The 72089-nt window shown below is 38.1% G+C and overlaps 3 pseudogenes; all 3 read right to left on the bottom strand.

Annotated features, from left to right (window-relative positions):
• Positions 1-556, bottom strand: part of LOC129053471 (glutamate dehydrogenase 1, mitochondrial-like) — a 1597-nt pseudogene extending 1041 nt beyond the window's left edge.
• Positions 32298-47448, bottom strand: LOC129053266 (PTPN13 like Y-linked pseudogene; annotated as a pseudogene).
• Positions 61096-62335, bottom strand: LOC129053189 (actin, cytoplasmic 2-like; annotated as a pseudogene).
• Between the last annotated feature and the right edge of the window lie 9754 nt (positions 62336-72089).

Here is a 72089-nt window from a genome sequence, read left to right on the forward strand (position 1 = left end):
GTCATAGTGCTCTATGGTACTGGCATAGGCATCAGCGATCCAGGACATCTCCCGCTCACCTATGCTCATGTCTGGAGCAGGCACATCAATGCCACGACCAATAAAGCCTTTCTTTGCCAGCTCCTTGTGATCTTTTCCAATTCATTACTAGTATAGTTCTTGGGATTGTTCTTAACAACCCCAAATAGCACATCAACCACTGCACACTTGTATGTCATCAGAGAAGCCAAAGCTTTTACTTCATCTACACTCACATCAGTGCTGTAACGGACACTTCCCTTGCAGAGCTTGCGGTGCTGGCTGTGCTGGGCCGTGTAGCCTTAGATGACCTCCCAGGAGCTGTCGTCGTGCCCGATGCGGAAGGAGAGACTCAGCACATGGTTGCAGGGCTTGATGATCCACAGGATGCCGCGCAGCCTGTTCTCTTTCTGCTCCTCACTCTCCCAGGTCCTCAGGTCCTCCACCAGCTTGTCTTCCACGATGCTGGCGCCGCGATTGAAGAAGCCCTCCACCATCTTGAAGAAGTTGGGGTCGTCCTAGCGGTCGGCCACCGCCTCGCTGTAATGGCTCCATGCGGCCAATGCGAGTCCCGACTGCGGGGTGGGGGCGGAGTGTCCCCGGGCCTGGCCCAGCAACGCGGCCTTCTGGGCGGCCGCTGAGCCCAGGGCAGCGGGCCCGGCCCAGGAAAGCAGCAGGGCTTCACCCCAGGTTTTGCAGTTTTTTGTTCTTGTTTAATTCAGATTTTTTTCTACTAATATGATGCAACAGAAATGTTCACATCAGTAAATTCTTTGTGAAGATAAAACCCGTCTCCCACCAGATGCATGTGGTTCCTCAATTTTGACCTTTTTTAAAAATTAAAAAAAGTGCAAAATTAAAATATATATATTTTTAATTTTTTACTTTTCTGGAGAATTTTCATGTCGCTCTATCTGAATGGAGTATACGCTTCTTTTGTGATGGGAGGGGATGAATGATTACTGACAGTAGCAAAAGATGGGAGATGAGTGTGGAGAAAAGAGAGCGTTAATGGGAGGATCAGAAGACAAAATCACATTAAATGTAGAACAACCTAAGTCAAATTCTGGCTGAGCATTTTGGGTTGCTAAGATGGGTGACTGTGTAGGGAGGGAGTATGCCTTGTGTTTTCAGGGGGAGATGACTCAGCTAAAGCTGTCTTCTGACTCCAAACTACAAGCCTACCTATAGTCATAAAAAGGTAAGAAAAGAAGCATTTTTACATGAAAAAAGGTAAACGTAAAGTAGGCTGTATCCACTTAGCTACGTAAAAGAATCAGGTATCTGTCTGATCTCCTTAGTGGCAGCCTGTGATACGCATGCTCTTGCAGCTTCAGCCTCCCAGTTAGCAGGTTCTCCAGGAAAAGGCCAGTAGGCTCAGATAACTATTCAGTTTCTTTAATTATTTTAATATATTTTATAGACAGAGTCCTGCTATATTGTTCAGGCCAGCCTCAATTTATAAGCCTGAAGTGATCCACCCACCATGGACTTATAGATTGCTAAGGTTACTGGTGTGAGCTACCATATCTTCCTGATTTGTAAAAACTTTTGTAGAGATTGTGTTTCACTATTTTGCCAAACCAGGTTCAAAATTCTTGGCCTCAAGCGATCTTTTTGCCTTGGCCTTCCAAATTATTGGAATTATTATTATGAGCAAGAAAACCTCAGCTAAAATATGTTATTATCTTTTTAATTATCACTTAATATTTTATTTAGAAAAGGTAAAGATTCATACTTAATGATACACTGGAAAAAGGTGCAATACAAAGTTATTGGAGTAGGAACCAATTTTGAAATAATAAACACACACTTAGATTACACAATTTTAAGTTTACGAAGAATTCTCTCACAATTACTGCAAAAATGTTTATTGTATATTTAAAATTTGAAATAATATTTTTATGGTTAGAAAAATGTAAAGAAGTATAATAGACAACCAAACCATTTATAAGTTCCCTATGAATAAAATCCAAAGCCATTTACCAGTCACTGGCAGGAACACAAATTAGTTTTTTAAAATGTAAAATACAGTGATAATGAGGAATGTAGCAGCAATCTGTGTACTAATCATAGTAATTTATTTTGATTCAGGCAGAAAAATAATTCTGCTCTTTAAATAAAAAGTACCTATACAGTCAAAGACAGTTGTATTTTCAAGCTGTTTCTTAACATAATTCTTATTAGTTAACACTAGTTTTTACTGACGATCTTACCACTTCACTAACCCACATTTTAAACTAATGCTTGAGTAAAAAATAATAACTGGTGTAATAAATAAATGATTTTCATATATCCATACATTAAGGTCCACTATTCTAAGGTGCAGATATCTTAAATTTTTTACTTTAAAATAACTAAACCAGAAACGAAACACATTCACATAAATTAAGGCTAATGATTCTATGAAAAAAGCAAACAGAAGACTGAAGAAAAGTATTAAAAACATGTTGATGCCTTGTAAAGAATCATAGAAGCCAAGCACACATTATTTTTGTTACTAAGAAGCTAATCTAAAAGCTTTGCACAAGCAGGGTTTAAATAAACACCATTACAAGTAAGCAGTTCTTTCACAAACTGCAAATACTCAACTTTATTGCTTTCACTTAGGAATAAATGTCATTTTTTTTTTTCCATACACTTTTCTCGAAGGCTGGTGACATGATGATATGATGTGGTCTTGCAACAGTTAGCCATAATATATGTCTTATCATCTCATCTTCTTCACTAATCATGTCCATTTGTTTATTATTTCAAAACTATGTAAGCATTTTATCCCCTCTTCTGCTGTCTATATGACATGCACTTCAGCATGTGATCAAATACATTCATGTACTCTCCATCAAAACACTAATTTTTAAAATTTCTTTTTTTATCATTACACTTAAAGTTCTAGAGTACATGTGCACAATGTACAGGTTTGTTACATATGTATATATGTGCCATGTTGGTGTGCTGCACCCATTTACTCGTCATTTACATTAGGTATATCTCTTAATGTTATCCCTCCTTCCTCCCCACTTCCCCCATTCCATGACAGGTCTCATTGTGTGATGTTCCCCATCCTGTGTCCAAGTGTTCTCATTGTTCAATTCCCACCTATGAGTGAGAACATGTGGTGTTTGGTTTTCTGTCCTTGGCTATAGTTTGCTCAGAATGATGGTTTCCAGCTTCATCCATGTCCCTACAAAGGACATGAATTCATCATTTTTTAATGGCTGCATAAGTATGCCATGGTATATATGTGCCATGTTCTTAATCCAGTCTACCATTGATGGACATTTGGGTAGGTTCCAAGTCTTCCCTATTGTGAATAGTGCCACAATAAACACACGTGTGCATGTGTCTTTATAGCAGCATGATTTATAATCCTTTGTGTATATACCAAGTAATGAGATGGCTGGGTCAAATGATATTTCCAGTTCTAGACTCTTGAGGAGTCACCACACTGTCTTCCACAATGGTTGAACTAGTTTACAGTCCCACCAACAGTGTAAAAGATTTTCTATTTCTCCACATCCACTCCAACACCTGTTGTTTCCTGACTTTTTAATAATCACCATTCTAATTGGTGTGAGATGGTCTGTCATTGTGGTTTTGATTTGCATTTCTCTGATGGCCAGTGATACTGAGCATTTTTTGATGTGTCTTCTTGCTGCATAAATGTTTTCTTTTGAGAAGCATCTGTTTATATCCTTTGCCCACTTTTTGATGGGGTTGTTTGATTTTTTTCTTGTAAATTTGTTTAATTTTTGTATATTCTGGTATATTAGCCCTCTGTCAGATGGGTAGATTGCAAAAATTTTCTTCCATTCTATAGGTTGCCTGTTCACTCTGATGGTAATTTCTTTGTCTGTGCAGAAGCTCTTTAGTTTAATCAGAACCCATATGTCAATTTTGGCATTTGTTTCCACTGCTTTTGGTGTCTTAGACATGAAGTCCTTGTCCATGCCTATGTCTTGTATTGCCTAGGTTTTCTTCTAGGGTTTTTATGGGTTAGGTCTAACATTTAAGTATTTTCAGAGACTGCTGTAAACACCTCTACACCAATGAACTAGAAAATCTAGAAGAAATGGATAAATTCCTTGACACATACACACTCCCAAAACTAAACCAGGAAGAAGTTGAATTCCTGAATAGACCAATAACAGGCTCTGAAATTGAAGTAGCAGTTAATAGCCTATCAACCAAAAAAAGTCCAGGACCAGATGGATTCATAGCTGAATTCTACCAGAGGCACAAAGAGGAGCTGGTACCATTCCTTCTGAAACTATTCCAATCAATAGAAAAAGAGAGAATCCTCCCCAACTCATTTTATGAAGCCAGCACCATCCTGATACCAAATCCTAGCAGAGACATATGTACAAAAAAGAAAATTTTAGACCAATATCCATGATGAATAGCGATGCAAAAAAATCCTGAATAAAATACTAGCAAACTGAATCCAGCAGCATATCAAAAAGCTTACCCACCATGATCAAGTGGGCTTCATCCCTGGGATGCAAAGCTGGTTCAATACACGCAAATCAATAAAAGCAAACCATCATATAAACAGAACCAAAGACAAAAACCACATGATTATCTCAATAGATGCAGAAAAGGCCTTCGATAAAATTTCTCATCATCATCGATTTTAAATCCTGTTAAATCTTCATCATCAAATTTATACCAGGAATCTCAGTCATCATCCTACCATTTTTTGAATAATATAAGAATATTTATGCCCACTGCTTGCTTGACCACAGAATACAGGCACACTTAAAAGTCTGCATTTTGTGATCTTTGTAGTTTTATTTTCAGGTTACTCTTTCTGTTAAATCAACTGATTTTCTGATTGGACAGTATTCTCTTCCAGCTTTGCAACGCCTGCTTCTGTGTAAGGTCGCGTATCCAACTCCCAAGGAAATTCAAAATAATCACTGAATGTAAATGCACATTTTTATTCATACTCAAATCCTTTATGTTGGCCAAAAAAAAAAAAAAAGAAAAAAAATTATTTAAACAGCAAGTGCTTAATTATGTTAACATACCATAGACAGACAACATGTAAAATGTTCACATTCCCTGAGCAAACATTAAAACAATTTAATAATAATATTAGGGCTTATAATCTTTTAAATTTATTTATAAAAGTATAAGTAAATAATAATTAACATCATTAGGGTGATTATGCCATCGCTAACATGAGCAATATTTTCTTACCAAAGCTTAAAATATTTACATAGATCAATCCTTTGATAGTTATAGGGGATTGGCTCCAGAAGCCTCTTAAATAATATAATTTGTGTCTGCTTAAGCTTCTGATTTACAATGATGGAGTATGTAAGTATAATTCACATCCTTCCTCTTGTGTAGTTTACTTTTTCCCTACATAAATATTTAATAAAATGTAAATGCTCCATAGGCAGATAATATACTCTAACGGCTTTAAATTTGTTACATTTTACGGTCGTATTGATTTGTTTTTGTTTTTGTTTTCAAACATCTTAATATACGTTTGCAGAAATCTGTTTGCAGAATCTGTGTATGTAAAAGTCTCTTATTTGTTGTAAATCAGAAAACATTACTGACACAGACACTGATGGCTATGTGCTCTGAGATAAATAACTTATGAGGAATAAGATAGTTTGTTCTCCTAGAATTCAGAGTTCTCTTGTGAGTATAATGTATTTTTACAGATTTCATGATATCATTTATGTGACATATTTGGAATTATTACCACACAACAAATATGGCTGTTAAACTAGTTGTGGAAGGAATGAGAACATACACAGGAGCTCCAAATGTCATAATTTCCTTGTAGCTACAGAGAAAAATAACGTTATCTTACACATATCTATCATGTTTCTATATGTTTTTCTCTACACCTGAGATTATTGATACAAAAAGAAACAATATCCAGTTTATGCACTGATGAAGTTCGTTGCATAGAAAAATTAGCTAGGCAGACATGCACGCCACAGTGAAGTGCTAAGAAAACATAAAGCACAAGCAACCAAGAGCAAAGATGGAGACTTTATTAGAATTTTATATTCTGTCTGCCTCATTCACTTTTTGTCAGTATAATTATCCATCTTTATCTGTTTTAAATTCAACACCCTAGGGGTAAAACCAACTACAATATCAGGACTTGAATTTTACATTTTTGTTATTGTTGTTTGTTAGTGGCTGTTAATCAAGTGTTAGTTAACATCCCATATGGAGATTCTAATAAAGGAAACACTGCCAAGGTTGCAATGACTGCATGGTGTGATGTATCAGATCTAGAAAGGCAGAGGAAAGTTTGTATTTTAATCTCCATTGATGATAAGTGCTGAGATGCTATTTGAAAACCAAACAATTTCTGATCACTGAGGAAGACAAACAGAAATTTAAGAATTATTTACTACAGTTAAAATATTCTAATTTATTTAGTTTCTGTCAATATCTATGCAAAAAAGTAAAGGAATGATAAATTACTTGAGTACCAACATTTCCAAAATTTAAGTATTCTGGGTTCACTTACTTCATAGCTGTATCTTAAATATGCAAACTGCCACTAAAACCTAACATTTTTTTCGGCTTTATTTCAAACCAGATACTTTTTATTTTCAACCAGATGCTTTTATACTCTTAGCAGCCTGATTTTAATAGTTATATCATGTTGCTAATGGGTCCATGTAGCATTATCTCAAAAACAATATTTTTCCTTAGCAGAAAAACCTTAATTTGAGAAAAATATTCAGAGAATCCTAAAAATAAGTACGGCTTATATGACACAGACAGAACAACAGTAAAAAAAAAAAAAAAGAAAAGAAAAATGCCTGCTTTAAAAAACAAAATGTGAATATAATTATTAAAAATTAAAGGCCCGGCATGGTGGCTCATGCCTGTAATCCCAGTGCTTTGGGAGGCTGAGATGGGTGGATCAAGAGGTCAGGGGACCACCTTGGATAACAGTGAAACCCCATCCCTACTAAAAATAGAAAAAGAAAATAGCCGGGTTTGATGGTGGGCTCCTGTAGTCCCAGCTACTTGGGAAGCTGAGGCAGGAAAATGGCGTGAAGCCAGGAGGCAGGGCTTGCAGTGAGCTGAGATTGCATCAATGCACTCCAGCCTGGGTGACAGAACGAGACTTCGTCTCAAAAAAAAAAAAACTTCTCATTATTCAAAGGCTGAATTTCATTTACCAGGTCATAGAAATGTGACTACATCTAGCATGGTTTGAAAACAAACAAACAAAAGTGATAATTATTATTAACTAAAATTTCAGGGGAGGAGCCAAGATGGCCTAATAGGAAGAGCTCCGGTCTACAGCTCCCAGCGTGAGTGACGCAGAAGATGGGTGATTTCTGCATTTCCATCTGAGGTACCCTGTTCATCTCACTAGGGAGTGCCAGACAGTGGGCACAGGTCAGTGGGTGATCGCACCGTGCATGAGCCAAAGAAGGGCGAAGAATTACCTCACTCAGGAAGCACAAGGGTTCAGGGAGTGCCCTCTCCAGGGGTGACAGACAGCACCTGGAAAATCGGGCCACTCCCACCCGAATACTGTGCTTTTCCGATGGGCTTACGAAATGGTGCACCAGGAGATTATAGCCTGCCCCTGGCTCAGAGGGTCCGACGCCCACGGAGTCTCGCTGATTGCTAGCACAGCAGTCTGAGATAAAACAGCAAGGCAGCAGCGAGGCTGGGGGAGGGGTGACAGCCATTGCCCAGGCTCGCTTAGGTAAACAAAGCAGCCCGGAAACTTGAACTGGGTGGAGCCCACCACAGCTCAAGGAGGCCTGCCTGCCTCTGTAGGCTCCAAGTCTTGGGACAGGGCACAGACAAAGAAAAAGACAGCAGTAACCACTGCAGACTTAAATGTCCTTGTCTGACCACATTGAGGAGAGCAGTGGTTCTCCCAGGACACAGCTGGAGATCTGAGAACGGGCAGACTGCCTCCTCTAGTGGGTTCCTGACCCCTGAACCCTGAGCAGCCTAACTGGGAGGCACCCCACAGCAGGGGCAGACTGACACCTCACACAGACGGCCGGGTACTCCAACAGACCTGCAGCTGAGGGTCCTGTCTGTTAGAAGGAAAACTAACAGAAAGGACATCCACACCAAAAACCCATCTGTACATCACCATCATCAAAGACCAAAAGTAGGTAAAACCACAAAGATGGGGAAAAAACAGAGCAGAAAAAACGGAAACTCTAAAAAGCGGAGTGCCTCTCCTCCTCCAAAGGAATGCAGTTCCTCACCAGCAACGGAACAAAGCTGGACCGAGAATGACTTTGACGAGCTCAGAGAAGAAGGCTTCAGATGATCAAATTACTCTGAGCTATAGGAGGATATTCAAACCAAAGGCAAAGAAGTTGAAAACTTTGAAAAAAATTTAGAAGAATGTATAGCTAGAATTACCAATACAGAGAAGTGCTTAAAGGAGCTGATGACGCTGAAAACCCAGGCTCGAGAACTAAGTGAAGAATGGAGAAGCCTCAGGAGCCAATGCAATCAAATGGAAGAAAGGGTATCAGCCATGGAAGATGAAATGAATGAAATGAAGTGAGAAGGGAAGTTTAGAGAAAAAGGAATAAAAAGAAAAGAGCAAAGCCTCCAAGAAATGTGGGACTATGTGAAAAGACCAAATCTACATCTGATTGGTGTACCTGAAAGTGACGGGGAAAATGGAACCAAATTGGAGAACACTCTGCAGGATATTATCCAGGAGAAATTCCCCAATCTAGCAAGGCAGGCCAACATTCAGATTCAGGAAACACAGAGAACACCACAAAGATACTCCTCGAGAAGATCAACTCCAAGACACATAACAGTCAGATTCACCAAAGTTGAAATGAAGGAAAAAATGACAAGGGCAGCCAGAGAGAAAGGTCGGGTTACCTTCAAAGGGAAGCCCATCAGACTAACAGCGGATCTCTTGGCAAAAACACTACAAGCCAGAAGAGAGTGGAGTCCAATATTCCACATTCTTAAACAAAAGAATTTTCAACCCAGAATTTCATATCCAGCCAAAATAAGCATCATAAGTGAAGGAGAAATAAAATCCTTTACAGACAAGCAAATGTTGAGAGATTTTGTCGCCAGCAGGCCTGCCCTAAAAGAGCTCCTGAAGGAAGCGCTACACATTTAAAGGCACAATCGGTACCAGCCACTGCAAAATCATGCCAAAATGTAAAGACCGTCAAGACTAGGAAGAGACTGCATCAACTAATGAGCAAAATAACCAGCTAACATCATAATGACCGGATCAAATTCACACAAAACCATATTAACTTTCAATGTAAATGGACTAAGTTCTCCAATTAAAAGACAGAGACTGGCAAATTGGATAAAGACTCAAGACCATCAGTGTGCTGTATTCAGGAAACTCATCTCATGTGCAGAGACACACATCGGCTCAAAATTAAAGGATGGAGGAAGATCTACCAAGCAAATGGAAAACAAAAAAAGGCAGGGGTTGCAATCCTAGTCTCTGAAAAAACAGACTTTAAACCAAAAAAAGATCAAAAGAGACAAAGAAGGCCATTACATAATGGTAAAGGGATCAATTCAACAAGAAGAGCTAACTATCCTAAATATATATGCACCAAATACAGGAGCACCCGGATTCATAAAGCAAGTCCTGAGTGGCCTACAAAGAGATTTGGACTCCCACACTTTAATAATGGGAGACTTTAACACCCCACTCTCAACATTAGACAGATCAACAAGAAAGAAAGTCAACAAGGATACCCAGGAATTGAACTCAGCTCTGCACCAAGGGGACCTAATAGACATCTACAGAACTCTCCACCCCAAATCAACAGAATATACATTTTTTTCAGCACCACACCACACGTATTCCAAAATTGACCACATAGTTGGAAGTGAAGCTCTCCTCAGTAAATGTAAAAGAACAGAAATTATAACAAACTATCTCTCAGATCACAGTGCAATCAAGCTAGAACTCAGGATTAAGAATCTCACTTGAAAACACTCAACTAAATGGAAACTGAACAACCTGCTCCTGAATGACTACTGGGTACATAACGAAATGAAGGCAGAAATAAAGATGTTCTGTGAAAGCAATGAGAACCAAGACACAACATACCAGAATCTCTGGGATGCATTCAAAGCAGTGTGTAGAGGGAAATTTATAGCACTAAATGCCCATAAGAGAAAGCAGGAAAGATCCAAAATTGACACCCTAACATCACAATTAAAAGAACTAGAAAAGCAAGAGCAAACACATTCAAAAGCTGGCAGAAGGCAAGAAATAACTAAAATCAGAGCAGAACTGAAGGAAATAGAGACACAAAAAACCCTTCAAAAAATTAATGAATTCAGGAGCTGGTTTTTTGAAAGGAGCAACAAAATTGATAGACCACTAGCAAGATTAATAAAGAAAAAAAGAGAGAAGAATCAAATAGATGTAATAAAAAATGATAAAGGGGATATCACCACCGATCCCACAGAAATACAAACTACCATCAGAGAATACCACAAACACCTCCATGCAGATAATCTAGAAGAAATGGATAAATTCCTCAACACCTACAACATCCCAAGACTAATCCAGGAAGAAGTTGAATCCCTGAATAGACTAATAACAGGAGCTGAAATTGTGGCAATAATCAGTAGCTTACCAACCAAAAAAAGTCCAGGACCAGATGGGTTCACAGCCGAATTCTACCAGAGGTACAAGGAGGAACTGGTACCATTCCTTCTGAAACTATTCCAATCAATAGAAAAAGAGGGAATCCTCCTTAACTCATTTTATGAGGCCAGCATCATCCTGATACCAAAGCCGGGCAGAGACACAACCAAAAAAGACAATTTTAGACTGATATCCTTGATGAACATTGATGCAAAAATCCTCAATAAAATACTAGCAAACAGAATCCAGCAGCACAGCAAAAAGCTTATCCACCATGATCAAGTGGGCTTCATCCCTGGGATGCAAGGCTGGTTCAATATATGCAAATCAATAAATGTAATCCAGCATATACACAGAACCAAAGACAAAAACCACAGGATTATCTCAATAGATGCAGAAAAGACGTTTGACAAAATTCAACAACGCTTCATGCTAAAAACTCTCAATAAATTAGGTATTGATGGGACGTAACTCAAAATAATAAGAGCTATCTATGACAAACCCGCAGCCAATATCATACTTAATGGGCAAAAACTGGAAGCGTTCCGTTTGAAAACTGGCACAAGACAGGGTTGCCCTCTCTCACCAGTTCTATTCAACATAGTGTTGGAAGTTCTGGCAAAGGTTATTAGGCAGGAGAAGGAAATAAAGGGTATTCGATTAGGAAATGAGGAAGTCAAATAGTCCCTGTTTGCAGACGACATGATCGTATATCTAGAAAACCCCATCATCTCAGCCCAAAATCTCAAGCTGATAAGCAACTTCTGCAAAGTCTCAGGATACAAAATCAGTGTACAAAAATCACAAGCATCCTTATACACCAACAGCAGACAAACAGAGAGCCAAATCATGAGTGAACTCCCATTCACAATTGCTTCAAAGGGAATAAAATACCTACGAATCCAACTTACAAGGGATGTGAAGGACCTCTTCAAGGAGAACTACAAACCACTGCTCAAGGAAATAAAAGAGGATACAAACAAATGGAAGAACATTCCATGCTCATGGGTAGGAAGAATCAACATTGTGAAAATGACCATTCTGCCCAAGGTAGTTTACAGATTCAATGCCATCCCCATCAAGCTACCAATGAATTTCTTCACAGAATTGGAAAAACTACTTTAAAGTTCATATGGAACAAAAAAGAGCCTGCATTGCCAAGTCAATCCTAAGCCAAAATAACTAAGCTGGAGGCATCACACTACCCGACTTCAAACTATACTACAAGGCTACAGTAACCAAACAGCATGGTACTGGTACCAAAACAGAGATATAGATCAATGGAAGAGAACAGAGCCATCAGAAATAGTGCCACATATCTACAACTATCTGATCTTTGACAAACCTGAGAAAAACAAGAAAAGGGGAAATGATTCCCTATTTAAAAAATGGTGCTAGGAAAACTGTCTAGCCATATGCAGAAAGCTGAAACTGGATCCCTTCCTTACACTTTATACATAAATCAATTCAAGATGGATTAAAGACTTAAATGTGAAACCCAAAACCATAAAAACCCTAGAAGAAAACCTAGGTATTACCTTTCAGGACATAGGCATGGGCAAGGACTTCATGTCTAAAACACCAAAAGCAATGGCAGCAAAAGCCAAAATTGACAATTGGGATCTAATTAAACTCAAGAGCTTCTGCACAGCAAAAGAAACTACCATCAGAGTGAACAGGCAACCTACAAAATGGGAGAAAATTTTTGCAGCCTACTCATCTTACAAAGGGCTCATATCCAGAATCTACAATGAACTCCAACAAATTTACAAGAAAAAAACAAACAACCCTATCAAAAAGTGGGCAAAGGAGGTGAACAGACACTTCCCAAAAGAAGACATTTATGCAGCCAAAAGACACATGAAAAAATGCTCACCATCACTGGCCATCAGAGAAATGCAAATCAAAACCACAATGAGATACCATCTCACACCAGTTAGAATGGCAATCATTAAAAAGTCAGGAAACAACAGGTGCTGGAGAGGATTTGGAGAAATAGGAACACTTTTACACTGTTGGTGGGACTGTAAACTAGTTCAACCCTTGTGGAAGTAAGTGTCGTGATTCCTCAGGGATCTAGAACTAGAAATTCCATTTGAACCAGCCATCCCATTACTGGGTATATACCCAAGGACTATAAATCATGCTGCTATAAAAACACATGCACATGTATGTTTATTGCGGCATTATTCACAATAGCAAAGACTTGGAACCAACCCAAATGTCCAACAATGATAGACTGGATTAAGAAAATGTGGCACATATACACCATGGATTACTATGCAGCCATAAAAAAGGATGAGTTCATGTCCTTTGTAGGGTCATGGATGAAATTGGAAATCATCATTCTCAGTAAACTATCGCAAGAACAAAAAACCAAACACCGCATATTCTCACTCATAGGTGGGAATAGAACAATAAGAACACATGGACACAGGAAGGGGAACATCACACTCTCGGGACATTTGTGGGGTGGGGGGAGGGGGGAGAGATAGCATTGGGAGATATACCTAATGCTAGATGACGAGTTAGTGAGTGCAGCACACCAGCATGGCACATGTATACATATGTAACTAACCTGCACATTGTTCACATGTACCATGAAACCTAAAGTATAATAATAATAAAATTTTTAAAAAATTCAAATTACTAGATAGTGAGCACAATAAATATGCCAATCATAGTATCTCACATATTCTAGCCATACCATCAAATTGCAGTCCTGATAAAAATCTCATGAAAGTACACTAATCTCAGGAAGAACAACAGTATCTACTATCAGAATATTAAAAAACAATAATTAAAAGATACATTACAATTTTGTTCTCATCTTTGAACAATCATCATCTTTATCACCGCCTTTTCAATTGTAGAAAAACTGTTTCTGATGACTAGGATTATGTACAGTTGCTGGATCACAGAATTTATGTGAAAAGTAGCAGCAGCTTCTCTGAGTTCCACCAATCTTTTTGGTGGGCAGGATCCAACAGGGGGCAGATAGTCCTACTCTTTGAGTGTTTCACAAGCTATGAAAAAATAACGCTTTTGCAACAAAAATAATGATTTTACCCATTGTTCTCTTAATTGGGTTGTGAAATTTATTCTGTAAGGTTAACACAGGCATTTTGAAAAAGTACTTTAAACTTTTATATCAGCAATGTGAGCCACTATAAAGACGATTAAATACAGAATTTTTAAGTCCACACTTTTTAATGGCATTGCTTTTGTAATAAGTTTATTAGAAAGAGTCATACACGATGATATAATATTAAATTCTCATGTGTTAAACAGAGACTTAGCATTAATCATTATGACTTTACATATTAAAAAACTTTTGCACTTAAAATAAATCTATCCAATACACTTTCATCAGAACTTTATATAAGTAGAACATTAGGGTTTTCTCAGTTTTAATTGAACACTTCATTTAAATTATTGTTCCAACTCATAAAAACTATAACATTCACATAATTATCACTTTCTTCCTCAGCTAATAGTGATAATTGCTTTATATACATTCACAGTTGTATTGTGAGAAGAATACAATTAGATGGCATCTTTAAAATACCTGTGAAAATTTTAAATGCTACTTTTTGTAAAACTGAATACAACTTACACCTCACTCCATCTAAGAGGTGGATGGCATAAATTAGAGCACATTGAACTGCAAGTTATGTAGCTACAAAAGAGAATTAAACAGATCTTCATGTATTGACAGGTGTGTGACTAAGTACAAAACAAAGTTTACCATAATGTATAGTGCATATGCTGATTTCTGTAAAAAAAAAAAAAATAGGTAAGGGTTTGGAGATGTGCATATACCTAAAAGAAAATCTCTGGACCAGAAATATATTATTGGTGACAAGTTCATAGTTTTTACTGCATGTCCTCTTATATATTTGAAAATATATACTAATCACAAGAAAACAGTGGCTAAATAGTTTAACAAAAATAGTGTTTGGTTAAATTTATATTTACTATTCCAATACAATAGTAAAACAAAATAACAAAAAAAAAGTGCTTTCAAAAAGGAAATTCTTCTGTCTACATAGATCCTACAGAACACATAAAGATCTGAACTTTCAATAAGTGAGTTTAGCTAGAAACTCCTACAATGTACTAAAAAATATACTCATACAGAAGAAACATAAACAAATATAATTTCATATTTCCAATTAAATATCTGTACAGAATGCTGTTGTTAATTATATTCTTAACCCTCAGGTTTCTCTTCAAATTAATGAAATTTCCTGTTCGTACTTGTTAACTTATTTACATTGACTCGCACTCTGAGTGTCAGTTTTGTGTAAGATTTCAACATTGCCACCCATTTTGCTTAACTAATATGGACATTTAAAAGTAACAAAATGCACTCAAATGTTCTCTTCTCACATTATGATTTTTTAAAAAGATACCTCTCAGAATATAATTAAAATACATTAAGCAACTTTAACGTTTCAGTTGTGAAAATCTTTTAAATGAATATATTTTTAATATAAAATTTTGTAGCATTAAATTAGATTTCTTTTACTCTAAAGAATTAATATTTTTTTTTCACATATGACTAAATAAGACCCACTGTGGTAAAGTACCAAAACCAACTATAGGAGAGAAGTTAAGAAATACATGCTTATTAAAAAATTAATGTTCTCTTACTTAAATGGTTTTAATTATATACCTGGTGACTACAAAATGGTAAACTAGTTGACCCAAAACAAAGGAAACCCTGAGTTAATTTTTCTAAATGAAACAATAGAATTTTAAACAAAAGTATGATTAATGAACAAAACAGCTTTATAATTTAAAATACTCACAGTTTTTACTTTGTCTATGTAAAATGTTTCAGTCAAACAGTCTAGCATCACTGTGAGATTTTTTACACAGCCAATAGCTGGTGCTGCAGGTAGCTCAAAACCAGGGTTGATGGTAATGAGTGACTTACGGACTGGAACAACCTTCTCGGTTAACAGTTCTTTGCTTCTCATATATTGCAGTTGAACTCTAGGTGCAGGGAAAATGAAAAAAATTAACTTCTAGTATGTTAGAAAAAAATAATCACATATTACCGGTAGAAAATATAGGTTATACAAACTTTCTTTTCAAAGACAATACCTTTAAGTTTATTTCACCTAATTGAACATCTCAATGTATCTTGAAGCAATTTTGAGTTTTCTTACAAAAGAAAATCCTGAGGAAAATAACCTGAGTACAATGAACTAATGTAATTAATTATCCAAATTAGTTTTTTAAAGAAATTTCTACAACCTCATAACTTTACACACAGCCAAAAAAAAATCAGGCTAAATATACTTACTATTTTAATTACATATTAATAAAAATAAATTCATTTTCACTTACAAGAAAATACATTAAAATTATACCATTTTCTTTAATTATGAGACATATAAAGAAACACATCAAAAAGATAATATGGAAAATAAGGTTTTGAAAGACAGATTTTTTTTGAATTAGAAATTCAGTCAGGGGCCAGGTGTGGTGATTCACACATGTAATTCCTATACTTTTGGAGGCCAAGACAGGCAGGGTACTTGAGCTCTGGAGCTTGAGACAAGCATGGCCAATATGGTAAAAATCCATCAGGTGTGGTGGTGTGCATCTGTATTCTCAGCTATTCAAGAAGCTGATGAAGGATGAACACTTGAAGCTGGGAGGCAGGGGTTTGCAGTGGGCTAAGATTGCAGCACTGCACTCCAGCCAAAGAGACAGTGTGAGATTTCTTTCTAAAAATAAAAGAAAAGAAATTCAATCAGCTAAAAATTGAGATATGCTACTTATTTGCTTTTCAATGAAGTTTGTGACAATGCTGATTTGTAATTACAAAATGTTTTAAATAAAGTGTGGCACACATTTCAAAGCTACTGTAACCTCACATCCAGAAAAAAAAAATTATTTGTGTTTAATTAATTTAGTATTGTTTTATATTAAGTTCCATGGTACATGCAGGACACCCTGGTATATTTCACAAATGACAGAATGTTAGAATAGCAGCAAGTTAGAGAAAATTTCAGGATGTTAGAATAGCCAAAAATTAGAGAAAAATGAGATCTCATATAAAATTTCTGCACTTTTTTTTTTAAGACAGTGGTTTGCTCTTTTCGTACAGGCTGGACTGCAATGGTGTGATCTCAGCTCACTGCAACCTCCACCTCCCAGATTTAAGCGACTTTCCTGCCTCAGCCTCCCAAGTAGCTGGGATTACAGCTGTCCACCACCATGCCCAGCTGATTTTTCTATGTGTGTATGTTTGTAATTTTAGAGAAGACAAGGTTTCACCCTATTGACCAGGCTGGTCTACAACTCCTAAACTCAGATGATCCTCCAGCCTCAGTCATCAAAGGTACTTGGACTACAGGTGTGAAGCACCACCCCCCGGCCTCTGCAAAATTTGAAAATGCGGTTTTTAATTTCTTCTTCAGAACTCTCTAGAATAGTAAATGTCAACAATTTATATTCCATGAGACAAAAACATGTTAGGGTATTTCAACCACAGAAAATGGATGTTACTATTGCATTTAGCAGAAAACGTCAGACATGCTGCTCATCATATTATAATCCTGAGCAAAAGTGACTCTCAATCAGAAATTATATAAGTACAAAACATCAAAGTCCAGGAATTAGAAATACTCTTTCATAAGTAAGCTTCATAATCTACTAGGAGAATGCTAATCTGGTCTTCAATGTCATGCTGGGCACCGTGGATGGTGCCTGTAATTTCAGCTCCACAGGAGGCAGAGGCAGGAGGTACAGTCAGCTGAGAAAATGCCATTGCACTCCAGCTTGGATGACAAAACTGAAACTCTGTTTTAAAAAAATGCAGTGTACATAAGATGGATCAGGTGATTCGACGCAAATAATCTTTCAAATTTGATTTTGTAAAAATTTTGAAATATAATCATTTGCAAAAGACGTTAAAAGATACCAAAATGTAGGACACTGAATAGTCATTATTTCAAGAACCAAAAGAAGTAAGTCGTTTAAAAATAACCAGCTATGCTTTTTTTGCTATGGGATTTTAGGGGCATCAATTTGCCAGATGAAAACCTCTGTGGCCTGTGGTGTCTTTCCCTGAGCTTTAATCAGACCTGCTAAGTTGTTCTACACACACTATCTGACATGCTGCACTCATCTGGCATTAACAGCCAGGATTTATCACCTGCCAAGGGCAAACATGGATTAGTGGTGAGGGGTGTATGAGCAAGTATGGGCTCCAGCTGCTAAACAAGGTCAGTCATGCCAGCTGTATCAGGCCAGGAAGTTTTAGTTGCCAACAGAACTGCTAGATCATTGAAAAGCTGCAGCTGGACCAGTCCTACTGCAAGCAGCTTCCACAGCTGATACTGGGGAATGTACTGAAACCCAGAAGCTTGGAGATGCTGGAAAACACAAAGCCACAAAGGGTGTGACAGCCCACCCTGGCTTCGAGAGCTCCTAGGTCTGTGCACACTGAAGGGCCACAGCTGTTGTTTTATTTTTGTCTTACCATAATGTGATAAGACAGGGGAAACTTTTATCCCTGTTTGAGTTCCAGGTCATTCAGCCCTGCCATTCAGATAATCTCAAATTATGTTTCTGCATCCAGGAAGAAGGAGATTCATACTGCCATCAGCCTTTTCACCTGTTTCTGCAGAGATAATCACCATGCTGATTAGACAACAGTGATGGCCTCTCCTAGAAGATGCTTGAGCTTTCATTTTACTCAACAGCTAGAATTCTCTAACCCTGGCTATAATCCTTGAAATCTCAGTTTCCATTTGGCTTGGTTATTGTAAAATCTCAGCAACTTTTATGTCATAAGAAACACTTAATATTAGTCTTATGACAATCATTATGCCCAGTCTGTATGCATAATGAAGTGCACAAATGCACATATACAAATCTGTATTCTGTATGATTTCCAGTTGTATTCGAGATTAGTTCTATCCCAAAAGCCATTGAGTGTTGTCCGTGGTATCCCAAAAATAGAGTGTGCCTAGAGTTTTATTTTCCTATATTAGTGCTTTACAGAAACATTTTAAAGTAACGTAAAAGAAAGGGGGAGAAAAAATGAAATAGTTTACTTTTTTTTTTTTTTCGGAGATGGAGTCTTGCTCTGTCACCCAGGCTGGAGTGCAGTGGCACCACCTCAGCTTACCACAAGCTCCACCTCCTGGGTCGACGCCATTCTCCTGCCTCAGCCTCCTGAGTACTTGGGACTACAGGCCCCCCTCACCATGCCCAGCTAATTTTATTTACTTTTTTTGTATTTTTAGTAGATACAAGGTTTCACCATGTTAGCCAGGATGATCTTGATGTCCTGACCTTGTGATCGGCCCACCTTGGCCTCCCAAAGTACTGGGATTGTAGCCACTGCACCTAGTCTATAGTTTACTTTCTAATCATTGATTAACTGAACTGACTTCACTTTACTAACACTTACCCTAACTTGAATCAACTGAACTTTAAAAGAGCTTCTTAAAATCCTTCTGATTTACAGAAACCAAAGATTGAGTTAAGTAACTTTGAAAATATAAAATCAATGTTTTTTAAAAGTATGCTTCTTTTTTTTTTTCACAATTTTCTGGAGAGATGGTTCAATACCGTTAATTTCTCAAAGGTGCTGAGACTGGATTTTAAGGTATTCAACAGCATTTCTAGCCTCTTGGCACTAGATGCTAGTAACAACCTTACTACTTCCACTTCCAGTCATTAACTTGGCTTAAAGTGAAACTAAAATAAAATCTACTGACCTATGGAAACCCTAGATAATCACAATGACTGTGTGTTACCCCTATAATCTCATTGTCTACAATCATTTTCCTTCCACAGTCTGCTCCATGCACAGTGACCTGGTTGTTTTTCAAACAATTTATTCAGGCTTCTGTCAGAGATCATCACACTTGTAGATCTTGCTGCATGCCTATATAATTATTCCATTATTGTTTTATTTAGATATGTACTTGAAAGTCACTTTGGAAACAAATAATTGTATAAATATTTTACATGAAACCAAGATGTAATTCATAATAGAGAATATTGCCCTTGCCTTTTATATGAAATTGATAACATCAGTTAATTAAAAGCAAACAATAAACTTCATACCATAACCACCAAAACAAATACCTAACAATTAGAAACACAAATTAAAAGTGTAAAATTCAATTTAACTATTTTAAACAATATTTTCATAGGACAAATCATAGATCACCTAAATAAAAATAATCTCTGAGAGTATAAAATAATCAGTGCTTCCCAAATAAAAATAAAGGCAAAACTGCAGGGTTGGCAGCTTCAAACCATTCAAAGAAACATCAAACTAATCAAAAACTCTCTGTACCCTGTAAATCAGTAGTTTGTATCAACAAAGCAAAGCATCAAAAGAGACAATTTTAAAGTAGCAAATATTTTTTTGCGTTGCCATACTGCCTCCCAGGCACAAACGAAGCCTTCAAAATTGAAATCTGCATTTTCCATTTCAGGCCTTCATTCCTAATTCAGGGAGGAGTGAAGAAGCACTTGTGTGCTAATTTATTGTTTTTGTTGTAGTCTTTCTAGAAGGTAAATAAAGAATTGATGAAACATATTTTTATTTCTGTTTTGCTAAACTCAAAAGTCACTCTTGGTTGAAAAATGTCTGGAATTGGTCACAAACAAAATTTTAAGTTGTTGAAAGCAAGAATACAGTTATTTCATACAATAGACAATACAACAGATTTGTTAATACAGATCCAGTTTTATTAAATAATAGCTTTCATATTGTTCTTATTCATAATGTTAATGTCTTAATGGAATGCATTCTAAGCAATCAATAACTAAAAAAAAAACACGTTGGAGAAATGAAGAAAATCTGTTTCTTGTAAAATTGATATTCAAGCAAAAAATGTCTAGATATAGAAAAGCTAAAATAATGTGTGATTAAACATTCCCTTAAAAAAATAAAAAATGCTATTGCAATCCTGGCAAATTTAGCTATTGCTATTACAGATTTCATAGGCAGCTATTACAAAAAAAGTTACAAATTTACTATAATGGACACTCAGGGTGTACAGATATAATCTGAGACAAGTTATACTGAGAAAGATAGAAAAGTATAAGAGCAGCATATACTTATACTGTTGAACTTAAAATTTAGATTATTCAAAAAATTTAATATTATTCAAAGTCTATATTATTTTAGAATATAGTTAAAGTCCAAATATAATTAATTATCACATGAAAATACAGAAAAAAGTTTTAAAAAGTTAACTTTTTTTAATGGACAAAGGAGTAATTGAGGATCAAATAAGAAAAAGAACATATAAAAAAGGTAAGTAAATGACACAGTATGTAATTTTTTTACCTGTAATAACAGTAAATGTGAGCTCTTGTGTAAAAACACACAGACTGGCACAAATGTATCTTGGGAAGAAAAATTCACAGATGTGATGTCTATGCATGTCTTACTTTATGTTCAAAGAAACAGAGATTGAAACTGAAATAATACAGGTTCTTAGGAAAGCATGAAAACTTATTTTCAAACTTAGAAAAAAATTCTGGGCCAGGTTCAGTGGCTGTCAGGAAAAAAAAAAAATCTGGAGATGAAAATGAAACAACTGACATTAAAATTCACAGCTGGGCATGCTGGCTCACACCTGTAATCCCATCACATTGAGAGACTGAGTTGGGTGAATCAAGAGGTCAGGAGATTGAAACCATCCTGACCAACATGGTGAAACTCCATCTCTACTAAAACTACAAAAAATAAAAAAATAAATAAATTAGTAGAGGCATGAAATCGCAGCACTTCAGGAGGCCTAGGTGGCAGATCATAAGGTCAAGAAGTCATGACAATGCTGGGAAATATGATGAAACCCCATCTGTACTAAAAATACACAAATTAGCTGAGTGTGGTGACAAATATCTGTAGTCCCAGATACTCAAGAGGCTGAGGCAGGAGAATCATTTGAACCCAGTACGCAGAGGTTGGAGTGAGCCAAGATTGTGCCACTGCACTCCAGCTTGGTGACAAAGAAAGATTCCATCTCAAATAAATAAATAATTACGATAGACATTTAAAAGGGAGTTGAGCATATAGAACAAAATGTCAGCAAATTGAATAAAAGAGGCAAATGAAATTATTAAGTCAAGAAGAGAAAAAAAAATAAAGAAATGTGAAAACAGTCTAGAAACCATTGTGACACCATCAAGCAGACCTACTTATTCATTTTGGAAATTCAAGAAGAGACCAAGAAATAGGGAGACTAAAAAACTGGTCAAACAAGTCACAAATTTAAGGTAATAAATACCTAAGAAACTCAACAAACTCCAAGTAAAATAAACTCAAAGAAACACACTCAAATGTACATGATAGTTAAACTGTCTAAAACAAAGACAAAGAGAATCTTCAAAGCAGAAAGAGAAATCTTGACTAGTAATGTACAAAAAACCCTCACAAATAATAGAGGAATTTCTTATCTGAAAATTCAGAGGACTCATATATTCCAAGTGCAGTAAGAAAAAGCTTTCAAAGATAAAAGTAATGTTTAAACAAAGTGTCCATCAAAAGTGAGGGAGAAGTTATGAAATTCCCAAATAAGAGTCACATTCTTTTGCCAGTAGACAACCATTTCAGAATGCCTTATGGATTATTCCAGGGTAAAATAAAAGAACACTGAACAACACTATTAACAAACAAAGAATAAAGTAAAGATAAATATAAGAACAATTATAAAAGATAAAAAGATTAACAATGCGCAGCTTCACAATATGTTCTCCACATAATTTAATACACTATTATATTAAAAAAACTCACTAGCTTGTGTTTTTGAGATAGAATGCATATTGTTATAATTTTGAGAACTCAATAACTGAAATAAAGCAGGCCATGCTATAAAGGAGTAAAGGTTTTTTATGTTAAGTGAGAATAAACTAATGTGATTTTAGAAGTGTTTTACTTTTAGAATGTTCAATATAATCACTGGAGCAACTACAAAACAAAGAGTTATAGCCAGGAAGAAAGATCTCTGCACCACACCAGAAAGTAGGAGTACCTGAGGCTACCTAGCCAGACACCTTGGCATGATAAACAGAAGCCTCAGCTGTCCCACCATGGAATAAGTTGTGAGATACTAAGGTACATAGCATAGCTGCTTCTTCACACAACTGTTACTACACCAGTGGCCACAAAGTGGAACAGGCTCATCCATACCCAGGGCTAGTGCAGCAATGGAGGCAGAAAGCAGTGACAACATGGAGACTCAACAGAAAGAAAAATGACACAGTAATTGCTCCAATCCTATCTCTTCCTTCATGGCATCCCAGGAGTTTGAGGTTGAAACTGTTGTTGACAAAGGACAAGACAAAAATGGGAAGACATAGTATTTCTTTCAGTGGAAAGGCTATGGCAAACAGAATGACACTTGAGAAGCAGAGCAGCAATTCATAAACTGTGAAAAATGTATTTATGACTTTAACAGATGACAGATTAAAAAAACAGAAAAAGAAGGACATGGTTGGCAAATAAGTAGAACATTTTGAACATTTTCAAACAAGGCCAGAAAAGGAACTTCCAAATCTACCAACTCCAACTTTTTAAAGAACTTTCCTAAAATGCTAGTGACTTGCAAACACCACATATCTGAAACTGCCAGTTGTTTGCTACCAACCACAATGCTAGGAGAAACACAATTTCACCTCTCTTCGACCCAAGGAATATGGAGCTAGGAAATTAAACTATCAAGACTCTTGCACCTCAGAGCCCCTTTAACAGCAAGAACACAGTGGATTTCAATAACTCGGGAAACTGGATCCTATTTTGCTGGATCAGCAGGACACCACGGTGCTCAAGTTGGCAGCTAAGAATCCCTTCAGAGCTGTATTATATCCTGATGCAGAACAGACTGCAGGAGAGAACAGGTGCAAGATATACCCACTGATGTCTCAGGGGTCTGGCTCAGTTACTGCTTCCATGGTTACAGGCCTAGCTAGGAAGGATGGTACATTGGTATAAGCAATTCCGCGAACAGCCAACAGAACAAAAAGCTTGCATATATTTGTTCCAAGTGTGAGATGGGGGCAAAGAAAGACTATTGATGATGAAAAAGACCAGCCTTTTATCAAAAGCATATATTTTACCATAAGGCTAACAGAAAATGCCAGTAGACTCGGAGACATTTCGATGAGGAAAAACGATGGCTTTACCCAGAAAGTGCTATCAACAGGATTGACTGAGAATAACTCACTAAATATAGAAATAATGAAAAAAAAAAATGAGAATGTTCTGCATAGGGATGCTGCAGATGACAGGAAGCTTATGCTGCCCAGTGCAGCTGGCTGTGTCCTTTGCTGAGATCTTGATTTTGTGTGCATTTAAGAAATGACAGAAAGAGAGCAAGTATTGAAATAGTGGATACCATAAAGAACATTGTGAATAGTTTCGTTCAGTTTAAGAAGCCTATTGTGTCAGCCAATAGCCCAGCCATTTGACTAACTGCATCCATACTGCCTCTTTGTGATTTGGTTAAAGTGCTTGGTTTTAAACCCCTTATATGACTTTTGGACAGAGCCCAGGTGGCTTGTTTACCATTAAATTTCCCAAGATGATGGGTGAAGCATCGGCCAATGAAATGTTGATTGGTGGGAGAAAGCTTAAAGCATGGGAGCCATGTGCCAAAGAACTGGTCTCTCAGGTTTCTTGAACTGCAACTTTTTCCCCAAGTGGTTATGATTCAAATTAAGGGATTTGCTTCATATAATTCAGCTGTGCTAGAGAAAAGTAATGCCCTTATTTACTATAACATTAAAATGAAGTTGAAACAGGCCAATGAGAGAGTGTGATGTGCCAAAAGAATCTGAATCTCAGCACAAGGAATAGAATCCATGTTCAAGGATATGCAAAGGAAAATTGGTAAGTTTTAATAGTCAGTCTGTCTGCTCAGGACACAAAAACTGTGCTGAGCAAAATACATCATTAGCTGCAAGATGAACTAATTTGTTTTAATAGCCCTAAACAGTATCACCCATTCCTTCTATGGGTGAGCCAGGCACAGAGTAGGGAGAGATGCCTGAGTGAGCAACTTTTGAGTCCAGCCACGTCCCACCTCTAGGCAAGTCAGCAATGATAAGGTGAGATGTTCCAGGTGCCAGCTCAGGAGCCAGGTCCCTACATATATTTGGCTGAATCAGGCATAACACAAGCTGTTTCCTCCAGAGGGCCTGAGGAATGCAGTGGCATCCAGAAGCTTAGAAATTACAGAAACTGCAAAGCTACAAAGATGGTGTTACAGCCCTGGCTTGGAAAAGGTTTCAGCCTGGGTTCTTTAAGGGCTGAACCTCTTCTATCTTTTTTTTTTCCTGTTACCAACAATTTCATAAGTGTGGGTTTCTGTGTTTCAGCCTTGTGCACCATTAAGTGGGTCCTGAGTTCTTGCTGCATATCCAGAGAGAATGAGGTATTTAGACAACAGCAGAACACTCAAGATCCTTTATTGAGTGAAGGTACAGCTCTCAGGAGAGAGAAAGTGGGTAACTCCATTTCAAAAACAGGACATAACTGCATCTGTGCAACACTCAGTGAAGACTGAACCAAGAGTGAACAGTTTCAGTGGAAAAGCAGGTTGTTAAAACATCTCTGAAGGCCTCAGTGGAGAGAAGTTTCAGAGTGGGTAGCTTCTATCTGCAGGAAGTTTGTTGAGATGTATCTGCAGCTTTAAGTTTGGAGGAGACTTATCTATTTGCAGCCGTGCAATCCCAAGAAGTGTACAACCCACAAAGGAGAGGTGGCATATAATTGGTAGTTCCACTTTAAGTAAGGTCATTTCAAAGTCTGATGCTGGGCATGGTGATTCATGTTGTAATCCCAGCACTTCTGGAGGCCAAGGCAGGTGGATCGCTTGAGGTTGAGGTTCAAGACCAGCCTGACAAACATGGAGAAACCCCATCTTTAATAAAAAGACAAAATTAGTTAAGTGTGATAGTGGATGCCTTTAACCCCAGCTACTCAGGAGCTGAGGCAAGACAATCGCTTGAAACTGGGAGGTAGAGTTTGCAGTAAGCCCAGTTCACATCATAGTACTCCAGTTGTGGCAACAAGAGTGAAATGCCATCTCCAAAAATAAATAAATGCATACATACATACATAAAATGAATAAACAAATAAATAAATAATCTAAATAAGTATGGAGTACATATGAGCTTCAGAAGGCAGAAAGAGTGTGCTGATTGTGCCATGGGTTGAGATGGGTGAAAAAGACTTCTAACCCAAAATTATCTCACAATTCTAATGCTGAAACACTAACAATAAACCTGAAAGCCTAACCCTAATCCTCATTTAAACTCAACCCAAACCATTAACAAAACATATGCCTAAACACAAATGTAACCCTACCTGAAACCATAAAACTATACATACCCCTACACCTACACCAACCCTAAACCTACCCCTGACCCTAAATCTACCCTAAACCCTAACACTCACCAAAACTCTAACCTAAATACTAAACCAATCCCTAACTCTAACACTAACTTTAAACAATGAACTCTAACCCCTAACTCTAACTCTAACCCCTAAAGCTAACTTCATACCTCATCCTAAATACAACCTTAACACTAACCATAATACTAAAACTCAAACCTTAAAAATGTAACCAAACACCTAACCAATATCCCTAATCAAATCTTCTACCTCTAACCCTAATTCTAACCATGCATTGCACATACCCCTAACCTTAAAACCCTGACACTAACACTACTCCTAACTCTAACCCACAGCTCAAATGCAACTGCAACCATAGCTCTAACACTAAAACCTAAACTCTAACTACGATCCTATACAATAAACTCTATCCCAAATTTAACCCTAAACCTAACCCCACCATAACACTAAACCTAAACCCTGACATTAGGCCAAACCCTAACCCCTTCTCCTAACCCTAAACCGACTCTAATCCTAAACCTAATTGCTAAACAGTAACCCTAAAAATAAAACTGAACCTTAAACACTAACCATAAAGCTAAACTGAAACCGTAACCAGGACATCAAACCTAAACCCTAAACCAAATCTTTATTCCTCTCGTAACACTAACCCTAAACCCAAACCCTAACACTAATGCACTAAACCTCTTACCTTAACCCTCACTGTCAACTCACCTTTCACCTTTGGTGATAACCCAAATCCTCACTGTGATGTTAACCCAGAACCTAACCCTACACTAACCCCAACCTCTAACTGTAAGCCTATTTCTTACCCTAAACCTAAACATAACCTGACATTAAATGTAACATCTAATCCTTATTCTAACTCTAGTCTTAAACATACCACTAACCTTTACCCCTGTCCCTAATCCTAATCATAACCCTACTCCCACCACAACACTAACCTCTAATCCAATGCCAGACCTAACCCTCAAACTAAACTTATTTCTGCAATTGTAAACCCCTATCCCTAATCCCAAACTTTTATCCCATTCTTAATATTATCCTAAAACCCTTCAAAAGAATTTTAAATATATCACCTGTGACTCTAATCTCTAACCCCTAATGCCCATAAGAGTACACTAAACCTTACCTATTATTAACTCCAATTGAAAATTGAATTAAACAGATGATATAACTGGGACAAAACTCTAAATGTTAATAAATATGATAATTAGAGACATGTTTAACCAAATAATAGTACATGAAATTTGCCACATGGGGAAGACATTATGCACCTCAATGATTACATTCATTTTTTAAGAAAATTTAAGGTTTATTTGTTTTTAACATTCTGAAGCCAACCATTTTCAATATACCATGTAAACTAAATGTTGGGAAAACAGTACATGTTTATCTCAACTGTTACAGAAAATACTTAAAGTTACTTAACATATTTAATTGTAGCAACATCCAATAAACCATCCTTCAAAGTTCTTTCACATGATGAAATGTCTTTATGCAATACCCATAACAATCAGCGACTGAATTTTTGGAAACAAAAGCTTTAAGATGAGGAGTACAGCACTGATTCTCACTTTCATCATTGTATTCGATACAGTACTAGATGTTCCATCCAAAATAATTGGAAAAGAAAAATATATATGAAGCTATTCTTATGTAGTAAAATAAAAGTAAAAGTATCTACTCATGGATCTCATGGTCTCATGTACAGAAAATCTTAAGAAAACAACAAGAAACAAAATCTAGTAAACAAATTAAACATACAGTATAAAATACAATACACTAAAATCTATTTCTATACACTAGCAATAAACCATATGAAAATAAAATTAACACAATAATTTTATTTGTAAAAGCAACAAGCTGTGTGTCATCCAACTTCCCTGTAACGCACAGGATCATGCAGCTAGGAGTGAAGGGTGTCCTTGGAGAGGAGTCTGTCCTGCTATATTGGGACCCATGCTGCACTGTCCGTGGGGCTAAGAAGAAACCACTCAAACTCTGGGGGAGTCAAAGTAGCATCACTTAAGTACATAATGCATGAAGAGTAGAACATCTACAGTGGTTTTGAAAGCCCTAAAGCCACAATGTCAAATGGATATTTTCAGACTCATAAATTTGTGGTAAAAGAGAACATGCGTGAACATCAGCAACAACGAAAGTCATGTTGAGTGGCCCAGGTCATTTTGATGAGAAGAAAAGCATTGAGGTCAATTTGGAGGAATCCCTTCACAAGTGCTGCCAAATCATGGATGTATTTTACCTAAATATTTGACTACACCTACAGTTCCACAGAAATTTCTAAATTCCATTTCACATGAAACTGTAGTAGAACTGTTGATGGCAGTAAACTTTCAAGATTGTACATAAATACAATTGATTGATAGGATAAAATAAATTATAATAAACTTAATTTTTTTCAGTGTTTAAGATCTGTAGTTCAGTTAGTATTTTTTATAGATAGCACAAGGTATGTATGCAAGGTAACTGTAAAATTAAATGCAAGGTATGTATGCAAGGTAACTATCAAATTAATTGAAAAGAAGATTCTCTTCTGTTTTTTGTATAACAGAGTTGAAAATTTTTGCATTATGAAAAAATAATGACATTTTCACAGATAAATAAACAAATATGCCAATTCATAGGTGATTTTGCCTTATCCCTAGAATGTGACTTTAAAATGACTAATGTTGACACATAAAATGATGAAAATTAGGTATAAATAAAAAATTGCATTAATTACATGTTCATAGCTTAGCCTAAAAATGGATGATTATTATTATTATTATTATACTTTAAGTTTTAGGGCACATGTGCACAATGTGCAGATAAGTTACATATGTATACATGTGCCATGCTGGTGTGCTGCACCCATTAACTCACCATTTAGCCTTAGGTATATCTCCTAATGCTATCCCTCCCACATCCCCCCACCCACAACAGTCCCCAGAGTGTGATGTTCCCCTTCCTCTGTCCATGTGTTCTCATTGTTCAATTCCCATCTCTGAGTGAGAACATGTGGTGTTTGGTTTTTTGTCCTTGCGATAGTTTACTGAGAATGATGATTTCCAATTTCATCAGTGTCCCTACAAAGGACATGAACTCATCATTTTTTATGGCTGCATAGTATTCCATGGTGTATATGTGCCACATTTTCTTAATCCAGTCTATCATTGTTGGACATTTGGGTTGGTTCCAAGTCTTCGCTATTCTGAATAGTGCCGCAATAAACATACATGTGTATGTGTGTTTATAGCAGCATGATTTATAGTCCTTTGGGTATATACCCAGTGATCAGATGGCTGGGTCCAATGATATTTCTAGTTCTAGGTCCCTGAGGAATCATCACACTGACTTCCACAATGGTTGAACTAGTTTACAGTCCCATCAACAGTGTAAAAGTATTCCTATTTCTCCACATCTTCTCCAGGACCTGTTGTTTCCTGACTTTCTTTTCCCAACACACAGAAGTGATACTTTATTTTTTTAATTTTTTCTTTCATTTTTCTTTTACTATTATTATACTTTAAGATTTAGGGTACATGTGCACAATGTGCAGGTTTGTTACGTACGTATACATGAGCCATGTTGGTGTGCTGCACCCATTAACTCGTCGTTTAGCATTAGGTATATCTCCTAATGCTTTCCCTCCCCCTCCCCCCTCCCCCCACCCCACAACAGTCCCCGGCATGTGATGTTTCCCATCTTGTGTCCGTGTGTTCTCATTGTTCAATTCCCACAATTGAGTGACAACATGTGGTGTTTGGTTTTTTGTTCTTGCGATAGTTTACAGAGAATGATGATTTCCAATTTCATCCATGACCCTATAAATGACACTAACTCGTCACTTTTTATGGCTGCATAGTATTCCATGGTGTATATGTGCCACATTTTCTTAATCCAGTCTATCATTGTTTGACATTTAGATTGATTCCAAGTCTTTGCTATTGTGAATAGTGTCACTATAAACATACGTGTGCATGTGTCTTTATACCAGCATGATTTTTAGTCCCTTGGGTATATACCCAGTAATGGGATGGCTGCGTCAAATGGTATTTCTAGTTCTAGATCCCTGAGGGATCGCCACACTGACTTCCACAATGGTTGAACTGGTTTATGTTCCCACCAACAGTGTAAAATTGTTCCTATTTCTCCACATCCTCTCCAGCACCTGTTGTTTCCTGACTTTTTAATGATTGCCATTCTAACTGGTGTGAGGTGGTATCTCATTGTGGTTTTGATTTGCATTTCTCTGATGGCCCGTGATGATGAGCATTTTTTCATGTGTGTTTTGACTGCATAAATGTCTTCTTTTGAGAAGTGTCTGCTCATATCCTCCACCCACTTTTTGATGGGGTTTGTTTGTTTTTTTTTTTTTTTGTAAATTTGTTTTAGTTCATTGTAGATTCTGGATATTAGCCCTTTGTCAGATGAGCAGGTTGCAAAAATTTTCTCCCAGTCTGTGGGTTGCCTGCTCAATCTGATGATAGTTTCTTTTGCTGTGCAGAAGCTCCTGAGTTTAATTAGATCCCATTTTTCCATTTTGGCTTTTACTGCCTTTGCTTTTGGTGTTTTAGATATGAAGTCCTTGGCCATGGCTATGTCCTGAAAGGTAATACCTAGATTTTCTTCCAGAGTTTTAATGGTTTTAGGTCTAACATTTAAGTCTTTAATCCATCTTGAGCTAATTTTTGTATAAGGTGTAAGGAAGGGATCCAGTTTCAGCTTTCTACATATGACTAGCCATTTTTCAAGACTGATTTTTATCTACCACTAACATAAAAATTTTATTAATGCCTATAATCTCAGCACTTTTTGAGGCCAAGACAGGCAGATCACTTGAGTCCAGGCATTTGAGACATGTCCAGGCAATATGGCAAACCTTTGTCTCTGCCAAAAAATACAAAAAGTTAGCCAGAGATGATAGCTGAGTCTAAGGCATAGGATCAGTTGATCTTGGCAGCTAGAGGCTGCAGTGAGCCAGGATGGCAATTGTGCATTCCAGGCTGGGAAAAAGAATGAGATCCTGTCTCAAAAAAATAAAAAGAAGAAGAAAAGGAATAATTGTTGAAAATTTTATGTCCTGTGATAAACTTCAGTATTGTTGAATATTGTCTTCATTTTGTTTACTACTACAATTTAAGAAATTTACTTAAAAACAACTTTGGAAGGTTACTAGATACAGTATTTGAAGAAGAAACAGAACTATACCCAGATGGTCAACAAGTCAGCTCTATGACTTACAAGCAAAGCATCCCTGACAACTTTAAAAACAGAAATAATAAAAAATCTGGCAAGGTGTGGTGGCTTAGATATTTTAGTTTATTTTATTATTTTTTTAATTTAAGGAATCCTTTTTTTCCTCTTAGACTAATTATAATGTACATCAATTTAATAGGTGACAGTTTTGTAAATAGAAGTGAAACATTGTAAAAAAAAAATTAACTCTCATGTCCCCCCACCCACCACAGTCATCTGAATGGACCCCACCTTTTGACCAAAGGCATTCCAAAAGTGGTCCAGTTCCCGACAGGAAAGAGGGACACACATGATTCATTACACGCTCCTCCCTTTTGAACTTTAGAAAAAGTTGATCATCATTAACAGCAACATATACCTTAAGTCTGATAAGCAACATTTACCTTCTATTCTCTCAAGCCTGCTACATGGAGTCTTCATCATCATGGTAAAACTATGGTCTCTACAGTCCTTACTATTTATTGTAACCCCGTCATTCCTATCTTTTGATTTTAGGTTTTTAGGTAATAACTTAACTCTTTCAGACAACTGCCATTGAAAACATATTTAAATCTACCTGTAACTTGAAAGTCCAGCCCCACACCATCACTGTTTCCAAGTTGTCCATCCTTTCTCGACCAAACCAATGTACATCTTACATATGTTTGATTGATGTCTCCTGTCTCCCTAAAATGCACAAATATAGGCTGTGTACACAAAACATGGGGCACATGTTCTCAGGATCTCCTGAGTAGGGCTGTGTCATGGACCATTTGTCAATCATATTTGGCTCAGAATTCTTCAATTAATTTTATGGTATAATATTAAAATTTGATACTGTTAGTACATCTCACCTAATGTAGGATGTCAATCTTCATAAAATGGACATTTTCATCACCATTAGAAATCCACTCTCAATTAAACTGTGACTGTCTCAGGAAAAGAAAATTGTTGCTAACCAGTCATATATCATATATTTAAACTTAAATAATAATTCAAGTTCTCATATACCTACTTAAAAATGTTTCTATATTGTTTGAACTACTTTAGTTCTCTAAGGAAAATGAGTCATTAAAGCATGAAAAAAAGTGTTGGAGGTTGTGATTTCTCCCCTGGTCTCAGCCAGTCATAGTGGTTCCACTCAGCGCCTCCCCTTTCTCTGTACCAGAATCTCCCCCAGAAACAAGCTCAGATCTTCTGCAAACCACACTTTGGTAGCTGTGACAATGCGTGGTCACTGACTCACTCAAGGGACACTTTCGTATAGTCAGAATTTGAAGCTAGGACTGGGAATTAAGGCTCAGGGCAGTGCTCCTCCTCAGTTCTGGGTGCTGCAGACAGGGAGTCTTTTCCTCTTGTGGCCACTAGATGTCTGAATGCCATGTCCTCTCCTGGGAGTGTCCTGAGGAGACGATTTTATTCTCAGCTCATCATAGCACCAGATCTCTTGTAGCAACGGCCACTCCTGGACATGTCCAGAAGAGAAAGAGGCTTCATCTTCATGGTGGACGCGACCCCAGGTGTACCAAAGCTGCGGCCGCACTTAGGCGGGTCCTGAGATGAAGGAAGCTAAGTCTTCACCATGAACGTGCCACCGGTGTCCCCAGGTACCCTAAAACAACAGCCTTTCTCCGGTGTGTCCTGAGGAGAAGGAAGCACTGTCGAGGCACTGTGAGGACACCCTGCTCCTCAGAGAGTTGGTTTGCGGGCTCTGCGGACTCAGTGCCTAGGAACCGTGCACCCTCTGGTGGTAGCCCGGGAACATCTCTGAAATTCGGGGTGGGTTCATACAGGAGGTAATCTCAGGAAGAGGAAGTGAAATAGAGCCAACTTTCACATACCTGAATGGAGATAAAAAGAAGCAAAGAAGACTGGCAATAGATAAAACATAATTGAGTTTTTGTATATCAGTAATAATGAATAGAAATCATTGGAATTTGAATATTAAAACACCACTTACAACACTACCCACAAAATTGAATCCATTAAGTATAAATGTAACAAAATATGCAAGATTCATTCAGTAAACAACAAGTCACCTTTGAGAGAAATCAAAAGAAATGTTAGTAAATGCAGAGAGGCCTGGCATGTTGGCAGATGCCTGTAATCCCAGCACTTTGGGAGGCTGCCACAGGCAGATCACTTGAGCCTAAGAGTTGGAGACCAGCCTGGGGAACAGGGTGAAATCCATCTCTACCAAAAATGCAACGCCTGTAGTCCCAGCTACTTGAGTCATTGAAGTGGGAGAATCTCAGTGAGTTGAGATAGCAGCACTGCACTCCAACATGGGTGACACAACTCTTTCAATAAATCAATCAATCAATAAACAGATGTTTCTCGTTCTGGAGAAGTACATTTTTGATTATTTCAGCCATATCCCAATCAAACTCCAGGTAAATATATCAACAAACTCCTCCTAAACCTAGAATAGATGAAATAAGACTGAAGAAGAACAAAGCTAAGGGACTTGCACATCTGGATATGAATACTTACACTAAAGCTAATGTAATAAAGAAGAGTGTGGCATTCATAATTTAATAGACAAGCAGATAAGTGGAAGAGAATAGATAGCCCCAAAACCGTCCCAAGTCAACTGATTTTGTCAAAAATGCAAAGCATATTCTTTGGAAGAGATAAAGCTATTTCACAAGTGGCAAGAAAACTGCTGGAAACTATCTGGAAATAAATGAACATAGACAAAAACTTTACAGTTAAAAAGTTAGTCAAAAATACCCATACATTAAATTTATTCAATGCAAAGTTGTAATTAGAAAATATCTTCATGGGCCTGGGTTTGGTAATGAGTTATTAGCATGTCCATGAAAGAAAAAGAATGGATAATATGAACTTCATTGGAAGTTGAAATCTCTACTTTGTTGAACACCCTGTTACCATTGGACATGGCAGTTCAAGCCTGTAATCTCAGCACTTTCGAAGGTCAAAGCGGACAGATCACCTGAGGACAGGAGTTCCAGATTAGCATCATATACATGGTGAAATCACGTCTGTACTAAAAATACAAAAATTTAACTGGGATTTCTGGTGTGCACCGGTAATCCTAGCTGCTTGGGAGTCTGATCAAGGAGAATCCTTTGAACTTGGGAGGTTGGGATTGCAGTGAGGCTAGACTGGGTCATTGCACTCCAGCCTGGGTGATAAAATGAGACTCCACCTCAAAAAAGAAAAAATCTGGTAAACAGAAACAAAAAGTCAGACACAGATAGAAAAATTTAGCAAACTCATCTGAAAAGTGACTTGTATGGACAATATAAGAGGAAACTCTCAAACTCAAAAAGATTAGCAATGCAATTCCAAGGTAAGAACCTGAGTAGATACATCACTAAGGAAGATACAGAGATGGAAATGAGGCAGGCACACCAAACACTGCTTGCGGAAAGCCTGCTGTTTCTGCTGAAGGCTGAGACTCCAAGGTATCCATGCGGAGCAGAAGTGCTTGCCAGAGTGGCAGTGGCTCCAAAGGCTGCCCCCACCTACCCCACTTCCACCCTTCCTCCAGGGTCCAAGAGTCCCCAAGGCACTGGGCATCCTCTCCCAGAAAGAGCCTGAAGTTGGATATTTTGTTTCTCCGCTTTCCTTAAAGTTCTGGAGGCTGCCAAGTATCCTTAGGTTGGAAGTTTTATTTTTACCCTGAGTACCTTGCAGCACTGACAAGCATTAGGAGAGTTGGTTTTTAATCCACACTTGTCTTCATAAAGAGATAAAAGAATTGGCTCCAACTGCTTTTTAGTAAATTCTTTTAAAATGTTCGGTACAATATATTTTTATTTTGTTTTCCTGGAGACACAAAGCCCAGACAAATTATAAAGTAAAACCCAAATAGGGAGTAATAATTAATTCATGGATACTATTTAGTCTTCATTTAACCTGACTTATTTTAATTATAATTTAACTTCTAGGATACATGTGCAGATCAAGCAGGTTTGTTACATTGGTGTACATGTGACACGGTGGTTTGCTGCACCCATCAACCCATCATCTAAGTTGTAAGTCCTGTATGCATACGGTATTTGTCCTAATGATCTCCTTCCACTTACCCCCTACTCCCTGAGAGGCCTCATTGTGTCCTCATTGTTCCATTCCCACTTATAAGTGAGAACAGGTAGTGTTTGCTTTTCTGTTCCTATGTCAGCTTGCTGAGAATGATTGTTTCCAGCTTTATTCATGTCCCTGGAAAGGACTTGAACTTATTCTTTTTCATGGCTGCATAGTATCCCATGGGATATATGTTCCATATTTTCTTTATCCAGTCCATAATTGATGGGCATTTGGGTTTGTTCCATGTCTTTTTTGTTCCTGAATAGTGCTGCAATAAGCATATATGTGCATGTTTCCTTATGTAGAATGATTTATAATCCTCTGCCGGTATATGACATAATGGGATTGCTGGGTCAAATGGTATTTCTGGTTATAGATCATTGAAGAATCACCACACTGTCTTCCCCAATGATTGAACCAATTTACACTCCCACCAGCAGTATAGAGCATTCCTTTTTCTCCACACCTACACCAGCATCTGTTGTTTCCTGACTTTTTAATTGTCACCTTTCTGACCAGTGTGAGATGGTATCTCATTTTGGTTTTGATGTGTATTTCTCTAATGACCAGTGATGATGAGCTTTTTTTATACACATTTGTTGGCTTATTAAATGTCTTCTTTTGAGAATTGTCTGTTCATATCCTTTGACCACTTTTTGATGAGGTTTTTTATTTTGTTGTATATTTTTAAAAATTTCTTGTAGGTTTTGAATAGTAGACCTTTTTCAGATAGATAGGTTGAAAAAATATTCTCACATTTTGTATGTCACCTGTTCACTCTGATGATATTTTCTTTTGCTTTGGAGAAGCTCTTTAGATTAGTTAGGTCCCATTTGTCCATTTTGGATTGTGTTGCAATTGTTTTTTGGTCTTTTTGTCATGAAGGCTTTGCCCATGCCTATATCCTGAATGGTATTGTCTTGATTTTCTTCTAGGGTGTTTAGGGTTTTTGGTTTTATGTTTAAGTCTGTTAACTGATCTTGAGTTAATTATGTGGTGTGAGAAAGGGATCTAGTTTCAGGTTTCTACATATGGTGAGCCAGTTTTCCTATATCAGGGAATTCTTCCCCAGTTGCTTTTTTTTGTCAGGCTTGTCAAAGATCAGATCACTGTAGATGTGTGAATTACTTTAAGCAGTATGGTCATTTTCATGTTTATTCTTCTTACTGGTGAACATGATATTTTTTTCCAAATTTTGGTGTCCTCTCTTATTTCTTTGAATGGTGGTTTGTAGTTCTCTATAAAGAAGTCCTTCATGTTCCTTGTAATTTTTATTCTTAGTTATTTTTTTTTTTTGGAGCAATTGAGAATTTGAGTTCATTCATGATTTGACTCTCTGTTTGTCAATTATTGGTGTATAGAAATGCTTGTGATTTTTGCATATTGATTTGGTAGACTGAGATTGCTGGAGTTGCTTATAAGCTTAAGCAAACTCATATAAAAGACAAGTTTCTTGTCTATTGTTAAGGAGTTTTAGAGGTGAGATAATGGGGTATTCTAAATATACATCTATGTCCTCTAAAAATGGAAAACTTGATTTCCTTTACTTTTATCTGAATATCCTTTATTTGTTTCTCTTGCCTGATTGCCCTGGGCAGAACTTTCAATTCAATGTTGAATAGGAGTGTTGAGAGAAGCCATCTTTGTCTTGTGCCTTGTGTTTTGTGTTTTCAAAGAAAATGTTTCCAGCTGTTGCCCATTCAGTATAATATGGCCTGTGGGTTTGTCACAAATAGTTCTCTTTAGTTTTTGATACATTCCATCAATACCTGGTATATTGAGTGTTTTCAGTAGGAAGGGACATTGAATTTTATCAAAGGCCTTTTCTGCATTGATAGAGAAAATTATGTGGTTTTTGTCATTGGTTCTCGTCACATGATGAATTATGTTTGTTGATTTGTGTATGCTGAAATCAGCCTTGCTGGTTGGAGCTGATCTGATCGTGATGGATAAGCTTTTTGATATGTTGCTGGATTCAGTTTGCGAGTATTTTATTGTGAATATTCACATTGATGTTCATCAGGGATATTGCCCTTTTTGTGTGTGTGTGTGTGTGTGTGTGTGTCTGACAGGTTTTGGTATTAAGATGATGCTGGCCCCATAAAATAAGTTTGGGGGGAGTGCCTCTTTTTCTATTGTTTGGAATAGTTTCAGAAGAAAATGGCACCAGCTTTTCTTTGTACTTCTGTAGAAGTCAGCTGTGAATCTGTCTGGTCTGGGCATTTTATGGTTGGTAGGCTATTAATTACTGCCTCAACTTTAGAATCTGTTGGTCTCTTCAGGGATTCTACTTTTTCCTGGTTTAGTCTTGTAGAAGTGTATGTGTCCAGGAGTTTATTTATTTCTTCTACATTTTTTGGTTTATTTACATAGAGGTGTTTACATTATTCTCTGATGGTAGTTTGTATTTATGTGGGATCAGTGGTTACATACACATTATCTTTTTTTACTATGTCAAATTGATTTTCTCTTTTTTTTTTCTTTATTAGTCTGGCTAGCAGTGTATCTATTTTGTTAATTTTTACAAAATTAAAAAAAAAACACTCCTGTATTCATGAATTTTTTGAAGGATTTTCCTGTGTCTATCACTTTCAGTTATGTTCTGAACTCAGTTATTTCTTTTTTTGTCTCAGCTTTTGAATATGTTTATTCTTGCTTCTGCAGCTCTTTTTCTTTCTTTCTTCATTTTTTTTTTTTTTTTTGAGAAGCTGTCTTGCTCTGCCATGCACACTGGAGTGGAGTGGTGCTACCTCAGCTCACTGTGGCTTTTATCTTTTGGGTTCAAGAGATTATCTCAACTCACCTTCCCAAGTATCCTAGATTACAGGTGTGTGCCCCCATGCCACTCTACTTTTTTTTCTTTGTATTTTCTGTGGAGATGGAGTTTCACCATGTTGGTTGGCTAAGCTGGTCTTGAACTCTTGAACTCAGGTGACCTGCCTAGCACAACTTCCCAATGTGCTGAAATATCAGGCATGGGCCAGTATGTCTGTCCCTCTAGTTTTTTTCATTGTGATTTTAGGGTGTTGATTTTAGATCTTTCCCACTTTTGATGTGGGCGTTTAGTGCTATAAATTTCTCTCTTAACACTGTTTTAGCTGTGTTCCAGAGATTGTGGTAGGTTGTGTCTTTGTTCTCATTGATTTCAAACAACTTCTTTCTTAATTTTGTTATTTACCGAGTGGTCAATCAGGAGCAGGTTTTACAGTTCCCATGTAATTGTGCCGTTTTGAGTAAGTTTCTTAATCTGAGTTCAATTTATTCCACTCTGGTGTGAGACACTGTTTGTTTTCATATCTGTTATTTTGTATTTGCTGAGGAGTGTTTTACCTCCAATTATGTGGTCAATTTTCCAATAAGTGCTACATGGTGATGAGAAGAATGTATATTCTGTTGATTTGGCATGGAGACTTCTGCTGATGTCTATTAGCTCTGCTTGGTCAAGTCTGCATTCCCTTCCTGAGTATTCTTGTTAAAATTCTAGCTCATTTATCTGTGTAATATTGATAGTGGGGAGTTAAAGTCTCCTGTTACAATTGTGTGTGAGTCTAAGTCTGTGTAAGTTTCTAAGAACTTGCTTTTTAATCTGAGTGCTCCTGTATTAGGTTCATATATATTTAGGATTGTTAGCTCTGCTGGTTGCATTGATTCCTTTACCGTTATGCAATCCTCTTCTTTGTCTTTTATGATCTGTGTTGGCTTAAAGTTTGTCTTAGGATAGACTACAATTTCAACCCCTGCATTTTTTTTTTTTAATTTTCCATTTGCTTGGTAAATATTCCTCCATCCCTGTATTTTGAGCGTATGTGTGTCTTCACCCATGAGATGGGTCTCCTGAATATAGCACACTGAAGAGTCTTGACTCTTTATCCAATTTGCCAGTCTCTGTAGTTTAATTGGCAAATTTATTTCACTTACATTTAAGGTTAATATTCTTAAGTGTCAATTTGATCCTGGCATAGCAATGCTAGCTGGTTGTTTTGCATATTAGTTGATCCACTTTCTTCATAGTGTTGTTGTTCTTTTTTTTTCAATGCTGAGTACCAGTTTTCTTTTCTTTTTTTTTTGTTTTTGTTTTTGTTTGTTTTTTGAGACGGAGTCTCACGCTGTCTGCCAGACTGGAGTGCAGTGGTGTGAACTCGGCTCACTTCAAGCTCTGCTTCATGTGTTCCCACCATTCTGACTCAGCCTCCTGAGTCTGAGTAGCTGGGACTACAGGCACCCACCAACACGGCCAGCTATTTTTTTTGTATTTTTAGTAGTGATGGGATTTCTCTGTGTTAGCCAGGATGGTCTCCATCTCCTGACCTCATGATCCTCCTGCCTCTGCCTCCCAAAGTGCTGGGATTACAGGTGTGAGCCACTGCACCAGGTGAATACTGGTATTTTCTTTCCATATTTAGTGCTTTCTTCAGGAACTCTTCTAAGGCAGGCATGGTGGTGACAAAACCATCTACATTTTGTTGTCTGTAACAATTTTATTTTTCTTTTGCTTATAAAGCTTAGTTGGGCTCAATATAAAATTCTAGGTTGAAATTGTTTTTCTTTGGAGTTGTTTTATGTTGGACTCCACTCTCCTCTGCCTTGTAGGGTTTCTGCAGGGAGATCTTCTGTTAGTCTGATGGGTTTCCCTTTGTAGGTAACCTGACCTGTCTCTCTGGCTGTCCTTAACATTTTTTCTTTTTGTTCAACCTTAGAGAATCGGACAGTTATATGTCTGTTGCTCCTCTCGAGGAGTATGTTAGTGTGTTATCTGTATTTCCTGAACTTGAATGTTGGCCTGTCTTGTTCCATTTGTGAAATTCTCCTGGATAATGCCTTGAAGTGCATTTTCAAACTTGGTTCCATTTTTCCCCATCACTTTCAGGTACACCAATCAATTATAGGTTTGGTCTTTTTACACAGTCCCATATTTTTTGGAGGATTTGTTTGTTGCTTTTCTTTCATTTTTTCTCTAATCTTGTTTTCAGGCTTTATTTCATTAAGTTGATCTTGAATCTCTGATACTCTTTTTTCCTCTTCATTGATTCAGCTATTAATACGTGTTTTTGCTTCACAATGTTTCTTGCACTGTGTTTTTTAGCTCTATGAGTTCACATATGTTCTTCTCTAAACTGGTTATTTTAGTTAGCAGCTGCTGTAACGTTTTGTGAAGGTTCTTACCTTCTTGCATTGGTTTAGAACATACTCCTTTAGCTCAGATAGTTTTGTTATTACTGATCTTCTGAAGCCTACTTCTTCCAACTCATCATCCTCATTCTCCATCCACTTTTGTGCCCTTGTTGAAGAGGAGTTGCAATCATTTGGAGGAGAAGAGGCCTTCTAGTTTTTTGAATTTTCAGCTCTTTTGTGCTGGCTATTCCTCATTTTTCATGTATTTATCTATCTGTGATCTTTGATTCTGAATGTCTTTGGATTGGGATTTTTTGTGAGTGTCCTTTTTGTTGATGTTGATGTTACTGTTCCTGTTTGTTAGTTTTTCTTCTAACAGTCAGGCATCTGTTCTGCAGCTCTGCTGCAGTTTGCTGGTGTACTTCAGATGCTGTTTTCTTGGGTATCTCCATATGAAGTTGCTCAACAGCAATGATTGGAAGATTGGTCCCAGAGTGATACCTGGCTGGTGCCAGCCACAGCTCTTCTGTATGAAGTGTCTGTTGACCCCTGCTGGAAGGGGTCTCCTAGTCAGGAAGCACATTGGTCAGAGGCACACTTGAAAAGCCAGTCTGTCTCTGAGCAGAGCTTGAGCACTGTCCTGGGAGATACACTGCTCTCTTCAGGGCAAGCAGGCAGGAATGTTTAAGTCTGCTGAAGTTGCACTCACTGACATCCCTTTTTCCAGGTGTTCTGTTCCATGGAGATGGGAGTTTTACATATAAGCCCTTGACTCAGGCTGCTGCCTTTCTTTCAGAGACGCCCTACCCAGTAAGGAGTAATCTAGAGAGCCAATGTGGCCACAGCTGCTTTGCATGCTTCTGTGAGTTCCTTGCAGTCCAAACTTCCTGGCAGTTTTCTTAACACTCTGAGGGGAAAACCTTTTCTGAAGTCTCAGTAATGGTTGTCAACCCTCTCCCAACCAACCGTGATCATTCTAGGTTGACTTCAGGCTTCTATGTGGGTAAAGAGAACTTGAAGCCAGCAGTTATCAGCTTGCTGTTGTCCATGGGGGTGGGGCCTGCTCAGTGAGACCACTTAGCTCCCTGGCTTCAGCCCCTTTTCATGGGGGTGAATGGTTCTGTGTCACTGGTGTTCCATATGCCACTGGGGTACAAAAATTATTTTGCAGCTAGCTCAGCAACTGTGAAAGCAGTCACCCAGGTTTGTGCTTGAAACCCAGGTCTGTGGTTATACAAGCACACTTGGGAACCTCCTGGTCTGTGCATTGTAAAAACCATGGAAAACTGCAGGTTATGGGCTTGATAGCACAGCCCCCAATTGCTTTCCTTGGTTAAGGGAGGAAGTTTTCAGCCCCTTGCACTTGCTGAGTGAGGCAACACTCACCCTACTTCTGCTTACCTTTTGTGGCCTGCACTCAATGTCTAACCACTTCCAGTGAGAGGAACTGCGTAACTCAGGTGGAAATGCAGAAATCACCTGTCTTTTGTGTTCATCTCACTGGGAGCTGCAGACCAGAGTTGTTACTTTTCAACCATATTGCCAGATGCCCACCACCTTTTCTTCTTATTTAAAGTGTGCACTGCTGAAATTACCAGAAGTTTCACTTGTAATATCTCAAAGCAAATGGGAAAAGAACAGTGAGAAATGTTTTATTAAATTAATCTCTGTCTTCAAATGTCAATCGAAAGCAGTACCATGTTGCGAAAGGTGAAGAAAAATGAACAGACCAAAAACATGTGATTTCACATTTTGGTTCACTTTTGAAAAAGCAGATTTAAGAAGGTAAACCTCCAGATTTCTAATATCTATCAATTATTAAGCATTGCAAAGTATGTACTAAAATTGATATCAATGATTTCTTCAATTTTCACAGAAACGAATTTGTACTCTAGAAATTCCTGTTATTGCTTTGATATCTGTGGAGGTTCAGTCAAGATGGTGGGGAAAATTAGCAGATGCAAACCTTCTTGCAAGGCCTAGGGGGTTAGCACAAGCTCCAGTAATAAACTTGCCTGAAAATGGCCTTTTCCCTTTAGTTAAGTAAGTTAGAATAGAAACAAATGAATGTGGGGTGTTTATCTAACTAGCTTGCTTACTCATGTGGTCCTAAGGTTAATCTTTGACTTAGTACAGTGCTAGATTGCTTTCTAATTGGGAAGTCCGCACTGTCAATTACTCTTTAGTGGTGTTGACTTGAGCCTTGGTCAATTAGTCTTCACGGAATTAATGCAAATCTCACTAGCTGATTGGGGCCACAGTCAAAGCTCTGCAGTGAGCAGAGACCACACCACTGCACTCCAGCCTGGGCCACAGAGCAAGACTCCATTTGAAAAAAATAAAAGGCTCCTACTCACTCTAGGAAAGAAGGGTCATGTTTTTTTCCACATGGAACTGTTTCAGGACCAGTTCTTAGGAAGCCTTTATTGTATGTGTTAAAAGAAACATAACATAAAATTTACTAATCTAAACATTTGTATGTGTATAGGTAAGTGGCATTAAGTATGTTTATGTTATTGTGCAACCATCACCACCATTTCACATTCTCACCAGCAATGCACAAGGGTTCCATTTTCTGCACAAACTCTCCAACTCTCCCTTTTTCAAAAAAAAAAAAAAAAAGACATTCTAGTGGGCATAAAGTAATCCCTCTCCTGCCCCACTCACACCTCTTTAAATATCTGTAACACACCCACTGGCCATTTCCAGCTCCAGGTCACTTTTTCTATGCTGCCTATTCAGACACCCAGTGATCAGTGATGTCTCCTCAGGGCTTACAATGTCTTCTGCATCTTGCTGTAGTGTAATCCAGATCTCAGCATATAATATCCATGCATTGTTCCACGTAAATAAAGGGAAATTAATATTTTATGAGCACCACCACGTGCAGATGACTTAGTATGACTAAATCAGATGGAGCAAGACAGAAAGCAGGGAATGGACCAAACACTTAGCACAAGGGCCAGTGGTTCCCTAGCAAGGTTGAAACAGACCTACCATGACATGCTGTGACCACTGCACTCCTAGGAATGAATGATGAGAAATGAAGGCAAATTTTCAGGCTGTATACATAAATAAATATTCAAGACCTCCTTATACACAATGTTCCCAACCAGGAGATCCCAAATGCCCATACACAGAAGAAGGGTGAACAAGCCATGGCACATCCACATCATGGCATGTGGCTCAGCATGAAAAGGAATGGACTGTTGATGCACTCAGAACAGAGTGACTCTGAAAGTGGTTCTGCTAAATAAAAGAAGCCAGATCAGAATGATGCACAATGACCCAAATACATACTGTATTTACATGTAATTCTATAAAATACCTGCTAAATTTTAGTGAAAGCAGCAGATCTGTGATCTGAGATTGGCCAGGAAGAGATTGTTATTGCCGGAAGGAAGATATATTTTCATGACCTTCATCGCACTTCTGGCCTTGCGGTAAATGATATACTCACATGGAGAAAACCACCAGTTCTTCTATCTGCACATATGCAGTTTACCATATGCCAATCACAATTCAACGAAGCTGTTTTTAAATAAGGAATAACTGTCAAAAGCTTAGAATATGGATGAGCAGGAGATCTGAGAAAGTAGATTCTTTTGTTTTCCTAATTTATGAGGCTATACAATGAGAATTAAGTTGGCCCTGAACTCAGACACAGAACAGGCCTGAGAGAAAGGCTCACACAGTCCTTCCTTCTGCACAGCACAGAAGAGTGACCATCTAACATAGTACTCAGTTGCCCCTGAGGACCTTTATAGGTCAAAGTGACTTCCCTGTCCTTGTGTCTATTTTCTGGTATTTCCTCTTTCATGCAGAATCTTACATGCCCTCTTATGTAGAGGAAATGATTTTCAAGTTCTAATATGAACATTCTGGTTCCATCACAGTAGAGAAATGGGTTGCATGGTCTCTCTTCAAGACAAAGAGAAGGGAAAAGCCATGAGCACAATGTCCATGGTTGTGCAGTCAGGTTGCAAGTGGAGGAAGAGTATCGCCATGCCAAGGCAGCAGCAGGACAACTGAAGATGAAGGTTTCTGCAGAGGAAACAAGGAAGCTTAAGGATTCCCAGAGGAAATCATCCTTCCCATGTGTAGACCCCTGGTTTGAAGGCCAGTTCCTCTTGTCCCAGTGTGAAATGAGCCTGTGACCATCCTCATTTCAGCCTAAGTACTAATTGCAGAGACAAACATGAGTGTTCAACAGTTTTAAAAAATGCGAAAAATAAAAGACAAATATGATCAAACACACAACTCACCTCCAGAGAAATGAGTCTTTAAGTTCCTTTTTCCTTCTGGCCCCATGCCCTCTGTTCAAGGAAATTTCAGAGTTCATACTCCCTATCGTCTCAAAGAAGTACAAAATATTGCATCCATAGAAAGTAACAAAATTTAGGAAGGTAATAAGAAAATTCTGAGATTAGGAAATGCAGCTTGAAATTCTCTTAAAATGTGAAACTCTCAAAAAATGGAAGACAGAATCTAAAAAATATTTCAAAACCACATACAATTAAAAAAAAAAAAAAGAAAAGTGGTTAGCTCTCCGGGAGATGAGTCCCACAGTTGCAGTAGTGAAATAGCATTTGACATGTAAAAACCCAGGGAGGCAGTTATAAAAGTCCTTGGAATGACAGCTCAATTCCAGGCCTGGAGAGATGTTGGTTGGGTGGGAACAGGAAAAAGGAAGGCATCCAGCAGTGACTTTTCAGATGGGAGGTTAGAAATGAGGGGAGATGTTTAGGATGTGATGAAAGGAGACAATTTAATTTTAAATAGAAAGAGAGAAGAAAAGGAATAGAAACTTCAAGAAAATAGAAAGCTAAAGAAAAAATTTGTATATACCCATAGAATACCAAGATGTGTATGTGAATTCACAGTGATAATATACTTCCTACAAGAGGAAAGTCACAAGATTCTATTGTATTGGATCAACAAAATGTATATCTAAATATTTATATCCTACAGTTACTTAAAACTTCAATGATAACTAAGAAAGAAAATAAAATCATGGTATTCCTATCATTGGATGAGGGTGGAGGAAATGGGGCAGTGTAAGAAACTCAGTCATCCTCTGTGTTACCTGGTTGTTAACAGGTAGTTCAGGTGACTAGAGTGAGGTGCACATGGTGGCAGCTGCTTCTGTGTAACTCTTGGCTCACCTCTGTATTTTTCAGTCATGTGCATATATTTTTATTTTCAAAATAAAATACATGAGAAATGATATGTAGTATCAGAGACTCTAGGAACAGTTTCTGTTCCAGGTGTACTTGTTCCAAGTCTAATTAAATGTCACAGATTCCAGCAGAAAGTCCTGTCTCTACCCACACTTCTGCTGCCTGAAACAAGACCCAAGTAATCACCAGATCCAGCTCAAAAACTTTAGATCTGTCTAAAGCAGATCCACATGTAGACATCAAAAATGGTATCAATAGACACAATCACAGAGGTATCTGCAGTGTGCATCATGAAGTCCAGCCCCTAACTGTAGACCAACTTCCCAGTCTGGAAGGAAATTTCCTTAGAGGATGCCAGTGCTAGTGGCATCAACCACGACTCAGGTGCAGCCATGGAGTGGTCCAGCATGTTTCTGTAACAGCCAGAGGGCAGACAAAAGGAACAAGAAAGATGAGAGGGAGGGTGGTGACAACATGGTTGGGCCACTACTGGTGCATCTCACTAACCTGCAGTGGCCTGGGGGACACAAAGAACACCATATTTTGGTGGGCAGAGGCTGTCTCAGGTCAGAGCAGTAGGATTTGTAAAGAAACTGAAGCCAAGCTGAGGAATGTGGTTTTCTGTTTCAATTTGGCCACTTGTGGCTGTGGGTCGCAGGATATCACAAATTGCAATGCCTGTCCCATTTTCTCTGTGGCTGGAAACACTTGGCTCAGGTTCTGATTGACCTGGCACCCTTGAGGCACTTAATGTAGCCTATTACTTGAAATTGATAATACGTTAGCACTTTATTTACAATGACTTTCAATGAAGTATTGTTCTCCAGTATTGAAAATGGGAAAATGATTAACAAGAGCTTGATAGTTATGTGAATAAAAGATGGTTGATCCTAAAGAACAATTAGGCAGTACTTGATAATAAAGAATTTGTATTTTATGAATGCACACTCTGTCTCAATGGTACTCTTAGGCTTTTGATAACCACCCTCACTTAATCTTTGCAACAATCCCCATGGCAGGTCCTGGCACCATCCCCATTTTAGAGGTGAGAAGTCACATTAACCTGCCCAAGGTCACACACCAGGGCAGAGCAGGATCTAAATACAAGCAGGCAAAAGAGGTGCCAAGAAAGATGATAATATCCTTATGGTATGTGGAAAGGAGGAGAAAAAGTGCACATGTGAAAGCCAGACAAGATGTAGGCCAGCCCCAATGTAGACCAGACCCACAGCTGGCCAGCCTATACTTTTCTTGTCTTAAAAGATCCTCCTCAACAAAGGAAGATCACGCAGTTCAGGGAGTGTGCTCAAAAAAGCACTGATATATATCAGAAACATGAGAAAAGAGAAACAAACAAAATACTAAAAATAAACACACCAGAATTACAACAGGGCTTGTCTTTAGGTGACAGGCCTGCAAGTGTCTTTTCCTAAGTCTGTTTTCTCCATTCTCCAAAATAGACATAAATTCAGGTGATGAGTCAGGCTGCAGGAGTAAGCATAGGGTCAGAGGAAACAGCTGCCCACACCTGGCTCCTGACCTGGGCTCCTGGCTGGAGGATTCCCCTTCCCTGGGGTCTGTCCTTATCCCACAGACAGGGCCCTGTCATCTGTCATCCCTACACTCATTCCATGCCTTAGTCCCCAATAAAGAGTAGAGGGGAAGTGAACAGGTGAAATGGTCTCATGGCCCATGGGATGACAGTACCTGGCAGTCAGTGTCATTCAAATTGTCTTGTCTCCAGGAAAGTCCAAGCCCAAGTCCTTGAGAGCTTTCTTGGGAGTGTGGAGGCCCATTCTATTCATGTCCCTCTAAAAGGGATCAGATGGAAGAAGTTTTGTGGGATTCTGAGACCCAGCCTTCTTCCCAGAAGGTAAAGCAAGCCTGCTGGCTGGAATATGCTGTCACCACAGGGCCACCCCAATATTATTGTTTATCTCTTGTCCTGTCTATGGTCCAAACCAAAAACCCATAATTACTAACTGTGGAAAAGAGAGTTTCTGTGGTGCCAGTTGTGTTAGTCTCCCCTGTGTGAGAAACCCATGGGGTGCCATGGGGAGCCTCTGAGGAGAAAAGTCTCCTTATTGCCTTCACATATTTATGCCCCAAGTGCATAACTGCTCAGCAGAATTCCACAGGTTGTTCAGGTAGGTAACACTCCTTTGAAGCAATGGAGTATAATCAAACATTTTGGCTCCTCCTGAAACCAGCTCCCACCTGTTTAAGTCCCAATAAGTTACAGATCTTAAGTAGGTTAGACACAAGCCTTTGCTCAAGGAAATTCACAGAAACTGCCAGTGCCAAACTTCTTATTGAATGGCTCACGAGTTCTCCCTCACTGATTAATCCTTTTCCTCATCCCTTCCTCCCCCTCCCAGATGCCCTGAGAACAAAGAGCTTGTAAACCAATAAATTGGGTGAAGCCCAAGAGCAATGGGCCATGAGCAAGCCTTCAATGCTCTGGTCCCCTGGACCCACTTTTTAAATGTTTATTCTGTCTCTTTCTAATTCCTTTGTCTCCTCCAGACTCAGGGTACCCACTGGATGGTGTGGGGCTGGTTTCCCCAACACTAACCTGGTACATTCCAAATCTTGGTGCTTGTATTGTCTCTCAAATCAACTCAACAACGCCTCCTCTGGTGACACAATAGCCATTTCTGTAGCCAAAAACTGACCCTACCATACAGTGCTCTTGAAAGGCAGGCAGGCAGCCACAACACTACTTGGGCTTGTCCTGAGCCTCAGATCTCTGGTTTCAATGACCTCACAGCCAGCTGATTGACAAGGACAGGGAAGTGTGTGGAGGAAGCACTCTCCACACCACTGAACTCCAGCCTGAGTGACAGAATAAGATTCCATCTTAAAAAAAAAAAAAAATTACCATTAAAAATGCATCCTATTTTTTCCTGGGGGTGTTCCAAGATGGCCAAATGGGAACAGCTCCAGTCTGCATCTCCCAGCATGATCAGTGCAGATCAGTGATTTCAACATTTCCCACAGAGGTAATTGGTTCATCTCATTGGGACTGGTTGTACAGTGGTGCAGCCCACGGAGGTGGGTGCAGCCCACGGAGAGTGAGCTGAAGTAAGGCGGGGTGTCACCTCTATTGGGAAGTGCAAGGGGTTGGGTGATTTCCCTTTCCTAGCCAAGAGGAGACATGACAGACTACCTGGAAAAAAAAAGAGCATTCTTGTGCAAATACTGCACTTTTCCCAAGGTCACGGCATCTGGCAGAACAAGTGATTCTCTCCCATGACTGGCTTGGTGGGCCCCATGCCCACAGAGCCTTGATCACTGCTAATGCAGCAGTTTGAGATCAACCCTGAAGGTGGCAGCCTGGCTGGTAGATGGGCTTCCACCATTGCTAAGGCTTGAGTAGGTAAACAAAGCATGCAGAAAACTTGAACTGGTCAGAGCCCACCACAGCTCAACAAGGGCTATTGCCTCTAGACTTTGCCACTGTGGGCCAGGCATAGCTGAAAAACAGGCAGCAGACAACTTTGGCAGACTTAAACATCCCTGTCTGACAGTTCTGAAGAGAGCAGTGGTTATCCTAGGATGCCATTTGAGCTCTGAGTTTGGACAGACTGCCTCCTCATGTGGGTCCCTGACCCTTGTGTAGCCTATCTGGGAGACACCTCCCAGTAGGGGCTGACCTCATATAGGCAGCTTCCCCTCTGAGATGAAGCTCTAGAGGAAGGATCAGACAGCAATATTTGCTATTGTGCAATATTTGCTCTTCTGCATCCTCTGCTCGTGACAAACAGGCAGACAGAATCTGGAGTGGAACTCCCCCAAATTATAAAAGACTGCAGCTGAGGGACCTCATGGTTAGAAGGAAAACTGACAAGCAGAAAGGAACAGCTTCAACATCAAAAAAAAAAATTTCATTTACATCAAAACCCTATGTGTAGGTCAACAACATCAAAGACCCAAGGTTGATAAATGCACAAAAGTGGGGAGAAACCAGAGTAGAAAAGATGAAAATTCTAAAAATTAGAGCACATCTTCTCCTTCAAAGGATCACAGCTCCTGACAAGCAATGGAAGAAAACTGGATGGAGAATGACTTTGATGAGTTGCCAGAGGTAGGCTTCTGAAGGTTGGCAATGACAAATCTCTTTGAGCTAAAGTCACATGTTCGAACCCATCACATGGAAGCTAAAAACCACAAAAAGTGATTAAATGAATGGCTAACTAGAAGAAAGAGTGTAGAGAAGACCTTAAGTGGCCTGATGGATCTGAAAAGCCTGGCACAAGAACTTAATGACACATGCACAAGCTTCAATAGCTGATATGATCAAGTGGAAGAAAGAGTGTCAGTGACTGAAGATCATATCAATAAAATAAAGTGAGAAGACAGGGTTAGAGAAAAAAAGAGTAAATAGAAACAAACCAATATTCTGAGAAATAGGGGACTAAGTGAAAAGACCAAATCTATATTTGACTGGTGTACCTGAAAGTGATGGAAAGAATGGAACCAAATTGGAAAACATTCTTCAGCATATTATACAGGATAACTTCCCTAACTTAGTAAGGCAGGCCAACATTCAAATTCAGGAAATATAGATAACATCGGGAAGATACTCCTTGAGAAGTGCAACCCCAAGACACATAACTGTCAGGTTCACCAAGATTGAAATGAAGAAAAAGTGTTAAGGGCAGCCAGAGAAAAAAGTTGAGTTACTCACAAAGGGAAGCCTATCAGACCAACAGTGGATCTCTTAGCAGAAACCGTACAAGCCAGAAGAGAGTGGGGCCAATATTCAAGACTCTTAAAGAAAAGAATTTCAATGCAGAATTTCATATTTAGCCGAACTAAGCTTTATAAGTGAAGGAGAAATAAAATCCTTTACAGTCAAGCAAATGCTGAGAGATTTTGTCACCACCAGGCCTGCCTTAAAAGAGCTCCTGAAGGAAGCACTATAGATAGAAAGAAACAACCAGTACCAGCCACTACAAAAACAGGACAAATTGTTAAGACCTTCAATGCTATGAAGAGACTGTATCAATTAATGGGCAAACTATCCAGCAAACATCATAATGACAGGATCATATTCACACATAACAATATTAACCTTAAATGTAAATGGGCTAAATGCCCCAATTAAAGGACACAAACTGGCAAATTGGATAAAGAGTTGAGACCTATCAAAGTTTTGTATTCAGGAGACCCATCTCTCATTCAAAGACTCACATAGGCTCAAAATAAAGGGAAGGAAGAAGACCTACCAAGCAAATGGAAAGAAAAAAAAAAAAGCAGGGGTTGAAATCCTAGTCTCTGATAAAACAGACTTTAAAGCAATAAAGATCAAAAGAGACAAAGAAAGCCATGCATATGGTAAAGGGATCAATTCATGAAGAAGAGGTAAGTATCCTAAATATATATGCACCCAATATAGGAGCACCCAGATTCATAAAGCAAGTCCTTATAGACCTACAAAGAGACTTACACTACCACACAATAATAATGGGAGACTTTAACACTGCACTATCAATATTAGACAGATCAACGAGGCAGAATGTTAACAAGGATATCCAAGACCTGAACTCAGCTCTGCAACAAACAAACCTAATGACATCTATTGAATTCTCCACCCCAAATCAACAGCATATGCATTCTTCTCAGCACCACATCACACTTATTCTAAAATTGACCACATAATAGGAAATAAAGCACTACTAAGCAAATGTAAAAGAACAGAAATCACAACAAACTGTCTCCCAGACCACAGTGCAATCAAATTATAACCGAACATTAAGAAATTCACTCAAAACTACAGAACTACATGGAAACTGAACAACTTGTTCCTGAATGACTGCTGGGTAAGTAAAGAAATGAAGGCAGAAAAACAGATGTTCTTTGAAGTCAATGTGAACAAAAACACAACGTACCATAATTTCTGGACACATTTAAAGCAGTGTGTAGAGGGAAATTTATAGAACTAAAAGCCCACAAGAGACAGCAGAAAAGATCTAAAATTGACAGTCTAACATCACAATGAAAAGAAATAGAGAATCAAGAGTAAACAAATTCAAAAGCTAGCAGAAGGCAAAAGATAAGAAAGATCAGAGCAGAACTGAAAGAGATAGAAAAACAAAAAAACTTTTAAAAAAATCAATGAATCTGGGAACTATTTTTTTTTTTTAAAGATCAACAAAATGGATAGATCCCTAGCAAGACTAATAAGGAAGAAAAGAGAGAAGAATCAAATAGGCATCACACTACCTGACTTCAAACAATACTACAAGGCTACAGTAACCAAAACAGCATGGTACTCATACCAAAACAGAGATATAGACCAATGGAACAGAACAGAGCCCTGAGAAATAACACCACATATCTAAAACAATCTGATCTTTGACAACCTGGGAAAAACAAGAAATGGGGAAAGGATTCCCTATTTACTAAATGGTGCTGGGAAAACTGGCTAGCCATATGGAGAAAGCTGAAACTGGATGTCTTCCTTACACCTTATACAAAAATCAATTCAAGATGGATTAAAGACTTAAACGTTAGACCTAAAACCATAATAACCCTAGAAGAAAACCTAGGCATTACCATTCTGGACATAGGCATGGACAAGGACTTCATGTCTAAAACACCAAAATCAATGGCAACAAAAGCCAAAATTGACCAATGGAATCTAATTAAACTAAAGAGCTTCTGCACAGCAAAAGAAACTACCATCAGAGTGAACAGTCAACCTAAAAAATGGGAGTAAATTTTCACAACCTACTAATCTGACAAAGGGCTAATATCCAGAATCTACAATGAACTCAAACAAATTTACAAGAAGAAAACAAACAACCCCATCAAAAAGTGGGCAAAGGACATGAACAGACACTTCTCAAAAGAAGACATTTATGCAGCCAAAAAACACATGAAAAAATGCTCACCATCAGTGGCCATCAGAGAAATGAATATCAAAACCACAATGAGATACCATCTCACACCAGTTAGAATGGCAATCATTAAAAAGTCAGGAAACAACAGGTACTGGAGAGGATGTGGAGAAATAGGAACACTTTTACACTGTTGTTGGGACTGTAAACTAATTCAACATTTGTGGAAGTCAGTGTGGCGATTCCTCAGGGATCTAGAACTAGAAATACTATTTGATCCAGCCATCCCATTACTGAGTATATACCCAAAGGACTATAAATCATGCTGCTATAAAGACACATGCACACGTATGTTTTTTGCAGCATTATTCACAATAGCAAAGACTTGGAACCAACCCAAATGTCCAACAAGGATAGACTGGATTAAGAAAATGTGGCACATATACACCACGGAATACTATGCAGCCACAAAAAATGATGAGTTCCTGTCCCCTGTAGAGACATGGATGAAATTGGAAATCATCATTCTCAGTAAACTATTGCAAGGAAAAAAACCAAACACCGCATGTTCTCACTCATAAATGGGAACTGAACAATGAGAACACATGGACACAGGAAGGGGAACATCACACTCCAGGGACTGTTGTTGGGTGGGGGGAGGGTGGAGGGAGAGCATTGAGAGATATACCTAATGCTAGACGATGAGTTAGTGGGTGCAGCGCACCAGCATGGCACGGGTATACATATGTAACTAACCTGCACATTGCGCACATGTACCATAAAACCTAAAGCATAATAATAATAAAATAAAATTAAATAAAAATAAAATAAAGGGGATATCACCACCAGTCCCTCAGACGTTCAAACTACCATCAGAGAAAACCATAAACACCTCTATGCAAATAAACTAGTAAATATAGAATAAATGGATAAATTCCTGGACACATACACCCTACAAAAACTAAACCAGGGAGAAGTTGAATCTCTGAATAGACCAAAATCAGGCTCTGAAATTGAGGCAATAATTAATTGCCTACCAACCAAAAAGTATCCAGGACCAGATGGATTCACAGCTGAATTCTACTGGAGGTACAAAGAGGAGATGGTAGCATTCCTTCTGAAATTATCCTAATCAATAAAAAAGAAGTAATCCTCCCTAACTCATTTTATAAGGTCACCATCATTCCGATACTAAGGCCTGGCAGAGACACAACAACAAAAGATAATTTTAGACCAATAGCTGTGATGAACATCGATGCGAAAATCCTGAGTACAATACCAGTAAACTGAATTCAGCAGCACATCAAAAAGCTTATCCACAACTATCATGTCATTTTCATCCCTGAAATGTAAGTGTGTTTCAACTTATGCAAGTCAATAAATGTAATCTATCACATAAACAGAACCAATGACAAAAGCCACATGATTATCTCAACAGGTAGAAAAAAGGCCTCTGACAAAATTCAATAGTGCTTCATGCTAAAAAAACTCTCAATAAACTAGGTATTCATGGAGCGTATCTCAAAATAATGAAAGCTGCTTATCACAAACCCACAGCCAATATCATACTGAGTGGGCAAATACTGGAACCATTCCCATTGAAAACCAGCACAAAACAAGGATGCCCTCTCTCACGACTCCTATTCAACATAGTGTTGGAAGTTCTGCCCAGGGCAATCAGGCAAGAGAAAGAAATAAAGAGTATTCAATTAGGAATTGAGGAAGTCAAATTGTCCCTGTTTTCTGATGACATGATTGTGTATTGAGAAAACTCCATTGTCTCAGCCCAAAATCTACTTAAGCTGATAAGCAACTTCAGCAAAGTCTCAGGATAAGAAATCAGTGTGCAAAAATCACAAGCATTCCTATACACCAATAACAGAGAGCAAAATCGTGAGTGAATTCCCATTTAAAATTGCTTCAAAGAGAATAAAATACCTAGGAATCCAACTTACAAGGGATGTGAGGGACCTCTTCAGGGAGAACTACAAAACACTGTTTAACAAAATAAAAAAGGACACAAACAAATGGGAGAATGTTCTATGATCATAGATAGGAAGAATCAATATCTTGAAAATGGCCATAGTGTCCAAAGTAATTTATACATGCAATGCCATTCTGATCAAGCTACCAATTACTTTCTTCAGAGAACTGGAAAAAAACTACCTTGAAGTTTATATGGAACCAAAAAAGAAGCCACATTGCCAATACAGTCTTAAGCAAAAACAACAAAGCTGGAGGCATCATGCTACCTGACTGGAAACTATAGTACAAGGCTATGGTAAACAAAACAGCATGGTACTGATACCAAAACAGATATATTGACCAATGGAACAGAAGACAGACCTCAGAGATAACACCATACATCTGTAATCATCTCATTTTTGACATATCTGACAAAAAGAATAAATGGGGAAAGGACTCCTTATTTAGCAAATTGTGCTGGGAAAAGTGGTTAGCCATTTGTAGAAAGCTGAAACTGGATCCCTTCCTTACACCTTACATAAAAATTAATTCAAAATGGATTAAACACTTAAATGTTAAACCTAAAACCATAAAAAACCTAGAAGAAAACCTAGGCAATACCATTAAGAACATAGGCATGGTCAAGGACTTCATGACTAAAACACCAAAAGCAACGGCAAGAAAAGTGAAAATAGACAAATAGGATCTAATGAAACTATAGAGCTTCTGCACAGTGAAAGAAACTGCCATCAGAGTAAACAGGAAACCTACAGAATGGGAGAAAATTTGGCAATCTACCCATCCAACAAAGAACTAATATCCAGAATCAACAAAGAACACAAACAAATTTATATGAAAAAAAAGTCATCAAAAGGTGGGCAAAGGATAAGAACAGGCACTTCTCAAAAGATGACATCTATGCAGTCAACAGAAGCAGGGAAAAATGCTCATCATCATTGGTCATCAGAGAAATGCAAATGAAAACCAAAATGAGATACCATCTCATGCCCCTTAGAATGGCGATCATTAAAGAGTCAGATGCTGGAGTAGATGTGGAGAAATTGGAATACTTTTACACTGTTGGTGGGAGTGTAAATTAGTTCAACCACTCTGGAAGACAGTGTGGTGATTCCTCAAGGATCTAAAACTAGAATTGCCATTTGATTCACCAATCCCATTACTGCATAGACACCCAAAGGATTATAAATCATGCTATTGTAAAGAAACATGCATACGTTTGTTTATTGTGGCACTATTTACAACAGCAAAGACTTGGAAACCAGCCAAATATCCATCAATGATAGACTGTATTAAGAAAATGTGGCACATATACACCATGGAATACTATGCAGCCATAAAAAAGGATGAGTTTATGTCCTTTGCAGAGACATGAATGAGCTAGAAACCAACATTCTCAGATAACTTTCACAAGGACATAAAACCAAACATCACATATTCTCACTCATAGGTGGGAATTGATTAATGAGATCACTTGGACACAGGGCAAGGAAAATCACACTCCAGGGCCTGTCGGGGAGTAGGGGGTAGGGATTTGGGGGAGGATTAGCATTAGGAGAAATACCTCATGTAAATGATGAGTTGATGGGTGCCGCAAACCAACATGGCACACGAATACCTATGTTCAAACCTACATACTGTAGACACGTACCCTAGAACTTAAAGTATAATAAAAATTTAAAAATAAATAAATAAATAAAAATGCATCCTATTATGTTCATTTCATATGTACAACATATGCTATGGGATACATATTGCTATTTCAAAGGCGACTATACTGGAACAAATTAACATATTTCTAATCTCACATAGTTACTGCTATAGTTCGGATATTTGCTTTTACAAACTATGCTGAAATTTGATCCCCAGTGTTGGAGGAGAGGTTGAGTGAGAGATGCTCAGGTCATGGGGGTGGATAGTTTATGAAGAGCTTAGTGTCATTCTTGTGATAAGGAGGGAGATTTTTTTTATTAGCCTTTGAGAACTCATTAAAAAAAAAAGCCTGGCACCACCCTCCCTTCTGTTGCATATGTGTGATTATAAATATTTTTCTTTCTGTGCCTGGTTTATTTCACGTAGCATAGTTACCCCCAAGCTCCTCCATGGTGGGGCAAATGGCAAGATCTCATTTTTGCTTAGGGCTAAATAACGTTTCTTTGTACTGGACAACAAGGTTGTTTCCATATTTTAGGTACTGTTAATAATGATTCAATGAATATGAGAGTGCAAATATCTCTATGGGGTAGGGATTTCGTTTGGTTATATGTCTAAAGGAAGAGTTGTTGAGGCATAAGTAGGTTTGTTTTTAATTTTCTGGAAACCTCCATACCAATTTTTATAATTGCTACACATTACCAACAACACTGTACATGAGTTTCATTTTCTATACATCCTAGGCAACCTTTGTGATCTTTTGAGTTTTTAATAATAGCCATCCTGATGTGAGTTATGTAACGTCTCAAAGTACCTTTGATTTCAATTTTTTCTGATGATTAATGATGTTGAATATGTTTTAAATACCTGTTGCCCATTTTTATATGTTCCTTGGAGAAATGTCAATTCAGAGCTTTTGCTCAACTTTTAATATGTTTATTTGTTTTGCTACTGTTGAGTTGCACAATGTTGGGGAAAACAGTCCCACAACACCCCGCAGGTACCTTGAGTCTGGGGGAGACAAAGGAGTTAGAAAGAGAGAGAATAAGCATTTAAAAGGCAGGTCCAGGGCCCCGGAGCATCAGAGGCTTGCTCAAGGCCCAAAGCTGTAAGGCTTCACCTAATTTAGTGGTCTACAAGCTCTTTGTTCTTAGGGTAGCTGGGAGGGAGCGGAAGGAATGAGGAAAAGGATTTATCAGTGAAGGTGAACTCGTAAGTCATTGAGTAAGATGTATAGCACTGGTGGTTTCTGTGAATTCCCTTGAGCAAAGGCATGTGGCTAAACTACTTAAGATCTTTAACTTATCAGGACTGAAACGGGTGGGAACAGGTTTCAGGAAGAGCCAAGATGTTTGATTATACTCCACTGCTTCAAGGGAGTGTTATCTCCCTCGGCAACCAGTGGAATGCGCTGTGTGGTTGTGCTCTCAGGGAAAAAGACATGAAGGCAATAAGGAGATTTTCTCCTCAGAAGCCACCCCTGGCTCCCCGTGGGTGTCTCACACAGGGAAGATCAAATCAACCGGCACCCCAGAAACTTTCTTTCCCACTTACAATTTCTTCATAAACTTTAGATCTTAACCCATCATCAGATATATAGCTTGAAAACATTTTCCCCAATATTTAGGCTATTGTATTTGGTCGATTGATTCCTTTTTCATTTGATGTAGTGTTGCTCATTTGTTTTAGTATATGTGGACTGAATTTTTAATATGCTATTCAAAATAATTATTACCAAAGCCATCGTTCGTGAGCTTTTTTCTATGTTCTCTTCTAGGTGTTTTAGAGGTTGCAGTCTTACATTTAGGATTTTTCAACTTATCTTCATTTGATTTTTGTGTATGATGTAAAATGTGGATACAATTTTGTTCTTTTGCATGTGGAAATCTAGTTTTCCCAACACTATTCATAGAAAACATGATCCCTCTTCTCATTTTACGATTTTGCTGCAGATTTGTAAAACTAATTGACTACATATGCTTGGATGTTCTGTTCTGTTCATTTGGTCATGTTTCTGTGTTCATGCCAATTTCAAATAAGGTCGTGTGATTCTTCCTACTTTTTTTCTTTCTCAAGAATTGTTTTCACAATTTATGGCTCTCTATATAGCTATACAAGTTTTGTATTTTGTTTTCTATTTCTGTGAAGAATGCCATTGAAATTTTGATGGATCGCATTTCATCTGTCTATTGCTTTTGATGCTATAAATATTTTAACAATATTAACTCTCCCAATCCATAAGCATAGATAATCTTTCCATTTATTTTTTTTCTTCTTAAATTGCTTTTATCAATGTCTCATAGTTTTCAATGGAGAGATCTTTTACTTTCTGGTTACCTTTTTTTAAATTATTTAATTTCTTTGATATACTTATAGTCAGATGAGTTTCTTGAATTCTTTTTCAGTTAGGTAATTATTTGTACGATAATGTTACCAAATTTGTTCATTGGTTCTAACAGTTTCTTAAATAGAATATTTGAACTGTCTTTACATATAGGAGTTTGTCATCTGCAAAGAGAGATAACTTTACTTATTGCTTTATAATTTGGCTGCCTTTTTTTTTTTCTCATCAGATGTTTATGTTCCCTATTTGATTTGTTTCTGTTTTAATTATTATTTTATTCATTGTGCTAATTTTGAAGTTCGTTGTTTTTCCTTCTAGTTTCTTAGATACAATGAGATGTTGCTTATTTGGTATCTTTATTTTTTTAATGTATGCATTTATTGCTGTAATTTTCCATCATAATGCTGCTTCACTGCACACCATAGGTTTAGGTATGTTGTGTTTCCACTATTATTTGTCTCAAGATATTTATGAATTTTTCTTTTTATGTTTCTTTTCATCAATTCATTATTTAGGAGCAATGTTTTAAAAATGTCATGTAGGCTGTGGGGCAGTAGTTCATGCCTGTATTCTCAGAACTTTGGGAGGCTGAGGCGGGAAGATCATGAGGTCAGGAGATCGAGACCATCCTGACTAACACGGTGAAATCGTGTCTCTCCTAAAAATACAAAAAATTAGCTGGGGATGGTGGCAGTCGCCTATATTGCCAGCTACTCGGGAGGCTGGGGAAGGAGTACGGTGTTAACCTGGGAGGCGGAGCTTGCGGTGAGCTGAGATTGTGCCACTGCACTGCATCCTGGGCAACAAAGCGAGACTCTGTCTCAAAAAAAAAAAAAAATTCATTATCTGCTAGGTGTTTTTTGTTTTGTTTTGTTTTGTTTTTTTAAGATTTCTCCTCTTACTGATTTTTGGTTTGCTACCATGACAGTCTGAAAAAATATTAAATATGTTTTTAGCCATCTTACTTTGTTAAGACTTGTTTTATGGCCTAGCAGATGGTCTATCTTAGAGAATCCTCCAGGCATGTTACAGCAAAATATATATTTGGCTGCTACAAGATGAAAAGTTCTGTATATGTCTGTGGGTTCATTTAGTTAAAATTAAGTCTGGCATTTTCTTATTAATTTTCTGTCGAGTTTATCTATTCCTTGTATTAATTGAGGTACTGAAATTTCCTACAATTATTTTATTGCCGTTTTCTTCTTCATTTCTATTTATATTTGCTTTAAATATTTAGGTGCTCCAATGTTGAGTACAGATGTATATATATAATTGTTATAACCTTTTGATAAATTGATTGCTTTATTATTAAATGATGACCTTCTTGGTCTTATGACAGGTTTTGAATTGAAATCTCTTTTATAGATAGGAGTATAGCCACTCCTAATTTTTTATTACCATTTGCATAGCAGTATCTTCTTCTATTCCTTCATTTCCAGCCCTTGTTTGTCCTTAAAGATTAAGTGGGTCTCATGGGTAAAATGTAGTTGAATCCCATTTTTAAAATGCATTTGGTCACTCCACATCTTTTAATCACACAATTTAATTCATTTGCATTCAAGATAATTATTGATAAGTAAGTTCTTACTACTGTTATCTTGTTAGTTGTTTCTGATTGAGTCATACATCATTTTTTCCCTTCTTCCTCCCATGTCTGCTTTTAAATGTTTCGCATTTAAATATCTTCAGTAGTGATAAACTTTGACTGCTTTGTTTTTATCATTAGTGTTGCTCCTGTAGTTTTTGATGGTCTTCAAAGGCTCAGAGAAAACATCTAATAGTTAATAATCAACTAGCTTAAGCTGACAACTTTTGTCACATAAAATCTGTAGACATTTATCCTCTGTTCCAATGATGTTTTTGAAATCACAATTTATATCTTTTAATACTGTGTCTTCCTTAAAATCATATTGGTGACAAGTCTTTTGCCGAGTGATTTCAAGCTCCTCCATTTTTTTGTTTATTTTCCGTTAGTGCTTTTAGAATTTTCTTTGTTTCTCAACCTTTGGGAGCTTGATTCTTTCTTTTGGCAGCATTTTTATTTTTCCTTACACAATGATGTGTTGCTGAGGCCTAACGTTCTCATATAACAGTAGAAAACAAAAATTTATTGTCATGTCTTTACAGAATCTAGAATTTCATACAAAAAATCTTACATAAATTAAAAGGATGAATACACTTACAAGTGTAAATGCAAACTGCTTCCAAATCAAGGCAAGTGAGAGCCCACGGTGTTCTGGCAAAAAACATCAGCTAAGAAAGGAAACTGGGTCCTATGGCTTGGACTTTCCAACCGTGACAGACAGGCAGGACAGAAGCAACTAGGTCAGGAGTCCTTGCCAGCCTCTAGAGAAATCCCAGAACACTCAGACCTGATACATTAATACACTGCACAGATCAGAGACTGCTGGCCATGCAGACTCACCAAGCCACAGGCTTGTCTTCCACAAGTACATTCTTACCTCAGTCGCGAAATGTCCATGCAATGTGCACTAAAGTTTGAACTCAAAGATATGTACACAGTATTAAACAAATACCAAGGGGAACAATTAACTTGAATACAAGGTCAAAATCAGCAACAAGTTCTATGATCCAGTTTTAGTATCAGATACAATCTTCAAGGATAATTTCTTCTCAAAGGCTTATTCCAGTTTCATGAGGCTAGCATGAGGTGTACGCATTTGCCAAGGGCAAATTTATACTTCTGTATTAACCCATGCAGCAAATGCTACACATCTGCTTAGTCCATTTAGAAGCATTTGTGGTGGATGATGGAGGAGCCCAACTCATCATACTCCTGCTTGCTAATCCACATCTGCTGGAAGGTGGACAGTGAGGTCAGGATGGAGCTACCAATCCACACTGAGTACTTGCGCTCTGGGGGTGCAATGATCTTAATCTTCATGATGCTGGGAGCCAGGGCAGTGATCTCCTTCTGCATCCTGACGGCAATGCCTGGGTACATGGTGGTGCTGCCAGATAGTACCGTGTTGGCATACAGGTCTTTGCGGATGTCCACGTCACACTTCATGATGGAGTTGAAGGTGGTTTCATGGATGCTGCAAGATTCCATGCCCAGGAAAGAAGGCTGGAACAGCACCTCTGGACACCGGAACCGCTCCTTGTCAATGGTGATGACCTGGCCATCCAGCAGTTTGTAGCCCTTCTCCAAAGAAGAGGAGGATGTGGCAGTGGCCATCTCCTGCTTGAAGTTCAGGGAGACCTAGCACAGCTTCTCCTTGATGTTGTGCATGATTTCCCACTCGTCTGTGGTGGTGAAGCTGTAGCCTAGCTTGTTGAGGATCTTCATGAGGTACTCAGTCAAGTCCCAACCAACCAAGTCCAGACACAGGATGGCATGGGGAAGTTAGTAGCTCTCCTAGAAGGGCACTGTGTTGGTGACCCTGTGTCCAGAGTCCATGACAATGCCAGTGGTGCACCCAAAGGCATAGAGGGACAGCACATCTCAGATGGCCACATGGCTTGGGTGTTGAAGGTCTCAAACATAATCTGAGTCATCTTCTCTCTGTTAGCCTTGGGGCTCAGGAGTTCCTTGGTTAGCAGCACTGGCTGCTCTTCTGGGGCCGTATGCAGCTTATTGTAGAAGTGGTGCCAGATCTTCTCCATGTTGTCCCAGTTGGTGATGATGCCATACTTGATGGGGTACTTCAGGGTCAGGATGCTGTGCTTGCTCTGGGCTTTGTTGCCCATGTAGGTGTCCTTCGGGCCCATGTCCACCATCATTCTCTGGTGTCGGGGGCACCCCACGATGGAGGGAAACATGGCTCAGGGAGCGTCATCCCTAGCAAAGCCAGTTTTGCACATGCCAGAGCCATTGTCAATGAGCAGCATGACGATCACTTCTTCTATTGCAATGGGCAGAAGAGTGGGATAGCGGAGCCGCAGAACAACAAGGTGAGCAAGCTGGCAGTGGTGACTGGAGCAAGAGTTTTATTCTTGTTTGTTGTGGGGTAGTTTTATGTGGTATTAATCTTTTTTGTTGACTACGATCTTTCTGAACCTACATATTTATATTTCCCTCAAATTTTTGAAAGTTGTTATTATTAACTTGAATATGCTGTATATACATTCCTTTTGCTGAACTCTTTCACGAATATTACTAAATCTTAGATTTGCTTATTTAAGGTAATTGTGTATATCTGGTAAATAGTCTTTGTTCTTTTTGATTGTTTTTCTGTTTCGTTCTTTGTGAATTTCTTAGTAACCTATATTAATTTACTTTTATTTTCTTTTTTCTTTTGCATTTTTTTTTTTTTTTTTTGGACAAAGCCTCTCTGTGTTGCCCAGGCTGGAGTTCAATGGCACCACACTGACTTCCTGAAACATCAGGGTTTCACTGGTCCAAACTGGTCTTGAACTGCTAACCTCAAGTGATCAACCCATTTCAGCCTCACAAAGTGCTGTGATTACAGGCCTGAACCTGCACACCTGGTCCTAATAACTCATTTTAGAGCTCACTGATTCTTTATTCTGTTTGATCTATTCTGCGGTTGAAAGCCTTCTGATTTTTCCACTTCAACCAGTATAGTTCTCAGTTCCGGGACTCTTTATTTTTAAATAATTTCAGTCCATTTTTAAAAGTTTCTTTCAGAAGTGTATCAGTTCCTTTTCTGTGTTGTTTTAGAGATCTGAGTTTCCTGAAAACTGATAACATGAATTCTTGATCCAATAAACACTGAGAGCCATCTCCTTAATTAGCATTGGTCAATGGTTTATGCTTTGTCCATTTAGGGAGGTTATAATTTCCTGTTTGATATTATTTCTTGTAGTTATACATCTATATCTTTTTATTGAAGGACTAGTTATTTAGTTTACTGTTTTCTATGTCTTATTTTGCATTTTGAGTTTTCTTTAAGACATAAGTATTGTGGGGTATTGTTTGCTTGATTTTGGCTAGGTCAATACCTCTGTTTTGGCAGTAGATAGTGCCTTAAGCCCAGGTTTATCTCAGCTCTAACAAACTTTGAAACACTGCCAGTCTCCTATCTGAGAGATTTTGAAAGGGATATCCTAAGAGTGTGGGAAGGCTCTCTATAGGTTTGTGATCAAGGAAATTATGCAATATACCTCCTACCTTATGGTAATGCTGTGCAGGCACTCAGGGTTGACATCTTCTGTAACTGAGAAATCCAGGCTGGAGATGTTAGTCCTGGCTTTCTACTTCATGCCTGGTTGTCCTTAGGTTTTTTTCTTTTTGTTTTTGTTTTTCTCTTTTCAGCACTCTCAGGGCTTCCTTGGGTGAAGATAAGAATAAGTCTCCTGCCAGGGAATCCACAGTGATGGGGAATCTTTCCATCCACTTCAACTTTATTTTATTCAGTGTAGTAACCAAGAGTCAGAGGAGTTTTTTTGCTTTTTTCTTTTTTTCCTTTTTTTTAGTGAGTATAGAAGAGTATTTTGTTTTATTTTATTCTATTTTATTTTATTTTATTATACTTTAAGATTTAGGGTACATGTTCACAACGTGCAGGTTAGTTACGTATGTATACATGTGCCATGTTGATGTGCTGCACCCATTAACTCATCATTTAGCATTAGGTATATCTCCTAATGCTATCCCTCCCCGCTCCCTCCACCACACAACAGCCCTCAGAGTGTGATTTTCCCCTTCCTGTGTCCATGTGTTCTCATTGTTCAATTCCCACCTATGAGTGAGAAATGTGGTGTTTGGTTTCTTGTCCTTGCGATAGTTTGCTGAGAATGTTGATTTCCAATTTCATCCATGTCCCTAAAAAGGACACGAACTCATCATTTTTTATGGCTGCATAGTATTCCAACATGTATATAGGCCACATTATCTTAATCCAGTCTATCGTTGTTGGACATTTGGGTTGGTTCCAATTCTTTGCTATGGTGAAAAGTGCCGCAATAAACATATGTGTGCATGTGTCTTTATAGCAGCATGATTTATAGTCCTTTGTGTATGTACACAGTAATGGGATGGCTATCCACAAACAGTGTAAAAGTGTTCCTATTTCTCCACATCCTCTCCAGCACCTGTTGTTTCCTGACATTTTAATGATCGCCATTCTAACTGGTGTGAGATGGCATCTCATTGTGGTTTTGATTTGCATTTCTTTGATGGCCAGTGATGATGAGCATTTTTTCATGTGTTTTTTGGCTGCATAAATGTCTTCTTTTGAGAAGTGTCTGTTCACGTCCTTTGCCCACTTTTTGATGGGGTTGTTTGTTTTTTTCTTGTAAATTTGTTTGAGTTCATTGTAGATTCTGAATATTAGCCTTCTGTCAGATGAGAAGGTTGCAAAAATTTTGCCCCATTTTATAGGTTACCTGTTCACTCTGATGGTAGTTTCTTTTGCTGTGCAGAAGCTCTTTAGTTTAATTAGATCCCATTTGTCAATTTTGGATTTTGTTGCCAATGCTTTTGGTGTTTTAGACATGAAGTCCTTGTCCATGCCTATGTCCTGAATGGTAATGCATAGGTTTTCTTCTAGGGATTTTTATGGTTTTAGGACTAATGTTTAAGTCTTTAATCTATCTTGAATTAATTTTTGTATAAGGAAGGGATCCAGTTTCAGCTTTCTCCATATGGCTAGCCAGTTTTTCCAGCACCATTTATTAAATAGGGAATCCTTTCCCCATTTCTTGTTTTTCTCAGGTTTGTCAAAGATCAGATAGTTGTAGATATGCAGAGTTATTTCTGAGGGCTCTGTTCTCTTCCATTGGTCTATATCTCTGTTTTGGTACCAGTACCATGGTGTTTTGGTTACTGCAGTCTTGTAGTATAGTTTGAAGTCAGGTAGCATGAAGCTCCCAGCTTTTTTCTTTTGGCTTAGTATTGACTTGGTGATTCGGGTTCTTTTTTGGTTCCATATGAACTTTAAAGTAGATTTTTCCAAATCAGTGAAGAAGGTTATTGGTAGTTTGATGGGGATGGCATCAAATCTATAAATTACTTTTGGCAGTATGGTCATTTTCACGATATTGACTCTTCCTTCTCATGAGCATGGAACATTCTTCCATTTCTTTGTATCCTCTTTCATTTCATTGAGCAGTGGCTTGTAGTTCTCCTTGAAGAAGTCCTTCATGTCCCTTGTAAGTTGGATTCCTAGGTATTTTATTCTCTTTGAAGCAATTGTGAATGGGAATTCACTCATGATTTGGCTCTCTGTTTGTCTGTTATTGGTGTATAAGAATGTTTGTGATATTTTTACATTGATTTTGTATCCTCAGACTGCTGAAATCGTGTATCAGTTTGAGGAGATTTTGGGCTGAGAAAATGGGATTTTCTAGATATACCATCATGTCATCTGCAAAGAGGGACCATTTGACTTCCACTTTTCCTAATTGAATAATCTTTATTTCCTTCTCCTGCCTAATAGCCCTTGCCAGAACTTCCAACACTATGTTGAATAGAAGTGGTGAGAGAGGGCATCCCTGTCTTGTGTCAGTTTTCAAAGGGAATGCTTCCAGTTTTTGCCCATTCAGTATGATATTGGCTGTGTGTTTTTCATAGATGGCTCTTATTATTTTGAGATACGTCCCATCAGTACCTAATTTATTGAGAGTTTTTAGCATGAAGTGTTGTTAAATTTTGTCAAAGGCCCTTTCTGCATGTATTGAGATTATCGTGTCGTTTTTGTCTTTGGTTCTGGTTATATGCTGGATTACGTTTATTGATTTGCTTATATTGAACAAGCCTTGCATCCCAGGGATGAAGCCCACTTGATCATGGTGGATAAGCTTTTTGATATGCTGCTGGATTCTGTTTGCCAGTATTTTATTGAGGATTTTTGCCTCAATGTTCATCAAGGATATTGGTCTAAAAGTCTTTTTTTGTTGTGTCTCTGCCCGGCTTTGGTATCAGGATGATGCTGACCTCATAAAATGAGTTAGGGAGGATTCCTTCTTTTTCTATTGATTGGAATAATTTCAGAAGGAATGGTGCCAGTTCCACCTTTTACCTCTGGTAGAATTCGGCTGTGAATCCATCTGGTCCTGGACTCTTTTTGGTTGGTAAGCTGTTGATTATTGCCACAATTTCAGAGCTTGTTATTGGTCTATTCAGGAATTCAACTTCTTCCTGGTTTAGTCTTGGGAAGGTGTATGTGTCAAGGAATTTCTCCATTTCTTCTAGATTTTCTAGTTTATTTGTGTAGGTGTTTGTATTATTCTCTGGTGGTAGGTTGTATTTCTGTGAGATCGGTGGTGATATCCCCTTAATCATTTTTTATTGCGTCTATTTGATTCTTCTCTCTTTTCTTCTTTATTAGTCTTGCTAGCAGTCTATCAATTTTGTTGATCCTTTCAAAAAACCAGATCCTGGATACATTAATTTTTCAAGCATCTTTTGTGTCTCTATTTCTTTCAAGTCTGCTCTGATTTTAGTTATTTCTTGCCTTTTGCTAGCTTTTGAATGTGTTTGCTCTTGCTTTTCTACTTCTTTTAATTGTGATGTTAGGGTGTCAACTTTGGATCTTTCCTGCTTTCTCTTGTGGGCATTTAGTGCTATAAATTTCTCTCTACACACTGCTTTGAATGTGTCCCAGAGATTCTGGTATGTTGTGTCTTTGTTCTCGTTGGTTTCAAAAAACATCTTTATTTCTGCTTTCATTTCTGTATGTACTCAGTAATCATTCAGGAGTAGGTTGTTCAGTTTCCATGTAGTTGAGTTGTTTTGAGTGAGTTTCTTACTCCTGGGTTCTAGTTTGATTGCACTGCGATCTGAGAGACAGTTTGTTATAATTTCTGATCTTTTACATTTGCTGAGGAGAGCTTTGTTTCCAACTATGTGGTCAATTTTGGAATAGGTGTGTTGTGGTGCTGAAAAAAATGTATATTCTGTTGATTTCAGGTGGAGAGTTCTGTAGATGTCTATTGGGTCCACTTGGTGCAGAGCTGAGTTCAATTCCTGGGTATCCTTGTTAACTTTCTGTCTCATTAATCTGTCTGATGTTGACAGTGGGATGTTAAATTCTCCCATTATTACTGTGTGGGTGTCTAAGTCTGTTTGTAGGTCAAGCAGTACTTGCTTTATGAATCTGGGTGCTCTTGTATTTGGTGCATATATATTTAGAATAGTTAGCTCTTCTTGTTGAATTGATCTCTTTACCATTATGTAATAGTCTTCTTTGTCTTTTTTGATCTTTGTTGGTTTAAAGTCTGTTTTATCAGAGACTAGGATTGCAACCCCTGCCTTTTTTTGTTTTCCATTTGCTTGGTAGATCTTCCACCATCCTTTTATTTTGAGCCTATTTGTTTCTCTGCACATGAGATGGTTTTCCTGAATACAGCACACTGATGGGTCTTGACTCTTCATCCAATTTGCCATTCTGTGTCTTTTAATTGGAGTATTTCATCCATTTACATATAAAGTTAATATTGTTATGTGTGAATTTTATCCTGTCATTATGATGTTAGCTGGTTATTTTGCTTATTAGTTCATGCAGTTTCTTCCTAGTCTCGATGGTCTTTACATTTTCGCATGATTTTGCAGCAGCTGGTACCAGTTGAACCTTTCCATGTTTAGTGCTTCCTTCCTTCAGGGGCTCTTTTAGGGCAGGCCTGGTGGTGACAAAATCTCTCAGCATTTGCTTTTCTGTAAAGCATTTTATTTCTCCTTCATTTATGAGGCTTAGTTTGGCTGGATATGAAATTCTGGGTTGAAAATTCTTTTTTTTAAGAATGTTGAATATTGGCTCCCAGTCTCTTCTGGCTTTTAGAGATTTTACCGAGAGATCCGCTGTTAGTCTTATGGGCTTTCCTTTGTGGGTAACCCGACCTTTCTCTCTGGCTGCCCTTTACATTTTTTCCTTCATTTCCACTTTGGTGAGTCTGACAATTATGTGTCTTGGAGTTGCTCTTCTCGAGGAGTATCTTTGTGGCATTCTCTGTATTTCCTAAATCTGAATGTTGGCCTGCCTTGCTAGATTGGGGAAGTTCTCCTGGATCATATCCTGCAGAGTGTTTTCCAAGTTGGTTCCATTCTCTCTGTCACTTTCAGCTTCACTAATAAGATGTAGATTTGGTCTTTTCACATAGTCCCATATTTCTTGGAGGCTTTGTTCATTTCTTTTTATTCCTTTTTCTCTAAACTTCCCTTCTCACTTCATTTCATTCATTTCATCTTCCTTCACTGATACCCTTTCCTCCAGTTGATTGCATTGGGTTCTGAGGCTTCTGAATTCTTCACATACTTCTCGGGCCTTGGCTTTCAGTTCCACCAGCTCCTTTAAGCACTTCTCTGTATTGGTTATTCTAGTTATACATTCATCTAAATTTATTTCAAAATTTTTAACTTCTTTGCCTTTGGTTTGAATTTCCTCCTGTAGCTCGGAGTAGTTGGATCGTCTGAAGCCTTCTTCTCTCAACTCGTCAAAGTCATTCCCCCTCAGCTTTGTTTCGTTACTAGAGAGGAACTGCGTTCCTTTGGAGGAGGAGAGGTGCTCTGCTTTTTAGAGTTTCCAGTTTTTCTGTTCTGTTTTTATGCCATCTTTGTGGTTTTATCTACTTTTGGTCTTTGATGATGGTGATGTACAGATGGGTTTTTGGTGTGGATGTCCTTTCTGTTTGTTAGTTTTCCTTCTAACAGACAGGACCCTCAGCTGCAGGTCTGTTGGAGTTTGCTAGAGTTCCACTCCAGACCCTGTTTGCCTGAGTATCAGCAGAACAGCAGATTTTTGTTAACCATGAATGCTGTTGTCTGATCATTCCACTGGAAGTTTTGTCTCAGAAGAGTACTTGGCCGTTTGAGGTGTCAGTCTGCCCCTACTGGGAGGTGCCTCCCAGTTAGACTGCTTGGGGTTCAGGGGTCAAGAACTCTCTTGATGAGGCAGTCTGCCCATTCTCAGATCCCCAGATACATGCTGGGAGAACCACTGCTCTCTTCAAAGCTGTCAGACTGGGATATTTAAGTCGGCAGAGGTTACTGGTGTCTTTTTGTTTGTCTGTGCCCTGCCCCCAGAGGTGGAGCCTACAAAGGCAGGCAGGCGTCCTTGAGCTGTGCTGAGCTCCACCCTGTTCGAACTTCCTGGCTGTTTTCTTTACCTAAGCAAGCCTGGGCAATGGCGCGTGCCCCTTCCCTAGCTTCGATGCTGCCTTGCAGTTTGATCTCAGATTGCTGTGCCAGCAATCAGTGAGACTCCATGGGCATAGGACCCTCTGAGCCAGGTGTGGGATATAATCTCCTGGTGCGCCATTTTTTAAGCCCATCAGAAAAGTGCAATATTAGGCTGTGAGTGACCCTATTTTCCAGGTGCCATCTGTCACCCCTTTCTTTGACTGGGAACGGGAACTCCCTGACATGTTGCACTTCCTGAGTAAAGCAATGCCTCGCCATGCTTCAGCTAGTGCATGGTGGGTTGCACCCACTGTCCTGCGCCCACTGTCTGGCACTCCCTAGTGAGATGAACCCAGTACCTCAGATGGAAATGGAGAAATCACCCTTCTTCTGTGTCACTCATGCTGGGAGCTGTAGACCAGAGACTTTCCTATTTGTCCATCTTGGCTACCCACCATTTTTCTTTTTTTTCACACTTGGTTGTCAGCAGACTAGGGGCAAGTGTCATGAATATAAGAGGCCAAATTTTTTACCCTTTGCCTGGTTTTTTCACTTCTCTGTCACCCTAGGAGCAGCCTCATTCTCAATTTTGAGCTCTGCGTTATTGATGGTGATAATCTCAGCTCTATATACTCGGTTTTTCTGTGGGTGTTCTTGGAGGGTTAGGGTTGGAGGCAATTGAAGCCAGCTTCCTTTACTATGCCATATTTTTTATAAAAGTACTCTACTTTAGTTTACACTTTTTCTGCTCCTTTTTTTGTACATTCATGTTATAAATTTTACATTTCTTCTTTTTTATCTATATGTTTATGCATATATATTTCTCAACATTGATTTAGTGCATTTCAGAAGCTTTAGTGTGTTTTAATTTTTCTTCTATTTGTGAAAATTATTTAATTCCTTGCAGATTCTTCAGTTACCCATAGGTGGTTGAAGAGTGTATTTATTACTTTCTAAACAATATGTATTTTTCTGTTTTTAGAAAATGAGACTCAGTCTGGCGTGGTGGTCATGCTTATAATCTGAAAACTTTGAGAGGCGGAAGTGTGTGTATCACGTGAGGTCAGGAGTTTGAGACTAGCCTCCTCAATACAGTGAAACTCCGTCTCCACTAAAACTACAAAAATTAGCCTAGCATGGGGGTGTATGCCTTTAGTTCCAGCTACTCAGGATTATGAGGCAGGAGAATTACTTGAACATGAAAGGTTTTGGTGGGTCGAGATCACACCACTGAATTCCATCCTGGGTGACAGAGTGAGACTCCAATTTATTTATTTATTTATTTAAAGAAAGAAAGCACAAAAGAAATAAAGAAAAAAAGATGGGTCTCTAGTTTTATTCCATTGTGGTTGCAGAAAGCATTATATGTGATTTCAATAATATTAGATATAATTAGACTTGCTTTGTGGCCTACCATAATGCCTGTTCTGAAGATAGCATAGAGAATAACACATAAGCAGTTTAGAAGAATGTTTAGTCAGCTTGCAGACTGTTTTGTATATGTCTGAGAGACTTATTTGTTTGATACTGCTTTTCAAGACTTTTGTTTTCTCATTGAACTTGGATTTGGTCATTTCACACATTGTTGAAAGTGAGGTGTTGAAATCTCCAACTATTATTATTATTGCAGAACTGTCTAGCTCCTCAAATCTATTCGTTTTTGTTTCATATATCCCCAGGATCTGTTATTAGGTATATAGGTAAGTGATATATCTTCTTGATCAATTAAAGAATTTTGATATTTGTCTAGTAATTCTACCTGTATCTTGGTTACTGTTTGCATTATTTTTTCCCTCACTTTTAAAACATTTAAAAAGTTATTCTGCCAGTCTTTGACATTTAACTGGACTTTATTTGGACTGAAATTAATTGCTGACAAGAATTTATTTTCCTATTTTTGTTCTTTTTTTCTACAAGTTTTGTTGTTGTTGTTATATTTCATTCCTCCAAAACTGCTCATATTTGCATTTGTTTTTCTAGGGTACAATTTTGACTCCTTCATTTCTCTTCAGTATATTGAACAGTTATTTTCCTATTGGCTATTAATGGTATTATAATTAATATCTTCAATTTATAATAATATAGCATGAATTACAATAACTGAATATTGACATTATACAGAAATCATTTTCCTATATTGCTCCCCCTACCTTTCTACTTTTTTTGTCAAAAATTGTTTGTTATACAATATGTAGTAACAACCCAGATATGCAATTATTGTTTTATTCTTTGTCATTTCTTCATTTTATTATTGAATTTTATTTTACTTCATTGAGAGAGGGGTTCAGTCATGTAGGCTAAACATGGTTCACTACAGCCTTGAGCTCCTGGGCTCGAGGGATCCTTCCACCTTAGCCCCTCATGCACCTGGGACAGAAGTGTATGCCACCACAGCTGGCTAATTTTGTTGATTTTCTGTAGAGACAGGGTCACCCTTTTTTGCCCTGACTTGTCTCAAACTTCTGGGCTCAAGGAAATCCACATGCTTGGTTGGGATTACAGTTGTGAGATACTGTGCCTTTCCTCTTGTCATTTAAATCCAGTAGAAAAATAGAGTCAGAGAAACCTCATATACAATAATAT

Source organism: Pongo abelii, chromosome Y (assembly GCF_028885655.2).
Source record: "Pongo abelii isolate AG06213 chromosome Y, NHGRI_mPonAbe1-v2.0_pri, whole genome shotgun sequence".
In the NCBI taxonomy this organism is placed as follows: Eukaryota; Metazoa; Chordata; class Mammalia; order Primates; family Hominidae; genus Pongo; species Pongo abelii.